We start from the raw sequence: 71,650 nt of genomic DNA, 5'->3' as shown, positions 1-71,650 counted from the left end.
ATTACGATTCATAACTAATAACGATTGGGAAGTCACTATACATGCGAGTGTGCACAGACGTCTACGCACCATCTTTGGGCCCCAAAGTGTAAAATCTTGTTTGTTGAGCCTAGCTAGCCCAATGACCTGATCTTAAGGCCCGAAGACCTCTCTCTTACGAAGTGTTGGGTTTTACCGATCCGACATAACGTAAAAGGACTTTCAATGGCAAACATGCTGCTGGTCCCCAAGGGTCCTTCAGTGCTGCTAGTAAAGTCGGTAACTCACGATTGCGGGTTGGGCTTCGGGCCCTTCGCAATTGCAATGGTCTTGAACGACGCGGGGAAATACCGAGGGTTTCGCACCTTCTCTCCTTCCCTCCGATCGTGGGACTACACAAGTCCGGGAGGATTGAGTTGTGTGAATAACTGCGAGTGACACCTAAGGGATCACTTGTAAGGTTGTCGACTGGACGTTTTCATCAACGGACGTCACAACAATTCACCACCCACTGTATACTCAATGCCTCCGGAGCTCAACAAATACCTCTAACGCAACGAAATAACAGTACACAAACTAAGTAAAGCAAAGTGATAGGAAAACGTCGGGTTTTCCTAGGGTTTTCAACTAATACACTTACGAATTTCATGCCGAATTTTACAACCCGTACGCTTACATCTATAGAAAACAAACAAGCATACTTACGGATCTTCACATTTTTTTTTACCATACTATTTTCAGAAAATATCGGATTTTCTGGTGGTTTTCGAAACGATACAAACATTGGATTTCAAACATTACTTATGAACTCACCAACATTTCATATGTTGACGTTTTTCAAAATACTTGTATTCTCAGGTAACAGATAAGTCGAAGGGATAAGTGTACTCAGTGACGTTTTGCTGCTTGTTAAATTAGTACCGAACAATCTACTTTTTGGGCATGTAATGTTAGGGAATAATGTACTAAATGTAAACGCTACCAGTTGTATTATTCCAATGCTTGGTGATGTATGATGTTATGTTTCATGTATATTTATTGTGATGCTATTCAATTGAGTCACAACACCCCCCGGACGTTTCCGTCGTCTGGTTCGGGGGTGTGACAGCTAGCCACGTACCACAGTTTTTGGTTAAGGAGATCTAGTTGTATGTACTTTTCGATTTATGATTTCTTATCAGAATAGCGAGTTGTTTCGTAAATACTGAACGTAAGTCCTGGTATACAAGGGTTAGTTGAGCTGACCGGTTTGACTTGTTGACTTTATTTAACTTTGAATTGACCAGAATTTGACGGTTGTCACACTAAATATTCACAAATCAAAAAATATATTACCCTTTAAAGTCATTATCCTTTTTTTTTTTTTTTTAACTTTTTTCCCATCTTCATAAATCAATAAGTATTTTTTGAGTAAAAGTCTTTTTTAACTTCAAAAGGAAACCTCAAACATGTTGAAATTGAGAAAATGAAAAGATTCAAGCGCAAACAAAATCAAAACAATGAAGAGGAATCTTTGGTCTTTCAAGAATGGGAAAATTACCTGCGAGGGTAATTACTTTTTCGTTTTATTCACGTTTAGGTAACTTTATTTTTTTTGTACAAATTTGATCATTTAACTTGTTAAATATGATCACATATCACCATTATCAGGTGACAATGGTAATATGTGATCATATTTAACAAGTTAAATAGTCAAATATATACAATAAATAAATAAATAAATAAAGTTGTCTAAATAGTAAATATGAACAATTTTTTTTTACACATTTCTTAAATTTTTTTTTTTTTTATAATTTCTTACAACATTTTTATGATATTTTTTCATTTTTTTTTACAAATTTCTTACAATATTTTTATGATATTTATTTTTCTTATAGGTTTTTCTAATACAATGTTTTAAACTTTGCTTATAATTTTTTTTCAACTTTTTTATACTTCCATATAATTTTAATACAAGTGCTTTTAAACCAAATATTTTATAAATGTTTTAGAATTCTCTTACAAGTTTTTTACTTTTTATTTTTTATTTTTTTTATTTTCATATAATTTTTCTATAACTTTCATACATTTATTTCTAAACTTTCTTTACAAAATTTTTGAAGTGTTTCATGGATTTTGTATGCCAATTTAATATTTTTTTATAACATTTTAAAATACTTTCGTTAAATACTAGTTTAAAACGTTGTATTAAAAAAATTAAAAGTTTATAAACTTCTAAGTAAAAAGCAGGGGCGTAGGTAGTAACATTGAAGGTAGGTCCTAGGACCTGCCTTTTTTTTTATTTTATATATGATGTATTTATTAAAAAAAAATAAGGACCCACCTTATTTTTTATAAAAGACCTACCTTTGACATCAAAGCCCGTTTTTTTTTATATCAATGTCCATATCTTTTGCCCATTATCTATTAAGCTGTAGCCCAATCCAATTGATCAAATATTTTATTTTTATTAAAAAAAAAAAAGGGAAAGACGCAGCGTCGCTGTTTGGAAAATTGGAATCGAATCGATCATTCATCATCGTGAGTTCGTGACGATTGACATCGTCCGTGCCGACTGTCGTGACTCGTGACGCCGTCGACCGTCGTTGGTCGTCCCCATCTTCCCCTCCGGCGGTAGCAGCCTATCGGCTATCGCCTAACGGAAATTTCTGATCGGCCACAGGGCACAGCCGCACACAGCATCACTCATCGATCAACTGCTATTTGTTGTTCAGGTTTGAGGAATTGAGGTTTGTATTACAATACAATATTAGAAATCATAATTCTTTGCTTTTTCTTATTCAAAATCAAAACCCTTTGTTTGATTAGTGATTGTATATTTGTATGATTTCATGATTTATATTACATTATCACTAAATCAGTGATTAGATTGCAGAATTCTTAATTTGTTTTTGTTAAGTCTTAACACTTAACAGTTTTGAGAATTCTTTGTGTATAATGTATTTGATATAAAAACATTGTTTGTTTGCTATTGTCTTGATTTTTATGTTATAATGTTATATTGTTATTGACTTATTGTCTTGACTTTGTGATTTGTCTATTAGTCTATTTGATAACAAAACTACAAAAGATTGATAAATGATAAATTGATAATGGTTATTACTTATTAGTTTGGTACTTTTTATAACATTCAATTTCATAATTCAATTTCAGAATAAAGCATCAACATTCAAGAATGTCTTTGCATAAGTTTTATAAAAAGAAAGAAGATGATGAACAACAACATAAGTATAAGAAGGTTGATTTAAACGCACTACCTGTTGATCCATTTGAACGACCAAGTATAGATTTTTATCATGTAAACCAAAGAGATGAAATTAGAAGAGCATACTTGCAAAAAGGACCTTTCCAACCTCTCAATCATAAGTTTCCACCACGTGATTTTGGAGGTAAACCTCGAAGATTTATTTAATCTTCGTTTGATGATAATAAATATTGGTTAGAATATAGTATAAAAGAAGATGCTGCATTTTGTTTGTGTTGTTATCTATTTAAATCAAGTATACCAAATCAAGGTGGATCAGATCATTTTGTGAAATCTGGATTTAAAGCATGGAATAGGAAATCAGGAATAGATAAACATAAAGAAGGAAATCCACACACTATTGCTGTCCAAAAGTGTCAAAGTTTGATGAACCAAAGACAATCCATCACGTCTGCTTTTGAGAAACAAACTACTTTACAAGAAAAAGAATATCGTACTCGTTTGAATGCTTCAATTGACTGTGTTAGGTTCCTACTCCGACAAGGTTTAGCATTTCGTGGTCATAACGAGAAGGAAGACTCAGATAATAAAGGTAATTTTCTTGAACTATTACAGTGGTTAGCCGATCGATGTGATGTTGTAGATCGTGTTGTGTTAAAGAATGCCCCAAAAAATGCTCAAATGAAATGCGGTGAAATCCAGAAAGATATTGTGCAAGCATGTTCAGATGTAATTTTAAATGTTATTATGGGAGAGCTTGGAAATGATTTTTTTTCAATTTTAGTAGACGAGTCATGATAGCTTCATTTTAATTACTTCTTTTTATAGTTTATTTTAGCATATTTCATTCATAATTTAGATAATTTCCATGCATATTTTCCTTTTTGTTATTTTATGACTATTTCGGGTACTCTCGAATCTTGTGAGCATAATTGCAGGTTTTTAGGTCTAGCGGAGCGGGAGTGTTCGGGACGTATAGGAGGCGATGAGATTTGGTAGACAAAAATGATGTTGGGCTTGATGGGTAGTGGCGATGATGCATGGAGTGATCTTGATGATTATTTGAAGACTTGGAGAGAAATAAACTTTAAATTTGCAAGATGCGGGGGAATATTCAAGCGTACGTAAATTATTAATCGGGCGAATTCACGAGCTTTGGAGGATTTGGAGAGGTCAAATTGGGCTTAAAATGAAGAAAAACTTGAAGAAAATGGGCTAGGAGGTGATTGGATTCGATCTGGGCCAAGTGGGCTAAGCTATGGAGGCCCAAAACCTCAAAGATGCTACATCCAGGGACCACCCGCGCAACCCACCCGCGCAAGAGCACGCGGGTCGCGCAACCTCCTGCAGGGGCAATTTCGGAAATTCTTCTTTTGAGCTATTTGAGGAAGGTTGGTACCCATCTTTTGCATACTCTTGGACATCCGATTTTTGAAGATTCTCTCTGGAGTTTTGAAGACTTTTGAAGGCCAAGAACCCTTGAAGAACATCATATTTTTACCTCTTGATTCTTGCTTAATGTTTGGTACAATTTTCTCTAACTTTGTTTCTTTGGGTTTAGCCATGCTTGGCTAAGCTAATCTTGGTTGACTTTTGGTTAATCCTTTGAACTTTTGTTGAATGTTGAAGAATCCATGAACATGTTCTTGAATCTTTATGGGAATGTTTTGTGTTTTAACATCTTATCATTACTTGTATGTTTTAGTTCATGAGTTTAAATGTGTTTGTGGTGATTAGTTGGCTAATTTCTTGATTAAGTAAAGGATCCTCAAATTAGCAAGCAACAAATGATTTTTGTGTTGTTTTTGCTTCACACAATCATAAAAACATTTCCTCCAACATGGTGGTGAAAGCATTTGACCCCTCTTGGATTTGGTGACTTTTTGGTTCTTAATGCTAGTTGACTTTCACTAATTACATGCTATTTGGAATTAGTGACTTTGACTAAGGAAATTGTTATGAGCTTCTCTAGCCATTTCAACAATTAAGAAAAGTCTAGGTAATCTCAAGCTCCTTGGATTACTATAGCCAAATTGAGGATTTAAAACAAGTATTGCACCATTGAATTCTAATGATATGTTCATCAAAAGTCAAAGTGAGAAAACTTTAAGTCAACCATCTTTCCCTTATTGATTTTACATCAAATTCTTATTTTTGTTGCAATTGTCTATTTAAATCATAGTTAATTCTAGTTTGTTTCAAGTATTTCAAAACATCAAAACCCCCATTTTTAATTTATTGTCATATTCCAAGTATTTTACAAAGAGATTTTTCATAGAGTTATCAAATTGAACCAGTCTCCGTGGATTCGATCCCTTTACCACTATACACTATTTTAATGTGTAATATTTAGGGTTATTATTTGTGTTGGCCTCGACAACCACCAAATTTTTGGCGCCGTTGCCGGGGATTGGTTTTGATTTAATCAGTTTGTTTCTCTATGCCTACATCTCATTGTGCAGGTACTCTAATTTAAAACCCGGAAATTAAAAAAATGTATGATTTGGAAATGAAAACTACTTGCATTGAAGACCAACTTTCTGAGCTAGCTCAGTTAATTATGATGATTGAAAGTGACCAAAGTGTGCAGTCCACACCTCTTCTTTGCGATTTTTGTGCCCAAAATGGACATCATTCCGACATGTGTCCATATTTACAAGGAGAATGGGAAGAAGTGCAAGATAAGGGAAGCTACTACCGGTCAAACCAATGGAGTTATGATAAGCCTCAACATGATCAATGGTGGGACAACAACCAAGTTTGGGAAATAACCATTACCAAAATCCATACCAAACATGGGGAAATAACCAATACCAACCAACTCCACTGTTCCTAGAACCCTATCCTTACCCTCCTCAAGAAACTGAAACGCCAAGCATGTCCTTAGAGGACATTGTGAAAAGCATTGCCACTTCTACCCAAATTTTCCAAGAAACAACTCAAGCTAGCCTCAAAAGCTTATGCAAACAAATAACACAAATTGCTCAATCATTGAGTATAGTGGAAGCTCAACACAAATTACCATCTGAAGAGAGCCCATGTCATAACGCATGTTGCATTCCTTTGAAAGATGAGAAAACTTTTGATGGATTAAGAGTTTTATATGAAGAAGAAGAAGAAGAAGTAGAAGTGGAAGAAGTTGTCAAAGAGGAAGAAGAAATTGAGAATGTTGTCAATGAAACTATAAACGAAGTAATAAGGGTTAACGGAAGAGAGATTGAGCCACCCACTACCAATGAGAAACTAACTCTAGTGGTAGAACAATCACAAGATCCGGAAACGATAAATCTGCCGGACCCTTCAAAGGATACCTATCCCGAGAAAGAAGACGCCCAACCGGTCACCTACTCAACCACCATGTCAAAGAGGGAAGAGTTGGTCACCTTACTAAACAAGTACAAGAAAGAATATGGTTGGATGATTGCTATTATCAAAGGTCTGAGTCCGGTATGGTTCTCCCGTAAAAAGAAAGTCAAATACAAGAAAAGAGTCCCAATGGAGGTGCGGAAATTAAAAAATGTCGACACGGGGAAAACTTACAAGGTTAATGGACATCGATTGAAGCCATTCAATGAATTTTTTGATTCAAATGTCCAAGATGTTGTCCATTTGGACCCCCCAAAGTGTTAAAGTGAAGTTTGGAGGCGTCTCGCCAAAGACGTTAAAGAAGGGCATTTTTGGAAAGCATTGTGTTTTCGTGTTTTTAATTTGAATAAATGAGTTTGGAAGATATTTTTGGGATTCAAAAGAGTTGTTTTTGAAGAAATCAAGAGTTTCTAGGTGTTTGGGGCCTTTCAAAGCAAGAACGGGTGAAAACGAAGAAAAATGAAGCAAAAATGAAGATCAGGATCAGTGGGTTGCGCGGCCAGGTGTGATGAAGCGACATTGGCCCAAGACTTAACTGCAAGGTCTGCGCGACCCGCGTGCTACACTGCGCGACCCGCGCACTGTGCTGGGCAATTTGGGCTATTTTTGGCTATTATTTGACCAGGTGTTGACCAAAGGTTTTAATGAGTTGACCTTTTGACTTTTCTTGACCAACATTGACCGAAATTGACCCTTTTTGACCCATAGATTAAAATGTTCAGCTTCCCTTCTTCTTCATTTAATCATCTTGACCTCCCACTCCATTCCTCTCATATAACCTTCCAGCACCCACCTCACCGGAAAATTCAAGATTAGCGGAGTTCTATCGGTCATAATTTCAAGAAACCACCGCCCGACCCCCCGATTTAGGTCCTTTCCGCCCTTTCCTCAAGCATTGAGGACAATGCTTGTTCTTAAGCTTGGGGTGGGGCATTTCATTTTCCTTTTATTTTTTCATGCATTTTTAATTAGGTTGCATAACATTTTAGTTTTAAGCTAATTTTCATTCATTTTTTTTTTAATTCCAAAAAGATTTTATTTTCTTCTTTTTCCACTTTTTATTTTTGCATAACATTTAGCTTAAGACATTAGCATTCATGCATTTTTGTTGTCTGTTTATTCTCACCTCTCTTGGATGCCATGGAACAGGTTCACAGTTATTATATCATTATTGGTCCAGGATCTTGTTGCTATCTCACCCATCGAATCGGGACCACTAGCTGCAGTTTGGGATTTCATACTTGGGATCAGATGCTGGTAGCTTAAAGGGGTAAGTGATCATGGCCAGGTAGTTTCATGAAGAATTATGCATACAATACTAACAACTGTAGGATATACTATAGTAATGGGTGTTCTTAGCCTTGCGTTCACTACCGCGGAGAGGATCACACTTGATCATGTTTGAACTGTTAGGATGAAGCATTGGTGCTTGTCCCCGAGTAGAATCCATATCCGGTCTCTTTACATCACCATATCTTTTTGCGATTTTCTTAGAATTTAGAGAGTCTTTTAGTCCACATTTGGACATTTTCATTATCTTTGAAAAACCACAAGTTTGAAAAGGAGCTTACATTACATTTTTATGCTCCACACATGGTCATTTTCACACTTAGGCCATTCGGATTATATCATTACCCTTTCGGTTCCACCTACACACCTTTGGGAACCAAATTTTGAGTCAAAGGGTTTTCTCATCAAAAAAAAAAAACAAAAAAACAAAAAAAAAACAAAAAACAAAAAACAAAAAACAAAAAACAAAAAACAAAAAACAAAAAACAAAAAACAAAAAACAAAAAACAAAAAACAAAAAACAAAAAACAAAAAACAAAAAAAAAAACAAAAAAAAAACAAAAACAAAAACAAAAACAAAATGAACCATGCAAATTTTCAGTTGCAACTATCTTAAAAAGGTGGCCGGTTCAATTATTGAACAAATTTCCCAACATCTTGGTCACCCGGCGTTTGATATTCATTTATTTAGGTATGTTTTATTGTATATAGATCGAGTTGTTTTTCGCAAATTGGTGATGTTAGGGAGATTGTCGAGTCGGATACTACGGGAGGTTTGGGCCAACACCAAGTGAATCGATTCCTACAACGGTGCCCGAGCGATTAAACCTAGTTACACATGAGAGAAACCGGCAAATGTGAGATCAGAGTGTACACTTAAAAAAGAGCTCCACCCGAGCCCATCCAGTTGCTTTCTCCCTACTACAGATGTTCTTCATTGTATACATGTTCCATTGAGGCTGCGACTGCTCATCCCTCCTTACTCACCTAAAGGAGTTGTCCTGGCTGTGGTTTATGGTTCCATTGTCATCGGATGAAAAAGTTGTGAGATAGCAGCGAAATCAATTCTGACCATGTTGACTAACGTCTAACAGGTTCCATGGTTCTATCCATTCTTTTTATTTCTAGGGTAGTTCATCCCAAGTTCATTTAGTCTTGTCTTACTTGAGGACAAGTAAGGTTTAAGCTTGGGGTGATTTGATAGCTTCATTTTAATTACTTCTTTTTATAGTTTATTTTAGCATATTTCATTCATAATTTAGATAATTTCCATGCATATTTTCCTTTTTGTTATTTTATGACTATTTCGGGTACTCTCGAATCTTGTGAGCATAATTGCAGGTTTTTGGGTCTAGCGGAGCGGGAGTGTTCGGGACGTATAGGAGGCGATGAGATTTGGTAGACAAAAATGATGTTGGGCTTGATGGGTAGTGGCGATGATGCATGGAGTGATCTTGATGATTATTTGAAGACTTGGAGAGAAATAAACTTTAAATTTGCAAGATGCGGGGGAATATTCAAGCGTACGTAAATTATTAATCGGGCGAATTCACGAGCTTTGGAGGATTTGGAGAGGTCAAATTGGGCTTAAAATGAAGAAAAACTTGAAGAAAATGGGCTAGGAGGTGATTGGATTCGATCTGGGCCAAGTGGGCTAAGCTATGGAGGCCCAAAACCTCAAAGATGCTACATCCAGGGACCACCCGCGCAACCCACCCGCGCAAGAGCACGCGGGTCGCGCAACCTCCTGCAGGGGCAATTTCGGAAATTCTTCTTTTGAGCTATTTGAGGAAGGTTGGTACCCATCTTTTGCATACTCTTGGACATCCGATTTTTGAAGATTCTCTCTGGAGTTTTGAAGACTTTTGAAGGCCAAGAACCCTTGAAGAACATCATATTTTTACCTCTTGATTCTTGCTTAATGTTTGGTACAATTTTCTCTAACTTTGTTTCTTTGGGTTTAGCCATGCTTGGCTAAGCTAATCTTGGTTGACTTTTGGTTAATCCTTTGAACTTTTGTTGAATGTTGAAGAATCCATGAACATGTTCTTGAATCTTTATGGGAATGTTTTGTGTTTTAACATCTTATCATTACTTGTATGTTTTAGTTCATGAGTTTAAATGTGTTTGTGGTGATTAGTTGGCTAATTTCTTGATTAAGTAAAGGATCCTCAAATTAGCAAGCAACAAATGATTTTTGTGTTGTTTTTGCTTCACACAATCATAAAAACATTTCCTCCAACATGGTGGTGAAAGCATTTGACCCCTCTTGGATTTGGTGACTTTTTGGTTCTTAATGCTAGTTGACTTTCACTAATTACATGCTATTTGGAATTAGTGACTTTGACTAAGGAAATTGTTATGAGCTTCTCTAGCCATTTCAACAATTAAGAAAAGTCTAGGTAATCTCAAGCTCCTTGGATTACTATAGCCAAATTGAGGATTTAAAACAAGTATTGCACCATTGAATTCTAATGATATGTTCATCAAAAGTCAAAGTGAGAAAACTTTAAGTCAACCATCTTTCCCTTATTGATTTTACATCAAATTCTTATTTTTGTTGCAATTGTCTATTTAAATCATAGTTAATTCTAGTTTGTTTCAAGTATTTCAAAACATCAAAACCCCCATTTTTAATTTATTGTCATATTCCAAGTATTTTACAAAGAGATTTTTCATAGAGTTATCAAATTGAACCAGTCTCCGTGGATTCGATCCCTTTACCACTATACACTATTTTAATGTGTAATATTTAGGGTTATTATTTGTGTTGGCCTCGACAACCACCAAATTTTTGGCGCCGTTGCCGGGGATTGGTTTTGATTTAATCAGTTTGTTTCTCTATGCCTACATCTCATTGTGCAGGTACTCTAATTTAAAACCCGGAAATTAAAAAAATGTATGATTTGGAAATGAAAACTACTTGCATTGAAGACCAACTTTCTGAGCTAGCTCAATTAATTATGATGATTGAAAGTGACCAAAGTGTGCAGTCCACACCTCTTCTTTGCGATTTTTGTGCCCAAAATGGACATCATTCCGACATGTGTCCATATTTACAAGGAGAATGGGAAGAAGTGCAAGATAAGGGAAGCTACTACCGGTCAAACCAATGGAGTTATGATAAGCCTCAACATGATCAATGGTGGGACAACAACCAAGTTTGGGAAAATAACCATTACCAAAATCCATACCAAACATGGGGAAATAACCAATACCAACCAACTCCACTGTTCCTAGAACCCTATCCTTACCCTCCTCAAGAAACTGAAACGCCAAGCATGTCCTTAGAGGACATTGTGAAAAGCATTGCCACTTCTACCCAAATTTTCCAAGAAACAACTCAAGCTAGCCTCAAAATCTTAGAGCAACAAATAACACAAATTGCTCAATCATTGAGTATAGTGGAAGCTCAGAACAAATTACCATCTGAAGAGAGCCCATGTCATAACGCATGTTGCATTCCTTTGAAAGATGAGAAAACTTTTGATGGATTAAGAGTTTTATATGAAGAAGAAGAAGAAGAAGTAGAAGTGGAAGAAGTTGTCAAAGAGGAAGAAGAAATTGAGAATGTTGTCAATGAAACTATAAACGAAGTAATAAGGGTTAACGGAAGAGAGATTGAGCCACCCACTACCAATGAGAAACTAACTCTAGTGGTAGAACAATCACAAGATCCGGAAACGATAAATCTGCCGGACCCTTCAAAGGATACCTATCCCGAGAAAGAAGACGCCCAACCGGTCACCTACTCAACCACCATGTCAAAGAGGGAAGAGTTGGTCACCTTACTAAACAAGTACAAGAAAGAATATGGTTGGATGATTGCTATTATCAAAGGTCTGAGTCCGGTATGGTTCTCCCGTAAAAAGAAAGTCAAATACAAGAAAAGAGTCCCAATGGAGGTGCGGAAATTAAAAAATGTCGACACGGGGAAAACTTACAAGGTTAATGGACATCGATTGAAGCCATTCAATGAATTTTTTGATTCAAATGTCCAAGATGTTGTCCATTTGGACCCCCCAAAGTGTTAAAGTGAAGTTTGGAGGCGTCTCGCCAAAGACGTTAAAGAAGGGCATTTTTGGAAAGCATTGTGTTTTCGTGTTTTTAATTTGAATAAATGAGTTTGGAAGATATTTTTGGGATTCAAAAGAGTTGTTTTTGAAGAAATCAAGAGTTTCTAGGTGTTTGGGGCCTTTCAAAGCAAGAACGGGTGAAAAACGAAGAAAAATGAAGCAAAAATGAAGATCAGGATCAGTGGGTTGCGCGGCCAGGTGTGATGAAGCGACATTGGCCCAAGACTTAACTGCAAGGTCTGCGCGACCCGCGTGCTACACTGCGCGACCCGCGCACTGTGCTGGGCAATTTGGGCTATTTTTGGCTATTATTTGACCAGGTGTTGACCAAAGGTTTTAATGAGTTGACCTTTTGACTTTTCTTGACCAACATTGACCGAAATTGACCCTTTTTGACCCATAGATTAAAATGTTCAGCTTCCCTTCTTCTTCATTTAATCATCTTGACCTCCCACTCCATTCCTCTCATATAACCTTCCAGCACCCACCTCACCGGAAAATTCAAGATTAGCGGAGTTCTATCGGTCATAATTTCAAGAAACCACCGCCCGACCCCCCGATTTAGGTCATTTCCGCCCTTTCCTCAAGCATTGAGGACAATGCTTGTTCTTAAGCTTGGGGTGGGGCATTTCATTTTCCTTTTATTTTTTCATGCATTTTTAATTAGGTTGCATAACATTTTAGTTTTAAGCTAATTTTCATTCATTTTTTTTTAATTCCAAAAAGATTTTATTTTCTTCTTTTTCCACTTTTTATTTTTGCATAACATTTAGCTTAAGACATTAGCATTCATGCATTTTTGTTGTCTGTTTATTCTCACCTCTCTTGGATGCCATGGAACAGGTTCACAGTTATTATATCATTATTGGTCCAGGATCTTGTTGCTATCTCACCCATCGAATCGGGACCACTAGCTGCAGTTTGGGATTTCATACTTGGGATCAGATGCTGGTAGCTTAAAGGGGTAAGTGATCATGGCCAGGTAGTTTCATGAAGAATTATGCATACAATACTAACAACTGTAGGATATACTATAGTAATGGGTGTTCTTAGCCTTGCAGTCACTACCGCGGAGAGGATCACACTTGATCATGTTTGAACTGTTAGGATGAAGCATTGGTGCTTGTCCCCGAGTAGAATCCATATCCGGTCTCTTTACATCACCATATCTTTTTGCGATTTTCTTAGAATTTAGAGAGTCTTTTAGTCCACATTTGGACATTTTCATTATCTTTGAAAAACCACAAGTTTGAAAAGGAGCTTACATTACATTTTTATGCTCCACACATGGTCATTTTCACACTTAGGCCATTCGGATTATATCATTACCCTTTCGGTTCCACCTACACACCTTTGGGAACCAAATTTTGAGTCAAAGGGTTTTCTCATCAAAAAAAAAAACAAAAAAACAAAAAAAAAAAAAACAAAAAACAAAAAACAAAAAACAAAAAAAAAACAAAAACAAAAACAAAAACAAAAACAAAAACAAAATGAACCATGCAAATTTTCAGTTGCAACTATCTTAAAAAGGTGGCCGGTTCAATTATTGAACAAATTTCCCAACATCTTGGTCACCCGGCGTTTGATATTCATTTATTTAGGTATGTTTTATTGTATATAGATCGAGTTGTTTTTCGCAAATTGGTGATGTTAGGGAGATTGTCGAGTCGGATACTACGGGAGGTTTGGGCCAACACCAAGTGAATCGATTCCTACAACGGTGCCCGAGCGATTAAACCTAGTTACACATGAGAGAAACCGGCAAATGTGAGATCAGAGTGTACACTTAAAAAAGAGCTCCACCCGAGCCCATCCAGTTGCTTTCTCCCTACTACAGATGTTCTTCATTGTATACATGTTCCATTGAGGCTGCGACTGCTCATCCCTCCTTACTCACCTAAAGGAGTTGTCCTGGCTGTGGTTTATGGTTCCATTGTCATCGGATGAAAAAGTTGTGAGATAGCAGCGAAATCAATTCTGACCATGTTGACTAACGTCTAACAGGTTCCATGGTTCTATCCATTCTTTTTATTTCTAGGGTAGTTCATCCCAAGTTCATTTAGTCTTGTCTTACTTGAGGACAAGTAAGGTTTAAGCTTGGGGTGATTTGATAGCTTCATTTTAATTACTTCTTTTTATAGTTTATTTTAGCATATTTCATTCATAATTTAGATAATTTCCATGCATATTTTCCTTTTTGTTATTTTATGACTATTTCGGGTACTCTCGAATCTTGTGAGCATAATTGCAGGTTTTTGGGTCTAGCGGAGCGGGAGTGTTCGGGACGTATAGGAGGCGATGAGATTTGGTAGACAAAAATGATGTTGGGCTTGATGGGTAGTGGCGATGATGCATGGAGTGATCTTGATGATTATTTGAAGACTTGGAGAGAAATAAACTTTAAATTTGCAAGATGCGGGGGAATATTCAAGCGTACGTAAATTATTAATCGGGCGAATTCACGAGCTTTGGAGGATTTGGAGAGGTCAAATTGGGCTTAAAATGAAGAAAAACTTGAAGAAAATGGGCTAGGAGGTGATTGGATTCGATCTGGGCCAAGTGGGCTAAGCTATGGAGGCCCAAAACCTCAAAGATGCTACATCCAGGGACCACCCGCGCAACCCACCCGCGCAAGAGCACGCGGGTCGCGCAACCTCCTGCAGGGGCAATTTCGGAAATTCTTCTTTTGAGCTATTTGAGGAAGGTTGGTACCCATCTTTTGCATACTCTTGGACATCCGATTTTTGAAGATTCTCTCTGGAGTTTTGAAGACTTTTGAAGGCCAAGAACCCTTGAAGAACATCATATTTTTACCTCTTGATTCTTGCTTAATGTTTGGTACAATTTTCTCTAACTTTGTTTCTTTGGGTTTAGCCATGCTTGGCTAAGCTAATCTTGGTTGACTTTTGGTTAATCCTTTGAACTTTTGTTGAATGTTGAAGAATCCATGAACATGTTCTTGAATCTTTATGGGAATGTTTTGTGTTTTAACATCTTATCATTACTTGTATGTTTTAGTTCATGAGTTTAAATGTGTTTGTGGTGATTAGTTGGCTAATTTCTTGATTAAGTAAAGGATCCTCAAATTAGCAAGCAACAAATGATTTTTGTGTTGTTTTTGCTTCACACAATCATAAAAACATTTCCTCCAACATGGTGGTGAAAGCATTTGACCCCTCTTGGATTTGGTGACTTTTTGGTTCTTAATGCTAGTTGACTTTCACTAATTACATGCTATTTGGAATTAGTGACTTTGACTAAGGAAATTGTTATGAGCTTCTCTAGCCATTTCAACAATTAAGAAAAGTCTAGGTAATCTCAAGCTCCTTGGATTACTATAGCCAAATTGAGGATTTAAAACAAGTATTGCACCATTGAATTCTAATGATATGTTCATCAAAAGTCAAAGTGAGAAAACTTTAAGTCAACCATCTTTCCCTTATTGATTTTACATCAAATTCTTATTTTTGTTGCAATTGTCTATTTAAATCATAGTTAATTCTAGTTTGTTTCAAGTATTTCAAAACATCAAAACCCCCATTTTTAATTTATTGTCATATTCCAAGTATTTTACAAAGAGATTTTTCATAGAGTTATCAAATTGAACCAGTCTCCGTGGATTCGATCCCTTTACCACTATACACTATTTTAATGTGTAATATTTAGGGTTATTATTTGTGTTGGCCTCGACAACCACCAAATTTTTGGCGCCGTTGCCGGGGATTGGTTTTGATTTAATCAGTTTGTTTCTCTATGCCTACATCTCATTGTGCAGGTACTCTAATTTAAAACCCGGAAATTAAAAAAATGTATGATTTGGAAATGAAAACTACTTGCATTGAAGACCAACTTTCTGAGCTAGCTCAATTAATTATGATGATTGAAAGTGACCAAAGTGTGCAGTCCACACCTCTTCTTTGCGATTTTTGTGCCCAAAATGGACATCATTCCGACATGTGTCCATATTTACAAGGAGAATGGGAAGAAGTGCAAGATAAGGGAAGCTACTACCGGTCAAACCAATGGAGTTATGATAAGCCTCAACATGATCAATGGTGGGACAACAACCAAGTTTGGGAAAATAACCATTACCAAAATCCATACCAAACATGGGGAAATAACCAATACCAACCAACTCCACTGTTCCTAGAACCCTATCCTTACCCTCCTCAAGAAACTGAAACGCCAAGCATGTCCTTAGAGGACATTGTGAAAAGCATTGCCACTTCTACCCAAATTTTCCAAGAAACAACTCAAGCTAGCCTCAAAATCTTAGAGCAACAAATAACACAAATTGCTCAATCATTGAGTATAGTGGAAGCTCAGAACAAATTACCATCTGAAGAGAGCCCATGTCATAACGCATGTTGCATTCCTTTGAAAGATGAGAAAACTTTTGATGGATTAAGAGTTTTATATGAAGAAGAAGAAGAAGAAGTAGAAGTGGAAGAAGTTGTCAAAGAGGAAGAAGAAATTGAGAATGTTGTCAATGAAACTATAAACGAAGTAATAAGGGTTAACGGAAGAGAGATTGAGCCACCCACTACCAATGAGAAACTAACTCTAGTGGTAGAACAATCACAAGATCCGGAAACGATAAATCTGCCGGACCCTTCAAAGGATACCTATCCCGAGAAAGAAGACGCCCAACCGGTCACCTACTCAACCACCATGTCAAAGAGGGAAGAGTTGGTCACCTTACTAAACAAGTACAAGAAAGAATATGGTTGGATGATTGCTATTATCAAAGGTCTGAGTCCGGTATGGTTCTCCCGTAAAAAGAAAGTCAAATACAAGAAAAGAGTCCCAATGGAGGTGCGGAAATTAAAAAATGTCGACACGGGGAAAACTTACAAGGTTAATGGACATCGATTGAAGCCATTCAATGAATTTTTTGATTCAAATGTCCAAGATGTTGTCCATTTGGACCCCCCAAAGTGTTAAAGTGAAGTTTGGAGGCGTCTCGCCAAAGACGTTAAAGAAGGGCATTTTTGGAAAGCATTGTGTTTTCGTGTTTTTAATTTGAATAAATGAGTTTGGAAGATATTTTTGGGATTCAAAAGAGTTGTTTTTGAAGAAATCAAGAGTTTCTAGGTGTTTGGGGCCTTTCAAAGCAAGAACGGGTGAAAAACGAAGAAAAATGAAGCAAAAATGAAGATCAGGATCAGTGGGTTGCGCGGCCAGGTGTGATGAAGCGACATTGGCCCAAGACTTAACTGCAAGGTCTGCGCGACCCGCGTGCTACACTGCGCGACCCGCGCACTGTGCTGGGCAATTTGGGCTATTTTTGGCTATTATTTGACCAGGTGTTGACCAAAGGTTTTAATGAGTTGACCTTTTGACTTTTCTTGACCAACATTGACCGAAATTGACCCTTTTTGACCCATAGATTAAAATGTTCAGCTTCCCTTCTTCTTCATTTAATCATCTTGACCTCCCACTCCATTCCTCTCATATAACCTTCCAGCACCCACCTCACCGGAAAATTCAAGATTAGCGGAGTTCTATCGGTCATAATTTCAAGAAACCACCGCCCGACCCCCCGATTTAGGTCATTTCCGCCCTTTCCTCAAGCATTGAGGACAATGCTTGTTCTTAAGCTTGGGGTGGGGCATTTCATTTTCCTTTTATTTTTTCATGCATTTTTAATTAGGTTGCATAACATTTTAGTTTTAAGCTAATTTTCATTCATTTTTTTTTAATTCCAAAAAGATTTTATTTTCTTCTTTTTCCACTTTTTATTTTTGCATAACATTTAGCTTAAGACATTAGCATTCATGCATTTTTGTTGTCTGTTTATTCTCACCTCTCTTGGATGCCATGGAACAGGTTCACAGTTATTATATCATTATTGGTCCAGGATCTTGTTGCTATCTCACCCATCGAATCGGGACCACTAGCTGCAGTTTGGGATTTCATACTTGGGATCAGATGCTGGTAGCTTAAAGGGGTAAGTGATCATGGCCAGGTAGTTTCATGAAGAATTATGCATACAATACTAACAACTGTAGGATATACTATAGTAATGGGTGTTCTTAGCCTTGCAGTCACTACCGCGGAGAGGATCACACTTGATCATGTTTGAACTGTTAGGATGAAGCATTGGTGCTTGTCCCCGAGTAGAATCCATATCCGGTCTCTTTACATCACCATATCTTTTTGCGATTTTCTTAGAATTTAGAGAGTCTTTTAGTCCACATTTGGACATTTTCATTATCTTTGAAAAACCACAAGTTTGAAAAGGAGCTTACATTACATTTTTATGCTCCACACATGGTCATTTTCACACTTAGGCCATTCGGATTATATCATTACCCTTTCGGTTCCACCTACACACCTTTGGGAACCAAATTTTGAGTCAAAGGGTTTTCTCATCAAAAAAAAAAACAAAAAAACAAAAAAAAAAAAAACAAAAAACAAAAAACAAAAAACAAAAAAAAAACAAAAACAAAAACAAAAACAAAATGAACCATGCAAATTTTCAGTTGCAACTATCTTAAAAAGGTGGCCGGTTCAATTATTGAACAAATTTCCCAACATCTTGGTCACCCGGCGTTTGATATTCATTTATTTAGGTATGTTTTATTGTATATAGATCGAGTTGTTTTTCGCAAATTGGTGATGTTAGGGAGATTGTCGAGTCGGATACTACGGGAGGTTTGGGCCAACACCAAGTGAATCGATTCCTACAACGGTGCCCGAGCGATTAAACCTAGTTACACATGAGAGAAACCGGCAAATGTGAGATCAGAGTGTACACTTAAAAAAGAGCTCCACCCGAGCCCATCCAGTTGCTTTCTCCCTACTACAGATGTTCTTCATTGTATACATGTTCCATTGAGGCTGCGACTGCTCATCCCTCCTTACTCACCTAAAGGAGTTGTCCTGGCTGTGGTTTATGGTTCCATTGTCATCGGATGAAAAAGTTGTGAGATAGCAGCGAAATCAATTCTGACCATGTTGACTAACGTCTAACAGGTTCCATGGTTCTATCCATTCTTTTTATTTCTAGGGTAGTTCATCCCAAGTTCATTTAGTCTTGTCTTACTTGAGGACAAGTAAGGTTTAAGCTTGGGGTGATTTGATAGCTTCATTTTAATTACTTCTTTTTATAGTTTATTTTAGCATATTTCATTCATAATTTAGATAATTTCCATGCATATTTTCCTTTTTGTTATTTTATGACTATTTCGGGTACTCTCGAATCTTGTGAGCATAATTGCAGGTTTTTGGGTCTAGCGGAGCGGGAGTGTTCGGGACGTATAGGAGGCGATGAGATTTGGTAGACAAAAATGATGTTGGGCTTGATGGGTAGTGGCGATGATGCATGGAGTGATCTTGATGATTATTTGAAGACTTGGAGAGAAATAAACTTTAAATTTGCAAGATGCGGGGGAATATTCAAGCGTACGTAAATTATTAATCGGGCGAATTCACGAGCTTTGGAGGATTTGGAGAGGTCAAATTGGGCTTAAAATGAAGAAAAACTTGAAGAAAATGGGCTAGGAGGTGATTGGATTCGATCTGGGCCAAGTGGGCTAAGCTATGGAGGCCCAAAACCTCAAAGATGCTACATCCAGGGACCACCCGCGCAACCCACCCGCGCAAGAGCACGCGGGTCGCGCAACCTCCTGCAGGGGCAATTTCGGAAATTCTTCTTTTGAGCTATTTGAGGAAGGTTGGTACCCATCTTTTGCATACTCTTGGACATCCGATTTTTGAAGATTCTCTCTGGAGTTTTGAAGACTTTTGAAGGCCAAGAACCCTTGAAGAACATCATATTTTTACCTCTTGATTCTTGCTTAATGTTTGGTACAATTTTCTCTAACTTTGTTTCTTTGGGTTTAGCCATGCTTGGCTAAGCTAATCTTGGTTGACTTTTGGTTAATCCTTTGAACTTTTGTTGAATGTTGAAGAATCCATGAACATGTTCTTGAATCTTTATGGGAATGTTTTGTGTTTTAACATCTTATCATTACTTGTATGTTTTAGTTCATGAGTTTAAATGTGTTTGTGGTGATTAGTTGGCTAATTTCTTGATTAAGTAAAGGATCCTCAAATTAGCAAGCAACAAATGATTTTTGTGTTGTTTTTGCTTCACACAATCATAAAAACATTTCCTCCAACATGGTGGTGAAAGCATTTGACCCCTCTTGGATTTGGTGACTTTTTGGTTCTTAATGCTAGTTGACTTTCACTAATTACATGCTATTTGGAATTAGTGACTTTGACTAAGGAAATTGTTATGAGCTTCTCTAGCCATTTCAACAATTAAGAAAAGTCTAGGTAATCTCAAGCTCCTTGGATTACTATAGCCAAATTGAGGATTTAAAACAAGTATTGCACCATTGAATTCTAATGATATGTTCATCAAAAGTCAAAGTGAGAAAACTTTAAGTCAACCATCTTTCCCTTATTGATTTTACATCAAATTCTTATTTTTGTTGCAATTGTCTATTTAAATCATAGTTAATTCTAGTTTGTTTCAAGTATTTCAAAACATCAAAACCCCCATTTTTAATTTATTGTCATATTCCAAGTATTTTACAAAGAGATTTTTCATAGAGTTATCAAATTGAACCAGTCTCCGTGGATTCGATCCCTTTACCACTATACACTATTTTAGTGTGTAATATTTAGGGTTATTATTTGTGTTGGCCTCGACAACCACCAAGTCACGTGATGTGTCATGTAAAGAACAAATGGCATTGGTTTTGCGGTTTGTCAATAGAAAATGTGAAGTTGTAGAAAGGTTTGTTGGCCTTAGAAATGTTAATGACACTTCAGCTTTGTCACTAAAGGCTACCATTTATGATATGCTTTCAAAACAAAATTTGAGTCCTAGTAGGATTAGAGGACAAGGCTATGATGGTGCTAGTAATATGAGTGGTGCATTCAATGGATTGAAGACTTTGATTATGAATGAAACAAAATCTGCACACATTGTTCATTGTTTTGCTCACCAATTACAGTTAGCCTTAGTGTTTGTTGCAAAGAATCACAAGACGGTTAATGATTTTTTTGATGTGGTTTCTCGGCTGTTAAATATTATTGGATCTTCTTACAAACGACGAGCTAAGTTAAGAAAAAAACAAGCAGATAAAGTTATGGAAGCATTAGCTGAAGGTATGGTTTATTTTCATTTGTTTATGCTAATTATTCGACTAATTAATTTTTATGTGGTTTATTTTAGGTGAGCTTGAGAGTGGTACTGGTTTGAATCAAGAAGTCGGTATTAAACGACCGTCTGATACTCGATGGGGTTCTTATTTTGCATCTTTATTAAATATCCAAACCATATATGCTTCCATTTGTGATGTACTTGAAGACCTTGGTGAATTTGATAGTGATAGTGATCGTAGAGCTGAAGCAATTCGCATCTTAAAGTGGTTAAAATCGTTTGATTTTGTGTTTTGTCTACATTTGATGATTGATATCTTGGGAGTGACAGATCATTTAAATACAATACTACAAAGAAAAGACCAAGATATCATAAATGCCATGAATCAAGTTAGTAGTTCAAAAAAAGCAATTCAAGAAATTAAGGATATAGGATGGGAACCACTTTTAGAGAAAGTTACGTTGTTTTGTGCTAAAAACAAAGTTAAAGTTGTGGATTTGGAAGATGAATATTTTAATGGATACAGTCGTCGCAAAGGTTCACAGGTTAGTAATGTTTCTTATTACCAACGACCACATTGATTTATAAATTTATTGTGTTTTATCGTTAGTTATTAATATATATATATATATATATATATATATATATATATATATATATATATATATATATGTATATATTATTTTTAAGGTTAATAACTTGCACCATTATCAAGTTGATGTATTTAAGGAGGTAATTGATATACAACTTCAAGAGCTGAACCATCGCTTTAATGAAGCAAACACGAATTTACTTCTTTGTATTGCTTGTTTGTGCCCAAGTGAATCTTTCAAAGCCTTTGATTTAGAAAAAATAATGAAAATGGCTTCACTTTATCCGGAAGAGTTTCCAACAGAATACGATCTTCGAGTTCTTGAAGTGGAACTTGGAAATTACATTAAAGATGTACGACAAGATGAACGATTTCATGATTTGAAGAGTATTGGAGACCTTGCCAAAAAATGATTGAAGAAAAGAAGCATATAATATTTCCTAAGATTTACCTTCTTATGAAACTTGCATTGATCTTACCCGTAGCAATAGCAAGTGTAGAACGCGCATTTTCAGCAATGAAGTTGATAAAGACTGATATACGCAACAAAATGAGTGATCAATTTTTGAGTGATAGTTTAGTGTCGTATATTGAAAAAAATGTTTTAAAAGGTATTGGTAACGATGCAATTGTGACAATGTTTCAAGCTATAAGACCTCGTAGGGTTCAACTGTAAGAATTTTATTATAACTATTGAACTAATGTTTAAATAATTTAGTTATACAACCCGACCCATCATTGCTAGTATTTTTTACACTTTCATTTTTTTTGTCTTATTTACATAAGGAACCACGTGGTTTTTGGTTTTAAATTCGCCACTGGTAAAAAGCATTAAAAATTTGGAATAATTTTAAAATATTTACATTATATAGGTTTTTTTTGTTTTTTTTATTTGGTAAGTAATATATATTTTTTTAATTTTTTAAAAGATCCTCCACACTTATTGTTATATGTTTAATTTATTTAGTTTTATTGTTAGACGCTATTTACTTTAAAAATATTGTATATGTTTCAAAACAAAAGAAAAAAAAAATATAAGAGGCTATATAAAATATTTCACAAAACAAAGACATATTTATTAATTAAAAAGTAAAGTTTAAAATTGATAAATATTTAATTAATATTTAGGAAATTATTGATATTTTAAAAATAACAGTTGAAAAAAGTAATACAAACAAATATTAAAAATAATATCGCTATTAAAAGTTGGCAAAATGGCGTATCTGGTTAATTAAATTTTCGTTTTGTTCACATTTAAACAATTTTTTTATATACATTTAACCATTTAACTTTTTAATTTTTTCACATATTATAACCAATTGCAATATGTAAACACATATAACAAGTTAAATGCTGAAATGTGTACAAAAATAAAGAAGTTACGTAAACAAAGAACAAAGATGATTACCCTTGTAAGTCATTTTACCTTCAAGAATTAATCTCTACATCTTATACAGAAGTGTTTAATTCAAACTATATATATCTCAATAAATCAAAGACAGGTAACCCTGTTTATACTAATTCTCTGTCTATGTAATCTTTCTTTCTTTCTCATATGTTCCTCTCAAATCCCAGCGACCAAACATCAAAGATGAAAGACATGCTCACATGCATACATGTATTTGCAGAATCAAGCATATATCCAACAAGAGTCTACTCTTTCATCATTATGAATATGAAGCAGAAAAGGATCTAGATTTTAATTTCGAATTAGACAAAACAAAAGGACATGAAGAAACCTTAATCATTCTTGTAAGTTATATACACTGCCATAAGAACAATCGGTACAAACAAAACATAGAAGCATAAAACATGTGAATTATATACAATATTTGCATCAGAATGATCTTAAACGACTGTCATTCAGGGAAAGCGGGATTTACCAGTTACGAATTCAGCATACAGTCGCAAACCTCAAATCCTCAACGCAACCTTCTCTCAGCAGGATCAGCAACTCCATCAGCTACTATCCTCACCACCCTCTTGAGTGCGAAGTGCAAGCAATTTGATAGAACAAACCAGGTAAGTGCCTCGTAGATGAAATCAAAAGCCGGATCCGACGACGAAGAAGACGATTCATCCCAATTAAACCCATGGAAATTGCCACCGCCACCGCCACCGCTACCACCACCGCCGCCAAACGGACCATCGCCACCACCAAAGAACCCTCCTCCGTCTCCTCCATCATCAGCACCAAAGCTGTCGACTTTAATTCTCTTTCTGATACGAGAACGTTTTCTAGCGCCCGTCTTAGGTATGGTGCTAGGTTTTACAGGTGGTGGAGCGACTGCGTCGATCGGCAACATTTGAGCGCAGATTTCGAGGCGTTGTTGTTGATCGGGTGAAGAAATTGCGAAGCTGTGTCGACGAATGAGGGAATTAGCAAACCCTAAGCGATGGCTGTGTTTTTTGTCGATTGTTGTTAAAGTATCATGAATTAGCGAAACTTCCATCGTTTTTCAAGTTAGAGTAAAATTCTTTAGGCTTGATATATCAGAATTGATCGATCGACCGATCAATTGTTGATTGGAGCAGTGAATCGAAATTGGGGAAATTTCATCATTCAAGTAGATGTTCCAAGTTTGTTCGTACAGGGCAGTGGCACAAGAATGAAGACTACAAGATATTTTGTTATTAAACTATGAACAAATTACTTAAATCATCCTTGCCTTTTGGATAAAATTGTAGTTTGATCCTAATTTTTATTTTGCATTTGGATCGTCCATAGCATATTATTTTCTTGTGTTTTTTCATCCTTTTGTAGTGAAAAAAAAAGACTATATTACTTTTGTATTTTGCTTTTTTTTTTTAGTTTTTTTTTATTATTAGTTCCTTATTTACTAATTAAAAAAATAAAGGAAAAATAATTTATAGATAAATGGGTTCAATTACTCCTCAACCTGATAAGGTTCACCTAAGTTCACCACCTCCCATCTCCGATCAACACACCAAGTTTCACCATCAAACACCACCATCAAATATTAGCCATTACCACTCTTTACAAAATCAAAATCAGAAGATGTATATAAAATCATAACCTGCAATCAACACTAAACCAACCCACCACTTAAAACCAAATCTTACAAAAACATATTGATTCTCAATCAAATATATAACAAGAACGTCACTAAATAGGATGTGTGGGAAGATTGAGCAAATTTGGAACGACACCACAAAAAACATTATGGCGGTGAAAGGTTGAGTAGATCCGACAACGAGTTAGCATTGTATAAGGGATCCGCTGACATAAGTCAGGTCCAATGGTGGAGGACTTAGGTTTAGTGGTTTCCGGTGGAGGCGTGAACGGAGAAAAACCGAAAAAGATGAAGCCAAGGTGTCGGTACAAAGGTTTTTACCGGTGAGGGGTTAGAGAGATCTAGATGGTTTTCCAACGACGATGAGTAAGCGATGAACAAACAAATTTGAACAAAATGGGAGGAAGACGAAGGCAGCGAGAGGATTTCCAACGATGATAACTTTATTTCGAAATGAGAGGAAGGTTGTTGGCGGATGGATATTTGTGATTTCATTTGAGAGAAGAAAGCATATGGATATGATCTGGCGGATGAGAAAAAGTTACTAGATTTCATGGAGGCATCAGCTTGAGCTCTTCCAACGACCACTCAATCGACTTTTGAAACCAAAAACAAAAAAATGGAGATAGTGAAGAATGGAATAGACGGAGCCGAAGGAGATGAAACTAGATACAATTTGGGTTAAGGGACAAGAGGCGGATCGACTGTGGAGGACCTAAGGCTTGGATTCAAGAGTTTACCATAATTATGGGTTTGTCAGAGAAAACAGCAGTGATCGATGGTTCTGATGAAGGGCTTTCCATCGGAGAATGTGGTGGCTGTAAAGACATGATGAAGATGATCTAGTTGAAGGTTAGGAGATAAAGTGAGGGGTTGAGCATAAACATATTACTTTTATTTTTTAAATAGTAAAAAACAATAAATTAATTATAGAAAAGAATTAGCAAGGTCAATTTAGTATATTTAGATATATCATGGACCAAATCCATAACAAAAACATATTATAAAAATAATCCGAGTGTAAAATAAAAGTTAGAAACGAAAACACACAATTTTACTCACTAATCTAAATATATTTCTAACGATTGTATTAATCCATCCATTCATCGACCCCGAAGATTGCATTAAAGAAGAAAATTGAGTTAGGCCGGACGGAATGGAAGCGAGAAAGGGGTGAGGGAAGCTTCCTCACTCTGAAATACCATCACTTGAGTGAGGGAAGCAACTCGCGGGAAAGAGGGTGGGGGGAGGGGTACCGCACTCTCTCTCTCTCTCTCCATGCTATTAGACAATTATTTTTTGTTTTTTCATTTTATTTTTTTCAATATTTATAAAATTATATACCTACTAAAAAACATATCAAAATTTATGGTTTTTAATTTCCTACAAAAATGAGTATAATATATGTATGAAATATATTTAAAAAAATATAAAAAAATAATAAGGTGAGCTTCCCACCAATTTCTTAGCTTTTAGGTGAGGAAAAGAAAAGTAAGAAAAAAAGTGGTATGTATCATCCACAAAAAATGATGAAAACATCCCTCCCATACCTCCATCTTACTATTGTAAAAAGGTCAATGTTACAGAGCCTAGATAGATGATGTCATTAATGGTCAAACTATAGTCGGGGCACGTGATTGGCATATCCCAGATGTTGGCTGCGGGTAGGAAATTAGGAATCGCAATGGCTGAAGTTCACAAAATCAATTAGGACTCTTGTTGGCATCGGCCCTACTCTTGATTTTATGTACATGGACCCTATTTTCATAAAATTGCTCCCAACACTTTTTACTTCCCTTCCCTACCTTATAATATATATTACTTCTTTTTTTAATGATTTCCATGTACATATCGAGAGACAAAAAGATTATTTATTTTGTTTTTGAATTTAGGTTTTTCCTGCGAGAATAATAACAATTATTGGATTCATAGCTATCAATTATCATGATGTATCATCATCGATCAGATATTTTTTTTTTTTTTTTTTAATTTTCTTTTTTTAGATTAAGATTTAAATGTGGATTAGATTTACTCAAAATTGTAAGGAGTCAAAAATAAATTCTGATTAAATGAGATTTAAAATGGGTTTTGTTGATTGTCAAAATCTTGATCGTTTTTTAACTTCTAGAAATAATTATTATACTGCAATAAATCTTTATCACTTTCTTAATAAAAAAATATAATTCTCACATTGTTTTTCACATTATAAACGAATCAAACTTAAGTTTTTTTTTTTTTTTTTTTTTTTTTTTTCTTTAGAAAAGGGGAAAAAACCGTGGAGCACAAAACCAAGCACGACCCGACCCGACCCAACTATTCCGAATTCCGAAAATGGAGTTAGCAGATTTGGTACATCACCTACTAAATCTACCTTTCTCTCTCTTCCAAAAAAATTGAATACATCAATTTCGTCTGCTTTTTCGATCTAAGACGACAGTTGATACACGTAGGTATATATAGATATATATATATATATATATGCATAAATCTATACGGGTACAGAAATTTAATTGATTATTTTTCTATAGATTTTGATCGGAATTGAGTGAAAGAATGGAATCAGAGCAGTTGATGCCCGGCGGAGGGAGTGGATCCCATTACGTCCAAATGCAATCGGAGCCGTCGAGGTTGTCATCGTTCTTCTCGTTTCATCAAAATCCGCCTGAGGGAACTCGAATTTTCGATGAGTTGCCCAAGGCCACAATTGTACATGTCTCTCGTCCAGACGCCGGTGATATTAGTCCCATGCTTCTTTCTTACACTATTGACTTCCAGTACAAACAGGTATTTTTCTTTAAATCGCAGACTGTTTCTGAATTATTATGTGTGTGGTTTAATTAAACTGGCGATTGATCAGAATTCATGGAGTATATATGTTCGCTAGGTAATTTTAAATTGCGAGACGAAATTGATATAAACTTGTTGAACAATTAATTACGAATATGTATAAACTGCTGTAATTGTTGTTAGGTTTGATGTAGTCATGTAGTTACGTATAATATTCAACAAGGAGCCCTCTATCAATTTCATGTATGATCAAACACTCTGTTGGACAAACAATACAAAGGAAGATCGGAGAAGATTGACTTGCATCACTTTGCTTAATAAACAAGTTAAATTAGAAACTATTATCAAGTCTTCTTGATCACGTTTCTAATATAATCTATTGCTTTTTGTATATCATTCTATTTAGTTTTTGTGATTGAAATTTGAAAATTGCCATTGCAATCTGCATGTTTCAATCACATTTGCACAATTAAATGAAGAATCGCCTATAGTAAGATTTTAAAAACTAGTTGAACAATCGAACAAGAATTCATAGTTGAATGAAGAATTGCCTATTATGAGATTCATTACCCGATTTGCTTTTTACTGATTCACTCTGTTTTTGTATACCCTGGACTACAGTTCAAGTGGCAGTTAGTAAAGAAAGCTTCACATGTCTTTTATTTACACTTTGCATTAAAGAAACGTGCCATTATTGAGGAAATTCAGGAGAAACAAGAACAGGTTTACCTAGCTTCATTCATTCTTATTTACTTTTCCATCACTTAGATTACAACCGATTTATCAAGACTGACAATCTTTCTTTTGAAGGTTAAAGAATGGCTTCAAAACCTAGGAATAGGTGACCACCCTGCAGTTGTGCATGATGATGATGATGATGATCCTGATGACAATGTAATGACATCAAACAACGAGGGAAGTGTTAGAAAAAGGTGATTACTAAGTACCTAATACTGGAAGGATGAGTGGGGATATTTGTTCATGGCTATAATGATCATAGTTCTTACAGGTGATTTTTTGTTCAGAGATGTTCCTTCAAGTGCAGCCCTGCCAATGATACGCCCAGCTCTTGGAAGACAACATTCCATGTCAGATAGAGCAAAGACAGCAATGCAGGAATACTTGAATCATTTTCTTGGAAACTTGGACATTGTCAATTCCAGAGAAGTAACTTTAACTTATAATCATATATTTTATATTGGAAACTTGAATCACATTCATCTTTCTTACATAAATTCTGTTGAAAACAGGTATGCAAGTTTATGGGTGCTTCAAAGTTATCCTTTTGTCCAGAGTATGGCTCCAAGCTAAAAGAAGAATACGTATTAGTGAAGCACTTACCTAAAATCTCAAACAGGGATGATGAAAGAAAATGCTCTGCTTGTTTTTGGTTTAATTGCTGCAATGACAATTGGCAAAAGGTATTTTACTATTTCACTCTTTCATATTAACTTTTATAATCCACATTTGTATTAAATTTTAGTAATATTTTATACAGGTATGGGCTGTATTGAAGCCTGGATTCTTAGCCCTGCTAAAAGACCCGTTTGACTCAGAGCCATTGGACATAATTGTGTTTGATGTTCTCCCCCCTTCAGATGGAAATGGAGAAGGTCGAGTGTCATTAGCTAAAGAAATCAATGAACATAATCCTTTACGACATTCATTTATGGTAAGTATAAGTCTAAGTATAACATAGATTGATGATGGTTGAAGCGTTTGTGAATACTACTAATAACTAATGTGTTGATGATGATGAAAACAGGTATCATGTGGAAACAGAAGCATAACAATAAGAAGTAGAAACAAAGGTAAAGTAAGGGATTGGGTTACTGCAGTTAATGATGCTGGATTAAGGCCACCTGAGGGTTGGTGTTACCCTCATAGATTCGGTTCGTTTGCTCCACCACGTGGGCTGACTGATGATGGAAGTCAGGCTCAGTGGTTTGTTGATGGTCGTGCAGCTTTTGAAGCAATTGCTTTAGCAATCGAAGGAGCAAAATCGGAGGTTTTTGTTTATTTATTTATTTATTTACATGACTTTATTTTATCATTGGATATTTGTTTTTATTTTTTAATTTGAAAGAATGGTAAGATTGTTATGAGTTTAATAATGCAGATATTTATGTGTGGTTGGTGGCTGTGTCCAGAACTGTATTTGCGGCGTCCTTTTCAAGCCCATGCCTCCTCTCGCCTTGATGCTTTGCTGGAGGCTAAAGCCAAGCAAGGTGTTCAGGTAGTTTATTATTATTATTATTATTATTATTATTATTATTGTTTTTTAAATTTGTAATAAAGTTCATGAATAATGTGAACTAACTATTACCTAATATGTTTTGTTGATATATCTTTGATTGCAGATTTACATTCTCATGTACAAAGAGCTTGCACTTGCCCTGAAAATTAATAGTGTCTATAGCAAGAAAAAACTGGTTGCCATCCATGAAAATGTCAGAGTTTTACGTTTTCCAGACCATTTCTCTAGCGGTGTATATCTATGGTAAATGACCATTTTATCCCTTCTTTTTCTGGAATTAATGTTGAACACATGCAACCTATCTAGGTGTACTTCTGGTTTCCTGTTTATTTCTTGTTTCTGGATTCTGATGATCTTTAAGACCAATTCCGTTAATTTTGTAATTAATCTTTTTTTTTTTTGTTTTTGGTGTAACAAATAAAATAGGTCCCACCATGAGAAACTGGTCATTGTTGATAATGATATTTGCTTCATTGGTGGACTTGATCTTTGCTTTGGTCGTTATGACTCACATGACCACAAAGTCGGTGATGACCCTGCTACGCTTTGGCCTGGAAAAGACTATTATAACCCTCGGTAAATCATAGTAATTTGTCTCTGTAATTTAATGATTTTTTTCACCATATCATAGCAGCAGCCTCATTTTTTTTTTTTTTTTTTTATCTGTAATTTACAGGGAATCTGAACCAAATTCATGGGAAGATACAATGAGGGATGAGCTTGATCGTAAAAATTATCCTCGAATGCCATGGCATGATGTCCATTGTGCCTTGTGGGGCCCACCATGTCGTGATGTTGCTCGCCACTTTGTTCAGCGATGGAATTATGCAAAAGTATGTATGGATTTGTTTAATTCCTGAGTTTAATATTATTATATGTTGACTGTTAAATGCAAAGAAATGACAATGAAAGTAAGATATGCTATAATTAGTAATTATAAAAAGAACAATGAAAACTACATTGCTATTTCTTGCTGACATGGGTGATAATTGTTTCAGAGAAATAAAGCTCCGAATGAGCAAGGTATTCCACTACTTATGCCACAACAGCACATGGTGATCCCACATTACATGGGCAACAACATAGAATTAGAAGATGAAAACTCCACAATTCTAGAAAATCATAAAGTAATAAACCATGATGATTCGTCTTCTTCTGCATCTTCTGAAGATATCCCATTGCTAATCCCTCAAGAGGCCGATGGTCTAGAAGCTTCTAATGGGTCAACAAATTATCATGGTCAAGGTCAAGGTCAACGCAGTAGTAGTAGTAGTAGTAGGCCTTCTAGGGCTTCTTTCTCTTTCATGAAATCAAAAGCCGAAACTTCAGTTCCAGATATGCCAATGAGAGATTTTGTGGATGAGGGAGCTAGTTTTAGTTTGAATGTTGAGAAAGATTTGTTTGCTGACGTGGCACCGCCACGTGGCATGATGATGAAACCTTCTGATAAAGAATGGTGGGAGACTCAGGAGCGTGGTAACTTGGTTGTTTCTGCTGATGAAACAGGTCAAGTCGGTCCTTGTGTTGCTTGTCGCTGTCAGGTAATTTTTTTTTTAATTAAAATATATTATTACATTTTTAAATTTGTATGTTTTTAAATTTTAGGTTTTAAGGAGTGTGAGTCAATGGTCAGCTGGGACAAGTCAAGTTGAAGAGAGCATTCACAAAGCTTACTGTTCTCTTATTGAAAAAGCTGAACACTTCATCTACATTGAGGTAATTTTGGTAATTTTGAATTTTGGTAATTTTGGCTGTAATTTAATAAAATACAACTTTTGTTTCCAGAATCAATTCTTCATCTCAGGTCTTTCTGGAGACGAGATAATACGAAACCGTGTGTTGGAATCCTTATACAGGCGTATCTTGAAGGCATATAACGAAAAACAATTTTTTAGGGTTATTATCGTCATTCCACTGTTACCTGGGTTCCAGGGTGGGCTTGATGATGTGGGTGCAGCATCTGTAAGAGCCATTATGCATTGGCAGTATCGAACAATATCAAGAGGAAACAGTTCTATTTTACATAATCTCTCTGATGTTCTTGGCCCTAGAGTTCATGACTACATATCTTTCTATGGTCTTAGAGCTCATGGTAGACTTTCTCATGATGGTATCATTGCCTCCAGTCCTGTAAGTTACTTTACTTCTTATCACTAAATATCATAAAAGATTATATTATAATCAAAATAAAATTGTTTTTTTTTATTTACTACTTTCTCCAGGTATATGTGCATAGCAAGGTTATGATAGTTGATGACAACACAGTCTTAGTTGGATCCGCTAACATAAACGACAGAAGTTTGCTCGGATTACGTGATTCCGAGGTTTTTTTTTTTTTTTTTTTTAATCTTCTTTCACAACTTTATAATTTATATTAAAAAAAAAAACTTTTTTTCCTCAGATTGGAGTGCTTATTGAAGATAAAGAAGTAGTTGAATCTTCCATGGGAGGGAAGCCATGGAAGGCTGGAAAATTTGCCTTGAGTCTTCGCCTTTCACTATGGTCTGAACACCTCGGTCTTCATACTTCAGAGGTATAACTTATATAATTTAAAATTTAAATCATATAAATGCTTAATTAATTTAATTTAATTTTTCATTTCTCAGATTAATAAGATATCCGACCCTGTGATTGATTCGACTTACAAAGATATATGGATGGCAACTGCAAAGGTATAACCTAAGCTAATCTTCGTAGGGGCATTTACGTCTTTTGTATCAATCTAATCATCATGTTTGTTTTGGACAGATGAATACCACGATCTACCAAGATGTCTTCTCTTGCATTCCAAACGATCTTATTCATTCCAGGTAAAATGCAAGAAATAGCAGCATACTTTTTAATTTATATTACATGATTGCACTTGAATAATAGAAGGAAGTTAAAGTAGGTTGGTATTTTATGTTTGCAGAGCATCATTGAGGCAATGTGTGAGTGAGAGAAAGGCAAAATTGGGTCATACTACGATTGATTTAGGAATAGCTCCAAAGAGTATTGAATCATATGAAGATGGAAGTGTGAAGGGAATTGATCCAATGGATAGATTAGAAGGTGTGAAGGGACATTTGGTTTCTTTTCCAACCGATTTTATGTGCAAAGAAGATCTACGGCCCATGTTTAAAGAAAGCGAGTATTACGCTTCACCTCAAGTTTTTCACTAAGTTTCATTTCTTGCCCCACAAATACAGATGACTACCAGACAGTCATCTGATATCAGATGACCGGGATAATACTAATACTCCGGTCATCTGATATATATAATCGTATTGGAAATTGATGGTATCGTAAATAGCTCTTGTATTTCATCTGAGCTGAGGACAATGTAAATGAGATTTTTCAGCTTTTTTTTTTTTTTTTTTTTTTTTGAAAATTAATTGTATACATGTTTTTGATATTTATTTTGGCGTTTAACAAAGGACTTCAAACATGAAAAATTGTCTTTTTTTTTTCTTCTTCTAAAGAATCTGATAAATGTTCCTGGCTAATGGAAAGTGGAAAAAGAAATCATGCCTTTGTATAATTGTATTAGTTTTATTATTATTATTTTAAAATTTTGTCTTCAAGGATTACTTGGTAAATAGCGACAACTTCAACGGGTAAACATGCATTTTCGTTGAAAGTATAGGTAGAGGTGCATATGTGATTCGTTCAATGATTCTTTTATAGCCATGCGTTTTAGGAGTAAATAAGGATAATAATAAAACAAAAAATGAAAATAAAAGTTATAGAGTATTGATTTATGTTACTTCTAACATTAAGGAAAACAAGAAAGAAAAATGTTCAAGTTAGATATCTTAATAGGAATTTATTCATAAATGTAATGTAAAGTTTCAAAATCTTCTATTACAAGTTGTATTGATGAACAATTACGTAATCAGATATGTTATTTTTTATTTTCTTTATTTTATCTTTTTTTATTTTTAGAAAGAAAAAATTGATGCCTTGTGATTTTCTCTTATCATTTAAACAAAAAAAGAAATTGACCCCAAAATATGTGACTAGAAATGAGTGCGTTTTCTTTTGGAAAATTTAGCAATGAGTACTTGGGTCTCACAAAAAAGTGGTCTCATTTGAATCATTCACTAATATCTATCCATCTCTTTGGATGTTGAATGCAAACCGTATAATTTGTTTATATATGATTATCATACACTTTATTTTAGGACACACTACAGTAAAAATAATATTAATTGCCGTTCTAAAAAATATATATTAATTCTAAATAGTTTTGTATTCAACAATCAACATAATTGTTGGATGTGGGATAATACTAAAGCTATTAAGATTCAAGAAAGCCAAACTGAACCTTAAAAACTGTTTTGTTTATATTAAACTTTTATTTTTAAACTTTTTTATAACATTTTGACATGTATTCTATATTTTCCCGGTTGAATATGTAAACTTTATGCAGGCCTTCACCAAGTACCAAAAAGTTCTTCACCCATACAATTTCAATAATTTTTATTTATAACACAATCGTTTTAAATTTTTTTTGAAAGAACAATACTCATAAAAAATTAAGAAGGTGATTTTGAAATACAGTAACAGCTCGATGGAAAGAAGTCATGACGAATAAGATGAAACTTTTGGCTTTCAACTGAATTAATCAAGATTAGAACTAAGAGCGTTGTTCCGATCAATTGGATATGATCCAATTGATGTAATGACTCGTTTAAAAAACGTTTGGACTTATAATCCTAACCACTGGTAGCTGCTTATTTTCATTAAAGAAGCAATATTAATAGTAATAGTTATAACCAATTTAACCATTTTATTATAAAAACATGTAGATAACTATCTTAATAACACTAGTTTTTTATAAGACCGAAGGGTATGATCACCTTTCACCTTTTACTTCTTGATTGTTACGTCATATCACTCTCATTTTACTCACAAAAATGCAGGAAATAGTCACCTTTCACTATCTTTATTATTATTATTATTATTATTATTATTATTATTATTATTATTAAATTAAAAAAAAATTGATTTTTAATATTTATAATTAAAAAAATAAATATAATTTTATTACAAATGATTAAGAAACACAAACTAATTAAAATAAAAATACTTCATTACTTAAAAAAAGATACATAAAAAACAATTAAGATTAGAAAAACCTAGAAAACAAAAAATATTAAAAAAAACACAATCTAGATTAAAAAACCGTCCAAAAAAACATAATTAAGAATTACATAATATCTGAATTTAAAAAAATAAAAACAAAATATGTCACTTGAAATCGTCCTACTCGTCATCGTCATTCGAATCATTACCCGAGTCCTCGTCGAATATATCCAAAATTTCATCTAATTCGTTAAACAAATCATCGTGCTAATTGTAACACCCAATTTTAACATTTCTATAGATTGTAATATTAAGTGATTATTATAAAATACAAAGTAGAAATATTTCACTTTTGAGCCAAAATAATCATCATAGGTATGTAGATTTTAGAACTACAAACATATCTTGTATTTTTTACATATAACCTTTAACATTTGACCCAACTATATTGCATATTAATTTGGATTTAAAACTTTATCGTTGTTAACCAATCTATTGGAAATTCTAGTATAAATATTTATATATTTAGTAACTTTGGACAGATATAAATATATACATATGTTGTATACATAAATAACTCTAAGTGAGTTTGTGTTCTTCTTCGTGAGAGCTTCGAAATGATATATCATACGTCAAAAATACAATATGGGTGAATGAGATATCGATATTCAAAAATGAGTATTTGAGAATAGAAGTTAGCAAGAGGGGTGAGTGTGAGAATGAATTCCACATTGGAAGAAAAACCACACTTAAAAACTTATATGTATGGTTTTACTCCAACACCTATCCATGCGCATGATGGTGCAAATCTTGGATTTCGTAGCCCAAGTTCATTGAACTTGTGCATGGACACAAATGAAGCTTCAAAAACATAGGCTCGAACAACCCTCATTTTTGCTAAACCTGACAGTCAGTCACTGCGTTTATTACTAATGATTTTCACATGTTATTATTTATACCAATGCCTGATACAAACATCTAAATAAATTGGTGTTAGTATTTTTAACATTTCAAGGGATAATGTAAAAAAAAACATCTATATGTTTCAAAACACAGGTTTCACGAATGAGATTTGAAGATAGGAGTGCCTCTATCCAACTGAACTACGTAATTTTTGTTCAAAAATGCAGATATCATGTTGTTTAGAAAATATATTGTTAAAATTCAGACTTTATTTTTTCTGAAGCCCTATGCAGTCGCACATCCTACACTCCTTAAGGGCCAACCCTGATAGGGACCATAACCTTCCATGTCAAAAATCTAATACTAGGATCAAATGTGTGAATTTGGGCTATCCGGAATAAAGGTGAAATATCTGGACCAAACTGACCCGGTTTTATAGAAATTGATGGATCTTTGACCGAACTTGTGCGGTCTAGGTCCGATCCACAATTCTTGGACATAGAGGTGATAATTTAGACCGAACCAGATCAGTCCAGTTCATTAGACTAGACAGGTTAGACGGATTTGATAGAAATTGAGGGACCTTAAAACGAAATTTTAGGGAGGACCAAATGCCAATTTCCGGTGAGGACCAAACGACCAAATGGTACACTAAATACAATATCTATACGGGTCGGATCTAGGTCGTAGAAAGGGCTATGCGTCGATCTTCATGAATCGTGCATCCCTTTTGTCACGGTCCACCGGAAACATGCCCTACTTCAATCGCCGGTGAAGGTTCTCTCTCTCTCTCTCTCTCTCTCTCTCTCTCTCTCTCTCTCTGCCACATACGCACACACAAATACGTCGAGCCCTAATTCATCTTCTTCTCTTTAATTTTGCATTTGCTATTCCGTGTCATGATTATCTTCACCTTCATATTTAATTTGTTGCTGTTGCGAGTTGTGACACTATTAATCCAAGCATTCGCATGATCTTAATCTTACGAAGTTCTATTTATTGTTCGCCTTGTATGTGTTCATATTAATTTGAAAACGATTCGAGTATCGAAGAACATTCTATGTGTTCATATCTATTTCGAAAACTATCCATTGTTGTTGTTGTTGTTGCTGTTTTTCATTAAAAACTGAAACGAGAAATTAGAAGCCACATTCACAAGACCTAACGATTGCTCAAATTTCTTTACTGCAGGATACTTACATTACTGAATTTCCTGTGAATTGCTGGTGTTTCAATGGCATCTGCTCCGATTCCCTCAGGTGCCCTGGTTCTTCTACAAGAACTCAACCCGTCTTCTTCACATTTCAAGCAAGGAGCATCCCTTAGGGTTAATGGAAAGTGAGTGAAATCTTTTGATCTCAGTGGATTCATCTACATTCTTATCCTACAATCTACATTCTTTTCTGATTTTAGGTTACAAGAACATGATGTTGAGTCAGCCATTGCCATTATTGCTGATGGAGGTGTTACCTTAGCAGTTGACACTCAACACTTAAGACTCAATCTTCGTGTGGGTTCCCTTTATCAGTTCATTGGAGAACTTTCCATTCAACCAAATAATGAGGTACATAAGCTTACAACTCCTTATCCATTTTTTTGACTTATTAAAGCTATATGTAAAAGACATAAATGCCCTCATTATCCTCATCAAGATTAGAAACTGCATTTTAATTGTTTTTCCTTTTATTTTTGCAGGGGATATTAAAAGCAAGAGTTGGTAGAAATGTAGATGGAATGGACCTTAATCTGTATCAACAATCTCTGAAGCTGTTAAGACAATTTCAATCTGATCAAATCAGTCATTTGGGACTTAACCATGGTTAACTTAGTAATTATTTTTATTATATTAATGGAATCAATGTTTGAACTTTTTTATTCTGAAAAGTAGTGGATCACTCATGATATCATATACTCATATGGTCATCTTGTGTATTTGTTATATGGATTTGGGTAAAACATGTTGAATCATATTTTGAATCTTGGGTTAAATGCAAGAAATAGCAATGTGTTTTCATTGATTTATTTCATTAAATTTTATTAAATTAAGTACTAAATAACAGTTCTCAAATTATTTATTTTTAAATGAATTTTTATGTATTGACATATCATATTCACAATATTATCATGAATTTCGAAAGGCTTATTTTTTTGGCTATTAAAACCATTTTCGTAAACAAATATTTTTTCTTTAAATTATATAGTTTCTAATTTCAATAATACCTTAGTTTGATTATCAACTTAAAGTATTAAACGTTGATACTAAATTATGATTTCTAAATTTAAAAAAAAATATAAAATTTATCGTTAATAATCAACGTTTTGTTGCAAATGTTTTAGACAATCAGTTAAACAATGGCTCTTTTTATCATGTTTCATTGTGCTGTTTTTATTTTTAAATGTCAAGAATTCATATGTCGATTATATTTACTAATTTAGCAACAATCTTTTTCAAAATCTTAGCATTTATTGTTTTTTTATTTATTTTTATTAAATCAATAATAAAAATGCTGACTTATGAGAGACATCCTGATCCATATCTTCTTATTAATTTGGTAATCATAGGAATTATTGGCGAGAGAGATTCTGAATTCCTATCCATATATTCTTTGATATTTTGTTATGAACATTTAAATAACAATCAGACTTTTTTATTGCATTTTCTTTGTTGACTATTAATATTTCTATTTTTTTTTTCATATTCATATATGTATTTGAAGTATAAAATTATTATGAAAATTTGGATGATTTTTTATTACATAGAAACAATTATTGTGCTTCAAACCATCTCATCCAGTTGATAACTAATATTCTTTCCAATATCTTATTTAATTCGTCAACCATGGGTATAATTGTTTCCTTATTTTGGGCATCTTAGGACGATATATAGTTGTCTAGTTTTCTATTTTATTAATTTATATAACAATTTTTATTATCAATTTATGTATTATTTTATTGTATTGGTTGTGTAAATTAGTAAACAAAAAACTTGGAAAACTTCTACTTGAATTAGTAAGAAACCTGTTTCTTTGTATAAATTGATTAAAAAAAGAAGGGAAATGACATAATCAGACACCTATATATTTTAGTTGTTTTTTAAATAACTAAACTTTTAATATCTAATTGACCAATAAATTTTTATTATTTGGTTTTATTATACCATCAATTTCTCCTTTACCATGGATAACCTCATGGCGGGTTTCACATAGTCCATGTCACACATAGTTAATGGAATAATTGTAACCTCCGCGTTTCTCGCTAAGTATAGTCATATTCTGTGATATTATCATACAATTGTAAAGAATAAATAAAAGAGAATTATATATATATATATATATATATATATATATATATATATATATATATATATATATATATATATATATATATATATATGGATTTTAGCAGGCTAAACCTACTAAAAATAAATAATAATAAAAATTGAGAATTAGACGACGGAACAAAAGTTGTATATCTTGTCGACAGCTAAGAAATCAATGTTTTCGTGCGCACCGACCAAGGGCACGACACACACCGACATAGCCACACAACCCCACCTAAACCTTGCCTCGTGTCACCACTCAGAAAACGCAACATCACCCTGTTGACCCGTGCGCGACATGCCTTCACTTTTTGGGCCTATATATTTTCCAAATTCTAACCTCATTTTCCACCTCTTTCACTTAGAAACCTTTGGATTTCTCTCGTATCTCTAGTCCCTTTTACTCCCGAGTTACCAACCACTTTAACGAAGCCCTGCGGTGTTAGATAACCAGTGAATAAAAGTTCCCAGATCAAAGTTCTGCCCACATAATTGCCAATTTTTGTCAGTTAGCTTTGTAAGTAAAGCTACACTTACTATGCTTTAAGTATAATTTATAATTATAGTTATAGTAGTTATTATGAACCTATAATTAAGATTTAGCAGTGCTTCCAAGTCATTATACTAACTGATCTACTTATGAGAGTGATGTTTAGGCTAAATTTAGTGAGGTGTTTAAATTGGGATTTCCAAACAATATAATTTGTATACCAAACAGACCTTACCTCTAATATGATCCTACCTGGTTATTCCTTATTTGATAGATCTTGATGTAGACATTGAGATTATTGAGAAATCTAGACTATTATTACTATAGTCGTTAAGATTATGAAACCAGACTAATACTTAGCGTTATGTACATCTAGGTTTTTTCAAAAAGTGTTAAGGTGAAGCGCTACCCTAACCTTGAGTCACTTACTTTTTCCAAGTGAGTATGTAGTTACTATCAAGTTTATAATTTAATAAAAGTGTTATTACTAGGATATGAAATTTATTGTTAACTCTAGCATCTATATTCTGTGTTATTTATATAACTATGATAGTACTGCTGACTAGGAACTATATAGAACATAGATTGCCTTTAGTATAAATTTGGATTAGTATAATAAGGCTTGTAAAAGGTATTTATGTAACGACCAAAAATTTCAACATAATTTAAACTTTTCAAAACAATTCATTTTAATAACATTATTACAAAAAGGTTTCCAATACATTATTTATCAGAGTATTCCCAGGTCCATTTCATAAAACCTAAACGCGAGGAACGGTATGATCACGCCTTTGCCTTGCCACATCTTCCTGAAGAACCTGAAAAACATTAAACCACAACTGTAAGCCCGAAAGCTTAGTGAGATGCCCCCAAAATACCAACCACATATACGCCCTTCCAGGCCACGACCTTCCGGTCCAAAACATATTGCCTTCCGGCCCATAACATATTGCCTTCCGGCCCATAACCTAAAAGCATACATAACATAACAGAACATAGAACGGCCATGCATACCAGGTCAAACTCCAGTCCAAACAACCCTGTGTACATAACATTCAATCATATAACAGTTCACAATCAACAAATCGATCAACAGATCACATAACATATCATCACCCTAACCAGGATACCGACCTAACCGATCACGAGCATAACATCACCCTACGTCTCAGCCAAAATACTACTTACGCACATACGCCTTTCTAGGCCATGACCTTCCGGTCCACATAACATAGAATGCCTTCCGGCCCATATCATAATGCCTTCAGGCCCATATCATAATGCCTTGCGGCCCGTATCAAGCAATACCATAACAGACAACTATCCGAATTTCCATCCGATAAAGGGTCGGCCTTGGTGCCGTAGACCCTATCGATATAGTGAGGATAACTCACCTTGAGATTGCCGATACTCTGAACCGAAGAAGCCGACTCTCGAATCACCAACTCACCGTAAATACCGAACTAACCATCATCACAAAAATAAACATACGGTCAATCATACTTCCACTTATCGGGCCAAGACCAAAGTCCCAATCTCACACAAAGTCTAACATTGGCCCAATTTACCAAATTGGGCCCACCTCATCAATGGTCCTAGAACCAATATCCATAATATTAATTAGGCCCAAAATACTCTATTCATAATTTCCAGACTTGGCCTAAACACCAACAACCCACAAATGGCCCAACACAAAAGCCCAAAAGAAAGTCCACGGGAGGAGTATGCTGGGAGTACTCTCCTTGGTACGCGGGGCATACTGCAATATCGCCAACATAAAACGGGGCACTGGCCCGCTACGCGGGGCGTACTCGAAGGTTACGCGGGGCATAACTGCGAGATCCATTAAGTCCTTTTTAACATCTTAATGGCTTAAGCTCTTAAGCCCAAACTACAGATCCATAGGCCAAATATGATTAGAAATCATAAAGTCTCAGACTTTATCACTTGGGACGTCCTTAAGCTCTTAATCCAAGGTTTTAATCCATTAAGACCCATATAACTCATAAATGGAATAACTACAGCCCTTGGGACCTCATTTTTATCACTCAAGACCTCTCCAAAGGTCTGAAAGGACAGATACACTTGACCAAATCGAACTATGCAACAAGATGAAGACTTTTGGGACAAGAATGATAACAAAGCTTCAAAATACATAGATCTATGCCATATGAAGGTCAAGCAAGAAACTTTATACCTTAAACCAGCTCCAAAGGGTGGTATTTCTTCAGATCTACAAGCTCCACACGTTCTTCTTCTTCTTTGACAACTTCCCTTTTCTCCTTCAAGCCTTTCGTTTGCCAACAATAGCTTTCCAAGGTCAAACACACCTAAATATGAGAGGATATGAGTTCTAGAGTTTCTCTGAGGTTGAAGACGAGCATAAGGAGGCTGAGGGGTGAACCAACATGTTCCTTATATAGTGGTTGACCCTAAAAATAGGGTTTGGGGTTTCTGAGAGTACGTTGGGCGTACCTCCCTGGTACGTTGGGCGTAACTCACCCGGCTACCCGCAACCTTTCGTCCCATTACGCTGGGCGTACGTCCAGCTTACGCTGGGCGTACCCAGCCACCCTTCAAAATCACAAGCATGCATGCATGGGACCCTTTCCTTCTTATTCCGCAAAGGATCATAAACAATGATAAACTTCGAGGCACCACAACTCCTCCAATCTAAACCCACTCTCAAATAACTTTACATTCATACGAGGGTGACGAGAAGCCCAATACTTCCAACACATACACCCACCCGAAACCTTCTCGGATGAACTCATTTCTCGAAAGGGACCAGAATTACCTTTCTTTTAAATCTCAGGGACTTATAATTGAACACTCGAAGAACGGGGTGTTACAATTTAGTTCCCAATAAGTTGGATATTGAATAGGTCTCATGCTATGGTAGAATGTGAGATCAGAGCGGAGCGTAGTAGTCCTCCTCTTTTTGGATGACCAAAAATGGTGGATCCATATCAGACAACTGACAAGTATGTCTGGATCATCGACCAGAGTAAATGACAACACTTGACTATTCTGGGCGGTCTAATGAATTATTTTGGTAGTGTGGACTTATAACCCAGATATGTCGATAAAGTGGCATGTCATATTTATCAAAGACTCCTAACATTGGTTGCCTTTATGACTTATACTAGCTAAGGACTCCCCTATCCATGTAGTGAAACAATTGCTTAAACGATTCGCGGGTTGGGTGATTCTTATCACAACTAGCATTTTTTTAGCTAGGAAATTCTATCCTCTTGTAAACACCAAATATTGTAAGACTTGTAATCCAAGTGGATATCGTACTCTATGCTCAATCAAAATCATCCATTTGAATCAAAACTCCTGAATGAATTTCAAAACCAAATATAATGCATCTCATATACGTAACTATGGGTCTGAAACCCTTAAAATCCCAGTTCGAATTTAATATGGACTAGGATCCTCGTATTGGGCCTAATGGGCTAGTAAACCTTCTATTTGATATTTTGGGCCAATGAAACCCATTTGGGCTCTATTTGGGCCTACATTTGTAAACCATAGCAATTGAGCCATGTTGGGCCTAAAATAATTCACTATTCTCATTGGCCTTTATGGGCTGTGAACCACCCTATTTAACTATGATGGATCGTAAACCCATCTTCTCATGGTGCGTGAACCCTCAAGAAGGGCCCAATGGGTCGAGAACCTTCATTATGGGCCTTAAAATTTCGAACCTAATCAAACTCCTCTTCTTTTGTCTGCCCCTCTTATTCTCAGCCCAACTTCAAAAAAAAAATTGAATTAATTTAATTGATGATAACTCATGTTTATATGGAGGTAATCCAAGCTAATACCTCCCATGTTTCTAAGACCAAATCCTTTATGTATTAACCAATCTAATCCTTCTCTCTCATCCTTCTTAAATTCTCGGCCAAGGGAACTTCACCATTACTCTCATCTTCCACTTCAATTACACTAGAAATCCTCTCAAGAACACACATAATTTCCTTCCACTTACTCTAAAAATCATGTGGTGTTTGAGAAAATCCAAGACTTCTAGTTCAAGAATCATTAAGTTTGAACACCCTAAGTTTGAAAAATCTCTTCAAGGGAGCTTGTAAAGCCGAAAACTCCTCTAATCTTCATCAAGAACCGAAATCTTCAAAGCAAAGTGAGTTCATACCCCCTATTTTTGGTTTTTACTATGTTTTGGGGGAGGATACAAGTTGCTTTGTGTTAGATCGTTGTATTTATGCATGTATATGTGTATTTTCATGTTATATGTTGTGATTATGTTATGAAAACAAGCTAGATCTCTACCAAACTTGAAATATCTACCATACTTGGTGATGTTTGTAAACTAAACCATCTTATGTGACTTACTATGAGGCGGAAAGAATTAAACATGCTAAAAATGTTTGAAAACCAACTAAAATCGTATAAAGAGCCATTTGTGACAAAATAAACAAAAAGTGAGGTTCTTATGTTAACTCACGATTTTGAGAGGACCAAAAGAGTCATTTTTAAATAAAAATGGATCTTTATAATATTCATGGTTTTAAAGGGGCCAAAAGTGCAAATTTTCACAAATGGGCTTCTAAATGGGCCTTCACAGTTTTAATGGGTTAAATATGTCAATTTTCACAAAAATGGGTCTTATTTAGAAACTCATAGTTTTCAAGGGCCTAAAAAGGAATTTATTGACTTTCTATGGATTAAAGTGTCATTTTAAGCAAACATGGGCCAAAAAATTTATTTCTATCAAGAGTGGGATGAAAATGTCATTTTATACAAATTGAGCCCTTAAAAGTAAACTTTCGGTCTCAATGGGCCTAAAGTGTCATTTTTTTTACCAAAAATGTGCCTTAATTTTAAATTTTTGGTTTAAGGGGCCAACAATGGCATTTTTACAAAAAGTGGGCCTTTTATGTCATTTTAGTAAATAATTGAGCTAAAACAAGCAATATAATAATAAACGGGCTAATTAGGTCATTCTCACTTTTATTGGGCCTTAGTGACCCATTTATATGCTTGATAGGTCATGTATACTCTTTACATGTTTATTGGGCTTTGTTGACCCATTTACATGATCGACGGACCTTGGATACTCCTTACATACTTATTGGGCCTGTAATTAATATACGTGTTAAATGGGCCTTAGTTGTCCTTTTACATATATATTGGGTCCGGGATATACATTCTCATTCCTGTTAAGCCTAGAAATGATATATATATATATATATATATATATATATATATATATATATATATATATATATATATATATGCATGCTTAGTGGGCCTCAGTTGTCCACTTACATGTTCTTTGGGCCTGGAATGTACCTTATATATTTCTTTTTGCGCAAATTCGATTAAGGTTCTAGTGAGACATGTCAATCGACACCTATTGAGTGTACGATTGTAGCCTATAGTTATAACCAGAGTCTCTTAGAAGGAGAGCGAAGGTTTGTGTATAGATCTATACGGGGGTGACACCCCACACCTGATCTGTAAGCTACAGTTAGACTAGACCAGTCTAGGGTGACAAAAACCTTACCTTATTCCATTGGCGTCCATAAACGCCAAGACAGACAAAATTGTCATTATCTAGTATGGTTATAACAACTCACTCAGAGGAATTAATGTTATAAAATTTATGGGGAAACTATTCTCTTTTCTCTTTGGGTTACTCGGTAACATACTCGCGCTGGTACTCAACCTCGGGTGTTGAGATTCCAACATTCTCTTACGCAGACAACATCGAGTTGTCTGAGGTTCACTCTCTTTACACTCGGAAACCTTCTCTTGTGGATACACGATATTATACTCGCGCTGGTATTCAAACACGGGTGTTGAGATTCCAGCATTCTCATAAGCAGACAACATTGGGTTGTATGGGATCTATACTCTCTCAAACATTAACACACATGCATTAATACAAGATCAGACACAAACATATCAAACTGTTTTAAGAAAATATAGGATTTTCTAGTGGTTACAAAGTTATATAAACTCACTAACATTTTATGTTGACTTTTTAAATTAACTTGTATTCTTAGGAAATCGTTGAGCAAGTTGAGCAGAATGAAGTCATGTATATTTTGTTATATTTTGTTTCATCATACTAGACTATTTTGGCATGTAATATTCAAATACAATACTCGATGTAAACAGTGAATGTTGTATATTAGATGTGTGATGATGATGATGTTATGTTTCAATTATATACTCTGTGATGATACTACAACAATGAAGTCACACCAAGCCCCCGGACGTTTCCGCTGTCTGGTTTGGGGGTGTGACAAATTGGTATCAGAACATTGTTTATAGTGAAATGGCATATCTAATCATACAAGATATGCAACTATTAATACAATGGGACTAAAGCACTCTGAATAAAATAATACCTAACCTAGGTGCGCATTAATATTATAACCCTAAAAGTCTCTGGAGGAAATTGAACACTGTGGTTAAACCCGGATAGTTGTGTAGTCATATTGGGGGTAAATATTGTCTGATCAACTATATTTGTTCAAAATACGATCAACATGTGTTTGGGAGTGATCATGTTGGGAAATGAATCTAGATAATTACCTCGAAACTGAAAAGCTCTAAGGAACTCAAACTTAAGCAATTAAAATACTATAGGAGTATTTTGGAATGATATCTACATACTCTCTCTACACACTTTTCACCCCTCCGGTTTCTTACGCAGTCATCATGTAACACCGTAAATTTCAAGACAAATTTTTCATTTAAAATAATCATTTTACTCTTAGAAACACTTGTTTAAAATCTTATTCATAGTCGATTTACAAAACATAACTCCATTTTCACTTGCATAGAAAACCAGGATCCTCCAAAATATGACTCTTTCTCTGGTGTGTACAATCAAGCCGGTGCCGTCCCGTGATACTGAAAGAAACCTGAAAAACATCAAACAAAACACTGTAAGCACGAAGCTTAGTGAGTTCCCCAAAATACCACACATAACACATATTAGCCATTCGAGGCTATAACTCTGTGGGTCCGTGCACCCAAACTCTGTGAACCCTCAGGTTCTAACTCTGGGAACCTTCCGGTTCCAACTCTATAAACATGCACAGCATAAATCACATAGAAATAATGCAGTACAACACATCACATACATATAGCATACAAATACTCTAATCACATAACTCTGGTTACCTACTCAAGGTAAAATATAGTGAGAAGACTCAACTGGCAAGCAGGAAGCAGATATCCCCACACTTGAATCTCGAACTCGCCACCGCCTAACACGTAAGGCAAATACTCTCATGAATATAACTCTCAAGACTAGAATAAATCCTCTCATAACACCCTCTTATGGTTAAAAGACTATTTTACCTCTCTCTTGGCCCAAAGGCCACATCGCTGACCAAACCCTAAAAGTCAACGGCCAACCCTTGGTCGAAATCAAAGTCCTCAGTCTAAGTCAACCCCTGACTGACCCTACTCGCCGAGTCAACCCTGTGACTTCTTCGAGTTCCCATAATCAGAACTTTATTCAATCTGCGACCTAACTCGCCGAGTCACCCCGAGACTCACCGAGTCCAACAACTCTGAGTCCACTCGCACTCGACTCACCGAGTCATCCCTCGACTCACCGATTCTCGGCTCAACCAGAGAATATTTGGGACTCTTCGACAAGACTCGTCGAGTCCAAGGCTATCTTCAACCTACTCGCCGAGTTGTTCTTCCAACTCGTCGAGTTCCAGGCCATCTTCAAGCAACTCGTCGAGTCGACCCATGTGACTCGCCGAGTACCACCGTTCTGAATCCATTCAGAAGCACTCCAGGCCATGCAATTGATCCAAAACATAGATCTAGCCTCCTACAACCCATCCATCACGTAAAGTGGCAAACTTTACGTGAATCCAAAGAGATCTAAGCCGTTTGCACATTGGGGCTAGGGTTTGGGACATGTAAGCTTCACTAAACACTCCAACACAGGGACTTTCATGCTCTCTGATTCTTCTCCCTTCCAGATCTGAGGTAGCAACCTCAGATCTAACCTCTAGACTTCCCATTTCATCCATAGACAATTTCTCACAAACCCCAAAATGAAGAAACAACATAACAACAGGTCAATAACGAGATATTACCTCTAAGTGATGCCCCAACTGCAATGAAATTCGAATCCAAGCAAATCCCCTTGCTCCAAGCCTTCAATCTTCCCAAAATTCCTTCAACCATTACTTCTCCAAGCTCCAATCCACTCAACAATGGTGCTTCTCCGTGATTTAGGGTTTTCTGGGGCTCAAGGGGTGATAAAGAGGCTGGGAGGAAAACATAGTGATCTTTATATAAGGCTCAACCCCGAGAATTAGGGTTTTCTCCACTCAGCGCCTACTCGCCGATTCGGCCACTTAACACGCGACCAGGTCGCGACTCTACTCGCCGAGTCCGCACATGGACTCGCCGAGTCACTCTTTCCCAATTTACTCTTTTAGCCCTTCAACTCTACTCTTGATATTTCGGGATGTTACACATCATGGAAGAGGTACACCAAGGAATCCTTTACTATCAGGCACTGGTGGCCAACGGGCTAATTCAAGGAGACCTTCTGATGGATCAGGAGGCAGATCCTGGTGTTGGGCATGAGGAATACGTGGAGACAGACTACGAGTTTCGAGAACCTGACGAGGTTATGGAGGAAGATGGGGACACTAATGAAGTCCCCAGTGAGCCTCCCACTTTAGAGGCGATGCAGGACCACTCTGCAGCACCAAGAGATCCCATTGATCGGACTCGCTCCTTAAAGGAGGAGGTTGCCACCCTTCGACAACAACTATTAGCAACAGAAGCCCGAGTCGTGCAAGCAGAGCACGAAAGGGATGAGGTCACCAGGGAAATGAGAGAGATGGATGACCTCGTGGCGCGACATTTTGGCATGTTATTTCTCCACAAGACCCTTCTCGTCTTGATTATTACCCGTTCTTCTACTACCACCACCGTTATGATTTTCTTTTATGTATCACTCTATGTACTATTGACTACATGATTAAGTGATTACACTACTCATGGAGTCGTTACTCTATCAGATTTTATTTTATTTCATGTATTGTATGCCTTATGTAGGCAAATTTTAATGTACTCAAAATATTATCATTAATGAAAACGACTATATATTTTCTCATGATGTTGTTATCTGCTATGTGTTCTATTACTATTATTACATGTTGATTGTATGCACCCACTTACTTACACACAACCGAATCACCGACACTATTCTATAATCAAGAAATCATGAAACTAGAATATACTGGATACTCAACATCTTTCCGTTCCATGACAGAAGATGCCTCAGAGACCGAATCACAGAAACAACACAACACTAACACCACTGAAGATAAACTCAACTGTGTTCCAAGAGGCGGTGTCAGCTGCGGTCACCGCAACACTGGCACAGATTCACAATGGAAATAACGAAGGAGGTAACAGGCAAGGTGCCAAAAGTTCAAATCAACCAAGGATCCACAAGGACCTGTACCTACAAGGATTTCATGAACAGCAAACCTCGAACCTTCAACGGGACAGGAGGTGTAATAACTCTAAAGAGGTAGATAGAAAAAGTGGAATCAATATTCAAGATCTGTGGATGTCCCGAGGAGTGCAAGGAGAAGTTTGCAGCTTGCACATTCATCAATCAAGCTCTCTCTTAGTGGAATGGTCACGTCGAGGCCATGACACTCCCTGTAGTGAATGCTATGCCATGGGATGAGCTTAAGGAAATGCTAATGGTCAAGTACTGTCCAAGGGGAGAAATTCATAAGATGGAGCAAGAATTGTGGAATCTCACAGTCCAGAACTTCGACATCGATGCTTACATCTCGAGGTTTAGTGAGTCTTCACTTCTGTGTCCAGGCATGACCATGTCTGAAGGAAAGAAGATTGAAAGATTCATTTGGGGACTGACCGCTCCAATTCAAGGAAATGTAATCGCAACGAACCCGGAAACGTATGACAGTGCTAAAAGGCTAGCCAAGAAGTTATACGACCATGGAAACAAGAAGGGTGCCAAAGCAAGGGATACTGAAGTAAAAAAGGAAGGTGATAACAAGAAAGGCAAAAACAACAAGCGAAAAGGGCAGCAAAATCAAGAGTCATCAAAGAAGCAACAAACAGTAGCAGTCCACACTGCTACTGGCCAGGTTGCCTCGACACCACATACTCCAGCCTTATCTACGCCAACTACTACCAGACCATACTCAGGGATCCTATCCAAGTGTAAAAAATGAAGTTTTCACCACCATGGAGAATGCAGGGAGATGCATTGCACGAGTTGCAACCGAAAGGGTCATACTGCACGATACTACAGAACTCAGCCTGAAGAGAACCAACAGCCGAATAACAACAAAAACAACAATCACAAGAACAATAACAACAACAATAATGTTGGGGTTAGTTACACTTGTTATGGGTGTGGAGGAACTGGTCATTTCAAACGTGATTGCCCCAAAGCCAACAACCAAGGGGTAGGAGGATCAGGAAGGGTATTAACGTTGGGTCAAGGTGAAGCAGTTCAAGACTCGACGGTTGTTACTGGTATGTTCCCACTTAACAAATTTTTTGCATGCATCTTGTTCGATAGCGGAGCTTCGTTAGTAACAAATTCAAACACTTACTAAATCAACAAACCCAAAAGCTAAACGAAGCCTTCACGGTCGAGATGGCTAATGGAAAAACCAAAACAACCAAAGTTGTTTATGTAGGGTGCACATTAACACTAAACAAACATTCATTTCAAATAGATTTGACTAGTAAATATCTGGAGTTTTGATGTGATAATCGGCATGGATTAGTTAAGCCCCCACCATGCTGATATTATGTGTCGCAAGAAGGCCGTTCGTCTTTGCCTCCCGAATCATGAAACCTTAATGATTTATGGTGATAAGCATGGCTCCAATCTTCGCCTTATCCCGTGCATTAAAGCACAAAAGTGGGTGCATAAGAAAAACTATGATTTCCTCGCTCATGTTGTGGATAAATCCAAAGAAGAAGTAAACATCAAAGATAGGGTTGTACATGGGTCGGTTTGGGTCGGTTTTGGACCCAAACCCAACCCAACCCATAAATGGTCGGTTTCTGGTTTTCAGAACCTAGTAGGATCGGTTTTTGATTGGTTGGGTTTCTTGGGTTTTAAGGTTGGCTTGGGCGGTTTTTTGGTTTTTTGGGTTCAACCCATACACTGACGGGTTCTGGGTTTAAACCCATGGGTTTTGGGTTCAAACCCATTTTCCAAAAATAAAGCAAGAAGTTAAATACTTCAAAAAACACCAAATTGAAGTTAAATACTTTAAGAAAAATGAGTCTTATAACAAAATAGTCTATTATAAGTTACAACCAAAGCCCCAAATAGTCTATTACAACAAAAACACAATCAAGTATTGGTCGGTTTCTTGGGTTGGATGGATCGGTCTCTTGGGGCAGTTTGTCGATTTTAAGTGTGGATTGGTTTCTTGGGTTGGATGGGTCGGTTTCTAGGTAAAAACCGAAACCGAACCCGACTTTTCGGTTTCTAGAAAATTCAAACCCTAACCGTCGGTTTTGCTTCGGTTTCGGTTTCTTCAGTTTTAGTCTGTTTTTTGGTTTCTCAGTTTGGGTTTGCTCACCCCTAATCAAACACGTCCCAGTAGCATGCGACTTCCCGAATGTATTTCTTGAAGACCTTATGTGAGTACCCCCAGAAAGATAGGTTGAGTTTCGAATCGACCTCGTACCGGGAGCCACATCAATTTGCAAATCACCCTACTGGTTAGCTCCCACCGAAATACAGGAGCTATCCAGTCAACTAAGCGAATTGTTGAGCAAAGGATTCATCAGACCAAGCCTCTCACCTTGGGGAGCTCCGGTCTTGTTTCTCAAGAAGAATGACAGATCTTTCAGGATGGGCATTGATTATTGGGAATTAAATAAGCTCACTGTCAAAAACCGATACCCACTCCCTCAGATTGACGATCTATTTGACCAGCTTCAAGGAGCTAGTTACTTCTCCAAAATAGATCTAAGATCCGGTTATCATCAACTTCCACTTCGAGAAGAGGACATTCCAAAAACTGCTTTCCGAACTCGATACGGTCATTACGAATTTGTTGTGATTCCCTTCGGTCTAACAAATGCCCCTGCATCATTCATGGACCTCATAAATCGAGTCTGCCGCCCATTTCTTGATAATTTCGTGATTGTCTTCATTGATAATATCCTTATATAATCTCGAAGCAAAGAGGAGCATGGTCAACATCTTCGTCAAATCTTGGAAACCCTAAAGGCTGAACGATTATATGAAAAACTCTCCAAATGCGAGTTTTAGATTAACAGTGTAAACTTCTTGGGTCACGTAGTCAGAAAGGAAGGGATTCACGTAGATCCTTCCAAGATCAAGGCCATTGAAGGCTAGGAGACCCCGAAGACACCAACAGAAATTCGAAAATTCTTGGGTCTCACAGGCTACTTCTGAAGGTTTATCCAGAACTTTTCCAAGATAGCCAAAATTGCATATCTTTCAATTGGACGGAAAATCAAGAAGTTGCCTTCCAAACCTTGAAGCCAGACCTCTGTAGTGTACCAGTGCTACCCTTACCAGAGGGAATCGAAGACTTTGTGGTCTACTACAATGCTTCGAACCAAGGTTTAGGCTGTGTCGTCATGCAGCCTGTAAAGGTGACAACTTACGCATCCAGGCAATTGAAGATGCATGAAGTAAATTACACCACCCATGATCTCGAGCTGGGAGTTGTGGTCTTCGCCCTAAAGATTTAGAGGCACTACCTCTACGGTACTAAGTGCACCATCTTCATGGATCACAAAAGCCTCCAACACATTCTTAACTAAAAGGAGATTAACATAAGGCAGCAAAGGTGGGTTGAGCTGCTGAATGATTACGAATGCGAGATCAAGTACCATCCAGGCAAGGCTAACATGGTAGCCGATGCCCTGAGCAGGAAAGAATACTCAGGATGCCAGGTGAAGACATTATCGATAACCATCCACTCCCACCTAACCTCACAGATCAAGGGAGCCCAAAAAGATGCATTGAAGCCGGAGAACGCCACACATGAAACACCATGTGGGATGGATAAAAACTTTGATGCCAGGGAGTACGAAACTTACTACTTCATGGATAGAATTTGTATCCCTAAACTTGGGGGATTCAGAGAGATAGTCATGAACGAGGCTCATAGAACGCGATATTCTATCCATTCAGGTTCGGATAAGATGTACCTGGACATTAAGCAACATTATCGGTGGTTAAATATGAAGGCAGAGATTGCCTCTTACGTGAGCAAGTGTCTCACTTGTAAAGTGAAAGTGTAATATCAAAAGCCGTCAGGATTATTACAACAGCCAGTAATACCCGAGTGGAAATGGGAAAGGATTACTATGTACTTCATAACCAAACTAGCTAAGTCAGCATACGGATTGGATGCTATCTGGGTGATTGTCGATAGGTTAACTAAATTCGCTCATTTTTTGCCAATAAAAGAGTAGTACAAGATGGAAAGGTTAACACGAATCTATATCAAAGAGATCGTGAGACTTCATGGGGTGCCGGTATCTATTATCTCGGATCGTGATAGTAGATTTACTTCACGGTTTTGGCAGTCACTCCATAAGGCTATGGGGACACAACTATACATGAGCACTGCTTACCACCCTCAAACTGATAGCCAGAGTGAACGAACCATCCAAACACTCAAAGAGATGCTCCGAGCGTGTGTGACCGATTGCAGAAAGTCATGGGATACCCACTTTCCCCTGATTGAATTCTCGTACAACAACAGCTATAACACAAGTATAAAGGTTGCTCCTTTTGAGGCCATATATGGTCTCAAATGTCGATCGCCTATCTACTGGGCTGAGGTGGGTGACACCCAGCTGGCAAAGGGAAATCACCAAGCAGCACTCTTACAGGACCATAAATCATTCGAGAAACTACAGAGAAGATAATCCAGATCAAAGCCCGACTCCAAGCATCGCATAACCGACAAAAGAGTTACGCTGACAAATGATGAAAACCTGTAGAATTCCAAGCTAGAGATCGGGTACTATTAAAGGTCTCTCCCTAGAAAGGGATGATCCATTTTGGAAAACAAGGAAAACTAAATCTGCGATACATCGGACCGTTTGAGATTCTTGCCCGAATTGTTCTAGTGACTTGAACATGCCACCGGTCTACATTCTACATGGTACGCTAACAGAATCTTCAGCGTGACTGATATGCCACATCGGGCCTTCAAGCTATATGGGCCATTCTCCGAGCCTTCTGCTTGCCTGGTATGCCCCGCTGGCCTTTAGTCTATCTTTGTCGCCCTAAGTTTTTTGGCCTTCAAAACAAAACAGGATTGCCTCAACCCAACCACACATAAACCATGCCGACACACACACACACACACACACACACATATATATATATATATATATATATATATATGTGTGTGTGTGTGTATGTGTATGTGTGTTTTTGTCAAAAATTACACAAGTATAAATTAACCAAATTTAATAACAGGTTGCGATGTTAGAATTATGCAATAGAGAAAGGTAATGTGAATGACATGATTGTTTACAAGGAGAGCCCTTGATCCTTGCTAGGATCTCTGGCACAAAACCTTGGGAGGTGATAATGATCACCTGCCTTGATGATTTTATTAATATAAAATGATGATTACAGAGAGTATTTCAGTAAGAACAAGTGAAAAAGTTCATAGAGTAAGCTAAGAGTAAGTACTGTGTCGTGTGCATGATAAATGTGTCAATTTATTGTCTAAACTAGCTAACAAGATGTTCGATATTCCTGGGATCCTCTATGACCAGCTTTGTGAACGTTGTTGGACTTGGTATTCTGGGTCTTTAGCATAGTTGAGACAACTCTCTGTTGAGAATAAATCTTCTCTTGACTATTTCTGCACATGTGTTAATTTAGAATGAAATATAACCGTTATAAATGTTAGTAAATAATAATAACGGTAATAGTCGGGATCCTGAGATAGTTGAGGATCCTGAATATCTGATGAGGTTTGAGGATCCTGAATGTTTTGAGGATCCTAGCCCTAACAATTGCCCCTAAGTTATTCCTGAAAATTTAGGAGTTAATTTAGAGAATATTAAAAGGGATAACTTAAATTAAATAAATGAAAATGAGATAATAATAATTTTTAAATTTTAACCCTTAATGAATAGAATAATTCAAATTCTAACAGATGGATTACTAGTCGTTATCAAGCGGTCAAATTAGCTGTTGGTTTAGTATAAATAGATATGAATTGTCTCATGATTTTATTTACTCTCCCTTTCTATCTTTCGATTACCAACGATTTATTAGAAGGTAATTATCTCTTTTTCTTCTATGTTTTTAGTTATTCTATCATGGTTAGAAAAATGGCCGTTTCTCACATCTTAGATCTCCCTAAAGACGACATTATCGACCAAGGGATTCTCTCCTACGAGGATACGTGTTCCTTTGGAGAAGATGATATTGAGGGTTTGAGACTGAATGGAGACTTCCCTCCTAAATCCGTTTAAGTCCTTTGATCCTCTCCTCCAACTTGACTTTGTTTCTCCTACCTAGGTGTGCTTCCCCGTATACCCCTTCTCCCTGGGTTTAAAATACCCTTTCCCTAGGACTGTCTCTAAATTCTTCAGGGTGACTGGGATCTTATACATTCAGGCCATGCCGATTGTTTGGAGGATCCTATACTGGATTGACCAAGTAAATCAATCAAAAGGACTTGATATAGGTCTTCCTGAACTGGCCTGCATTAGGGATGTCAAAAAGTCCCATGGGGACCCCGTCCCGTATGGGGGCATTTGTTGAAAAAAAATTTTGGGGGCGGGGGCGGGGACGAGGGCAAGGTTAACCCCCGTTTTAATTTCGAGGGCGGGGGCGGGGGTTGGTAGTCCCTTCCCGAAACCCCCATGGGGTCCCCGTTAATAAATTATATAAATTGACATATGTTATTTATATAAGTATAATAAACAACGAAATGATTTTTACGTACAAAAATTCAACAAAAACAAGTTTTTAAGTTGTTTGTAACATGCAAAGTTATGTTATAAATATCTATTTGTTATCCAAAAAATAGTTTCTTTTAGCCCAAACAAGAACTTATTTTAGCCCAAATAAGTTAGCCCAAAATCAATCGGGGGCGGGGGCGGGTGTTAGAAGGGGAATTCGGGGGCGGGGGGGGGGGGGGGGAGGGTGGAAAGGATGGAAATTTCGGGGGCGGGGGCGGGGGCGGGGGCGAGGGAACAGGAAACTTTTGGGGTCGGGGTCGGGGGATGCAATCCCCGTCCCGTTTGCCCCCGTTGACATCCCTAGCCTGCATGTATGACCTCACAACCTTCAGGAATTATCGCTTTCTCCTCAAAGTCAAAACCCACAGATCTCTCTAGCCCAAACATAATGACGGAACTTGGAAAGAAAAAAACCTTTTTGTGAGACATGATTTTGTTCCTAATGGAGATCTCCTGTCGGATGCCTGGGTCAAGAAGGGTAGGATTCTTTTATATTAATATAAGGATCCTGGAATTCACATCATCTTATTTTGTTTTCTTTTTTGCAGCTTTCAAATTCGAAGAGCTCGTCCCTGTTGCTGAGGAATCTGAAGAGAAGATCGAGAAGTTCTTGGCCATGTCTGAAGCTGAGAGATCCTTTCGATTTTTTCAAGCCACTCTACAAGAAAGATCTTCTGCCACTGACCTCATGTCTATAGGTAAGGACCCTTGATTCCTTTCACTTGTGATGAAGGTTTCTAATAGTCTTATATTATATAGGATCCAAAGTCACTCTCTCTAGTGCTCGCTTCACACTCGCTGATCTTGACACAACCATGTCGAAGGATCACCTGACGGTGAAAAAGGAGAATATCTCATATTCTCTTCCTCCTAAAAGATCGACCATTGACTTAACAGTGAAGACCGCATAATCCCGGAAAAGGAAAACTATTGAGTCTGCAGGTCTATCTTTGGAGAGTTGTGGGGCTGAGGAAGCACTCCGAAAATTGGCCTCTTTCTTCCAAGCTGTAAGTGTTGGATTTATTCTTGTTTTATCTTTTATTCTACCTTTTGTTGGCCCACTATGTCTTTGTTTTAGATCTCTGATCATGGTTCCACTGATCTAAGGATCCGAGCAGAGAGGGATGAACAAGCCCTTCATGGATAAGACAGAATGTGGAAAGCGAGCAACGATGATCTGTTGAGGAGAGTGGAGCTAATCAACAAGGAGAAGGCTGAAAAGGAGGAGGAACACTTGCTTGAGATAGAGGAAGTGATCTCTGATATGAAGGTCAGTGTTACGGTGGCTGTTTGGGAAGTTAAGATCCGTCTTTCGAAGGAATGGAGAATGCAGGTTCTTGGGATGTGGACCATTGGCGAAAGGCATTATCCAGATTGACTAGAAAGCCTACTACCGCTAATCAGGATCTTGTACTGCGGCTGATCGAAGGAGTGGAGAAGAAGGATGCGGATGATGATGATCAGGCTAAGGTCTAGGCATGCAAGAAGTTAGTTTAGGTAGTTTTTATTTTTATCAGTAGTGTAAAGCAAACAATCTTTGGTTGGGTTGGTGCGTAACCCCTTTCAAATGCAATGGTTGTGTTTTCTTTTTATATCCCTTTCTTGATTTCTCTGCATGATTGTTACGATACTAGGATCCTTAAATAATTAGGATCCCGAAAAACTTGGTTCCTGCAAACAATGTTGAGACAAATTATTTTAGTGAATCATTTTTAGTATACTTGAATTCTGATAACTAAATGATTTTTGCTTAGGATCCTAGGAACTTCAGGATCCTTAAACTTTACTTAGAGTTTTTGAGGATAAGGATAGAGGGAACTTGATTCTTCAAGTTTTTCCTTAAGCTTAATAAGCCTTTCAATCTTAGAATTTACCGAGGATAAATATCAACTTAGGAAAGAACTTAAGATCACTTTTGACATCTGATGATAAGGTTCTTACTGATGAGGATCCGCACCGATGAGGATCCTGAATGATGAGTATCCTTAATGACGAGGATCCTTAAGGATGAGGATCCTTAATCATTATATCATACATGGGAATTCCCTTCTTAGGATAACCTGTTTAGGTTATAATCCTTGACAAAATTCTTCGGTAACATCATAATTTCAACATGTTAATGTTATGTACCGATGAGGATCCCAAATTGTGACATATTTCGTGGGAAATATCCCTAGTTATGATAACATGAAAATGTTATGATTCGTGTGTATTTTCTGGGGAAAAATCCCAACGTGTTATAACATGAAGATGTTACAAATCTTATGTAATTTCTGGGGTAAGATCCCAATTTTAGATAACATGAAAATGTTATAAACCTTAAGGATCCTAACTTATGTTCAAAGATAATATGGTTGCCAAGCCACTGCATCGTGAAATGATCCCCTTATTTGTATCCCATAGTTAGATATCATTCGTTCAAGCGAGGTGTATAAACCTTAGTTTGTGTGAAAGAGGTAATTATCTCTTTAAACCATTGAGGGGATTAAGTACCCTTAGGCGTAGGAGAGCTGATCAGTCTCCAGCTTGCATATATGATAATTTAAAGATTACACCGTTGATATAGTGGAATTGTCTAAGTGTTAAGATCATGAGATCTTAGTGTGTCAAGATCCTTATGTTTCAGGATCTTCAAGCTTGAGGATCCTCATGTTTTAGGATCATTGCTTATGGAGATCATTAGATGTATGTTGTTCTGCATAGCAAACATTAGCTAGGGGTGGGTGTTAGTCTAGTGAGCGCCCCTCCGATGCTTAAGTTAGTAATGTATTCGAGGAGAAAATAAGTAATGATGAAAAGTTTAAGGTAAAGAGCTTGTGTACCTTGAAGATCAATCAATCTTGTTTACATGTAGTATGTTTTGATATGTATAGCATTCTAGGATCTTGGTAAAATGTCTCCTTCGAGTGTTTCTAGCTAATATTCTCATTTTCCTTCTTCATCATCTATGAGATATGGTCCTTCCCACTTTGGAGCTAATTTACCTGCACTAGGATCCTTGGTGTTTTGGAATGTTTTCCTTAATACCAAGTTTCCTATTTGGAATCTTCTGACATTTATGTTATTGTTTTAAGACTTGGTGATCTTTTGTTTATAAGCAACAATGCGTATATTGGCAAGATCTCTAAGTTCGTCAACAGTGTCAAGATCACGGGCTAGGATCTTGTCATTGTTTTCTTGATTTTGGAGCAAGTATCTTACTGTCGGGATCACTACTTCGGTAGGGATCATTACTTCTGTCCCAAACACCAAGGAGTAGGGGGTCTGACCTGTAGCTACTTTAGAAGTAGTCCTATCTGCCCATAGGATGAAAGGAAGCTCTTATGCCTATCTTCCTTTTTTTTAATCTAGCCTTTTATTCAAGTTGTTTACTATGATTCTATTGATAGATTCTGCTTGACCATTGCTTGGGGATGAACAGGAGTGGACATTATCATTTTGATCCCCCAACTCGTGAAAAATTTTCTTGCCCTTTTGCTTATAAATTGGGATCCATTATCATATATGATTTCAGCGGGGATCCCAAACCTGTTCAATATATTACATTTAATAAATAAGACTACCTCTTTGTCTCTAACCTGAATGAAGGCTTCAGCTTCGATCCACTTCGAGAAGTAACCAGTCATCACCAACATGAATACTTTTCCTAATGGAGCTATTGGTAATTTTTCTACTATATCTATTCCCCATTTCATGAATGACCCTGGAGAGATAGTAGGATGTTGAGGTTCCGACGATTAATGTAGGATGTCGTTATGTCTTTGGAAAACATCACATTTTTGAGCATGCATAAAAGAATCTCTCTTCATGGTTGGCCAGTAGTACCCCGTTCTCAATACCTTGGAGCATAAGGATCTTCCCCCAGTGTGATTGCCACAGTCTCCTTCATGTATGTCCTTCAAGACTTCCGCAGCTTCAGGATCTTCCAAGCATCTGATATATGGACCTGCAATAGACTTTTTATAGAGTTTACCTTGGATTACTACGAATCTTGAGTCTCTTGTTTGGAATGCTCTTTCGCTTTTTTCTTCTGTTAGGATCGTTCCATTTTGGAGATAATCCATAATGGGTTGGATCCATGATCGTGGACTTCTTCGAGGATCCTATTCATCGGGATCCCTTCGAGGAGGGATCTGAGGGTCAGGATCTCCGATAGCTGCTACACCTATTGGTTGTTCAGGATCATCGAGTTTTCGGAAAGGGCTTATATGGCTAGATTTATTATGTGGGTTATAGGGATCTTCATTTTTGGTGGGATCGTTAGGGAGGATTCTAAGTTGGCTAATGCATGTACTTCTGTATTTTCTTCTCTGGGAACTTGTGTTAGGCTAAAGTTTTCAAAATCAGAGGCCAATTTTTTGAGGATCTCGAGGAATGATGCTAATCTTTCACCTTTCACTGCATAAGATCCATTGAAGTGATTAGTTAATAATAAAGAATCAACAAATACTTGAAGATCCTTATCCAATTGTAGTCCCATGATAAGTGACTCGTATTTCGCTTCGTTGTTGGTTGTGTCGAATTCACAACTAACTGCCTGGGGTAGGATGTCCGCCTGTGGTGATTTTACTATGATCCCTACCTAGATTCCTTTTTGGTTTGAAGCTCCATCCACGAATAGTGTCCATTTCCCCAAGTGTTCCTCTTCTAGGATTTGTTTAGCTTCAATGTCTACTTCATTTTGTAGATCATCAATAAAGTATGCCACAAAGTCTGCTAATGCTTGTGACTTTATGGAGGGTCTTGGCTCATATTTGATGTCAAACGTGCTTAACTTCACTGACCAATTTTCCATCCTTCCTAACATCTTTGATTTTCTCATCACATTTTTAATAGGATAATTAGTTTTCACATGTATAGTATGTGTCTCGAAATAATGTCTTAACTTAGTAGAAGTAGTTACTAATGCAAAAATTAATTTTCCGAGATGAGAATACCTGGTCTCAAGATCCAGAAGACTTTTACTTTAATAATAGATGGGATGTTGGTCTCTGTTAAGATACTTGGCTTGGACAACACTTACCGCACTTGAGGATACTGAGAGTTAGAGGAGAAGTGGTTCTCTATCTATAGGCTTCACCAGCAGTGGTGTAGAACTTAAGTAGATCTTGAGTTCCTGAAAAGCTTGTTCGTGTTCTTCAGTCCATTAAACTTCTTATTATTTTTCAACATATCATAGAAGGGATTACACCTTTATAAGGATCTTGAAATGAACCTGTTGAGTGTCGCTACTCTTCCGGTTAGCCTTTGGATGTCTTTTGTTGAAGATGGAGATTTCAGCTCGATGATTGCTTTGATCTTCTCCGGGCTTGCTTCTATTCCTCTCTTGTTTACCATATACCCAAGGAACTTGCCCGACTTCATCCCAAAGTAACATTTAAACGAATTCAACTTCATGTTGTATTCGTCTAGAATGTCGAAGGATTCTTTGAGATCCTTGAGATGATCTTCAACTTTCATGGACTTCACCACCATGTTGTCAATGTAGACCTCCATGGTGTCCCCCAGCTTTTCTTTAAACATCAGGTTCACCAGTCTTTGATGTGTTGCACCTGCATTTTTAAGACCAAAAAGCATTGTAGTGTAATAATATATACCTGTTGGTGTTATAAATGTTGTATATTCTTGATCGGATGGTTCCATCTGGATTTGTTGGAATCCTGCCGAAGCATCCATGAAGGTTAAGTTCATGGTCATGCATTGCTTCTATCATGGAGTCAATGTGTGGTATAGGGAAAGGATCCTTAGGTAGTCTAAACATACTCGTCACTTGCCGTTCTTCTTTTGTACGATAGCTACATTAGCTAGCCATCTCGGGAACTTCACTTCCTTGATCATCCCTGTCTTGAGGAGCTTTTCCACTTCTTGCTGGATAATCAGATTCCTTTCGGGCGCAAACTTCCTTCTCTTTCGATGTATCTGTCTGAAAGAAAGAACAATATTAAGTTTGTGAGTGATAATACTCTTGTCTATACCTGTCATATCCTTGTGTTTTCATGCGAACGTCTTGCTTCTGGTTTGAAGGAAATTTAATAGGTCTTGCTTAATTTGCTCGAATATTGAGGATCCTATGAGGAATTTGGCTTCAGGATCCTCGTTGCTCAGGGGCACATCCTTCATGTCTTGTTTCCTTGTTTCTATAACATGTTGTGCCCCATGCCTTAATTGCTATGCTTACTGGGGCTTTGCGCATGCTTCATAGAGATTTTATAACATTCCTTTGACTCTTGTTGATCTCCCATGATCTTCACTGTTCCCCACGGAGTAGGCATCTTTACACATTGATGATATGTTGATGGAACCGCTTTCATCTCGTCCATCCACGGTCTACCTAATATCATATTATAGTAAGATAAGGTGTTAATAACACAAAATTTTTGTATAGAGTTTACCCCCTCTATATATATTGATAGATTTATCTCCGCTAAATCCTATGAGGACGAAGGACATTTTGTTTATCTCTGATTCTGGGACGTTCATCCTCTTCAGTGCATCCAAGAGTATGTGTTGAACGAGGATCCACCATCAACAAGGATCCTTCTGACGAAGTGGTTGTCCATGTAAAGTGATGCGACCTTGTCTTGGCTTGATCGGTGATGTTCACTTGGATTCTCGGCTGCCTTTGCAAGATCACAAAGAAAGAAGGTCATCAGCCGCTTTCCGGGAGGAGTTCCCGGAAGAACGCTCCGTTGGTCAAGTTAGAGAGTGTTTAGGTTCTTTGGGTGTGCTCTCTTTGAAATTCCAGAGAGCTTACCTCGTAGGTATGAGAGCGTATCCATTTATACCTAGCACCCTTGCCTGGTCCGTACCAGACAAGATCGCTTTTTTGGGGAGACAAGATCAGGGGCGCTGATTGGAGGGTCATGCACCTTCAACCGTTAGGGTGCTCTTATTGGCTCTAACGGTAATGGCCTGATTCTTCTGCTTGTCCCCCGACCGTATCTTTTTCCTTGGAGCCAGGAGCATCCCTTGGCGGGCGCGAGCCTTCCGCCTATACGTTCCGCTCCCGGGAGCGCTAGCTGAGGCTGGTTGGCGTGCCCGACTCCTGGGCTAGACGCGATTCTGTCGTGCTGCCCTAGGCATGTCATCAAGTCCCCCAGTCTAGTAACCATAGGGTTGCAGTGCTAGTTACGGTAATCTGGACTTAGATAACTTACGCGTGTTGGTTTTTCTTTACCCTCTGTTCTGTCTTTAATGGCTACGTGACTGCGCATGGTGACTGGCAGTTATGTCATTCATCCATTTAAATGTCCCGCCTCTTCATCATTTCTTTTATAGAAGCATTTACACGGTTTCTATTTATCTTTTCCTCCTTCTCTCGTCGTCTTCCTTTTTCTGGGTTTATCTTCTTCTTTTCTTCCTTTCTTTCTCATGGACAATCTTCCTAGTATCCTCCCTTCTGCCACTGAGTATCGTCAACTAGAGATCACATATGGTTTAACTTCCCTAGAAGGTGTAGAGTTTCCTTCACCCGACTCCAGTATCTCATCCCCTCCCTCTGGAAAGATTGGGGTTTATTTGAAAACTCTACATGCTGGCATCCGTTTTCCTCTGACGGATTTTCAAGAAGAGGTCTTCCAAAAAGATGGTTGCAGTCTCCAGATGCTGACTCCCAACACAGTCAACAAAGTGGTTGCATTTGAAATGATCTGTAGAGTTAACGGGTATCTTCCAGACTACTTCGTTTTCAAGTTTTTCTTCCGAGTATGCGTCACTGGAGACAAATGCACCTTTTCAGTCCAACGAGGGGGGCATGCCCTGGTTCCCGACGGGTGAACCCCTAAGAACTAGCAAGATAAATGGTTGTGGGTGAACCAGGAGTTGGTTGGAAGTAGTCGGTACCGTGCGAATGCTTTTGCCGATACCATCCCCAAACTCTTCCCTCGTAACCAAGGTGTTGCTGACTACCTAATGAGTGTGCAAGTATCCCCTGGAGATTATTCTGAGGCTCTACTTTCTAGTGTAGGGATGAGCCATTCTTGGAGGCGTCGTGGAAAAATGGCGGTGTTTTTCTCCGTCGTTGACGGTAAGTGTTGCTCCCCTCTTTTTTCCTTATTCCCCTTATTACTACTATATGATTGATAGTCCTTGTTCTGACATCCTTAGGTGTTGAATCTTCCCTGCCCATGGATGAGGTGTTACGAAAGCGTTATCGGGGCAAGTTGGAGTATCTCGAGGTGGATCTAGTTGATCGGTTTCCTCTACCTCGCCAGATGGATCAGCTTGCCTTAACTGCTGCCCCTTCCATTCCCCCTATAGGCTCGTTATCGTCGGAGGAGAATCCTTTACACACTCGCCCCATTTCTGTTACTCACTCTTCCTCCGTGGAAGGTAGCGAAGACAGCAAATAAGGGATTATCACCGATGTTCGACGGATGGAGGTGAAGATAAAAGCTGTCTTGGCTATGGGTGAGTTGGTTACCGATGCGCCTACTGCTACCAAGAGAATTCAGACCCGACGCAGCTTCTCCCGTCTGCTGAGTTCTATGAATTCCACACCGAACGGTGTGGTTATGATCCATGATGATGATGCGCAACAGTTCGAAGGGATCGACTAGGCGACTGAACAGCTCATCGCTTCAACATTCTCCTCTATTCCTATTCCAATTGTTCCATCTGTTCCCTTGAAGTTCTCATCGGTTAAAGGTTCTAGCATCCTTGGTCAAGTTCCAGTTTCTGTAGGTGGTGTTTATGGGGATAGTTCTACTGGGTCTTCTGTGTTTGTTCCTTCCTGGGATCTCCGCAATGATTCCCGACTTTCTTTTCGTGCCAATGCTTTGGAATTTTCCCTCCATGCTTTGCCTCCAGCTGCAGTTGGCGATATGGAGGCTATGAGTAATCCTGCCCTTGATCATAACATGGCTTACGCTACAGCGCAAACCATGTTTTACCTTGTTGCAGGTTCCCGACGTATCCATGCCCTTGGCAAGATGAAGGCCTTACATGCTACCTGCGAGTCACACGTGACCGGGATGGAGCGTCACCTTGGCGAGCTTGGCGAGGACCTCCGTTTGTCTGAGCAAAATGCGAACTGCTGGTTTTTGAGAAGACCGTCCTTGATGAAACTAGGGCCGCTTTGGAGGTTAATATTGACTCCCTTACTCAAGTGAATGAAGGTTTGATAATCCAGGTGGAAAGTCTTGAGCGTGACGTCGCTGATCGCGATAAACTTATTTCTTCGCTGCAATCGGATGTGGACGCTTCTCATCGGGACTTGCATTGGCTGGTGCACGTCGGTGTTGTTCGCATTGTTGATAAATTGATTGAGCACTCAGAGTTTACTAATACAATAAGTCTCATCCATCATGTTGCTTTTGTGGCCGGGGTTGAGTCCGTTCAAAAAACTTATGTCGGTGCTGGTGGCGGGGATGTTGGTGTTGATGCTACTTCCGTTGGTCCTGTGGTTAGCGTGAACGATGCTTTGTTGTCTTTTGCTAGTATGGACCATGTGTCCTTTTTGGGTTTAAGGGAGCTGGGTATTGAGGGTCTCCAGGAATTATGTTCTTTTGGTGGCTCGGAGGGTACCCCGGAGAGTGCGGTGGGTCGTCAGGTGGTACAGGTAGTTCAGGTTGATGGTGGAGGAGGTAATGAGGGTAAGGAGGATGATGGTGATCATATTGTTGGAGCGAGCATTGGTGATGGTAGTGGAAGTGAGGTGGTTGTTGTGGGAAGTGAAGTTGCAGGTGATGATGTTGTTGATGATGCTCCGGCATCGTGTGCTACCCCTCTTGGGGAGTAAAAAATTTCTTCGCATGTTTAAGTTTTTATCTTCTATGTTTCTTTTTATGGCCATATGGTGCCTTTAGTTTGTATAACACATGGACGATATTCACTATTTTACGTGTGTAATCATGCACTCTAAGTGTTACTTGTTTGTTGTTTACTCTCTTTTTCTCTCTTTTTTTGTTTTGTTTTGAAGAAAAACATAGCGCTCTGATGCGCTAGGCATTCTGCTTTGCCTATCTCATCGTCGACACGCTAAGTGTTGGCACTGGGTGCTCATAGTACCCAACGAACGGATACCTACGTGCGCACTTTCGATTGTTAAGAGTTAATACACTAAGTATTAAAGAAATACCCTAAGTTTTAGACACATGTTACTAAGCATTTTCATCAATTAGCATTTGAATGATCCCATTACATTATCCATGGAGTATAAATACACTAAGTATTAGACTCATGTCACTAAGCATGAACTTTTGTACACTAAGTACTTGGGATATGCCGCACTAAGCAACGCATTGATCGATTGGGACTACACTTCTTTCTTCTTCAAAAGAAAAACTTTCTCAAGTTCCTAGCGTTCCACGTTCTTGGAACCTGCCTTCCTTCCATCGTTTCTAAGGCATATGCGCCATTCCGATTTACTTCCGTGACTTTGTAAGGGCCTTCCCATGTTGGGCCCAATTTTCCTTGGGGCTGGGCTCGACTTGCTTCGTTTTTCCTCAGAACATACTCACCCACCTCGAATGCTTTCTCTTTTACCCTTTGGTTAGAATATCTTTATGTTTCGTGCTTGTGTACAGCCTGGCACATTTCTGATTTTTCGCGTTTTTCTTCTGGGATATCTAGGTTTGTCCTCAGGTCTTGTGCGTTGCTTTCCTCATCCGTGTTAGCCACCCTTAGTGTAATCACCGTTAACTCCATGGGGAGCATGGCTTCTGTCTTGTATGTCAAGCTGAACGGGGTCTCTTGCATGCTCGTTCGCGGCCTGATCCTGTATGACCATATCACTATCGGTATCTCCTCTGGCTAGTTCCCTTTTGCTTTGCCCAGCCTTTTCTTCATTCCATTCACGATGGTTCGATTGGACACCTCCGTCTGTCCGTTCGCTTGTGGGTGCGCTACTGATGTGAATCGTTGACTTATCCCTTTGGCGGCACACCACTCCTTGAATGGATTCTCAGCAAACTGTAGGCTGTTATCACTGATGAGTACTTTAGGCATCCCAAATCTTGTCATAATATTCTTCCATACAAACTTTATCATTTGTCTCCCTGAGAGGCATGCTAATGGCTCCGCTTCAATCCATTTTGTGAAGTAATCCACGACCACCACCATATATTCTAGCTTCCCTGGTGCTTCCGGGAATAGGCCCACTATATCTATACCCCATTGGTAGAACAACCACGGGCTGGATATGTTATGCAATGGTGCTTGGGGGTTTGTTTAGACTGGAGCGTACGACTGGCACTCCCTGCATCTCCTGGCTATCTCTAGCGCATCTCGTTGTATTGTGGGCCAGTATACACCCATTCGAAGTACTTTGCCTGTTAAGGCACGTGCCCCCTCGTGTGCACCTACTTAGCCTGCATGTGCTTCCTGTAGCATCTTGCCCCCCTTGGCTCGGTCGACACACTTCAGCCATGGCGTTGTGAACCCTTTCCTGTATAGTTCTCCATTTATTAATGCATATGAGGGCGATTTTATACTTATATTCCTGGCCTTGTTGTGATCGTTCAGGAGCACCCCTCTCTGTAGGTATTCCCTGAATGGTGTCATCCACGTTGGTCCATTGGCCGTCAGGGTATTCGCCTGTCGTTCGTCTATACTTCTTTCTCGGAGCACCTCTACCAAGACTTTCTTCGATAGGTGATCGAAACACGTGGATGCCAACTTGCTTAGGGCATCCACTCTCTTGTTTTCGCTCCTAGGTATCTGTCTAATTGTGAACTGCTTTAATGATTTGATTAAATGTTTCACCATCTTCACTTACCTTCCGATTCTCTAATCTCTCACTTTAAAACTTCCATTGACCTGGTTTGCTGCTAGCCTTGAGTCAGTCAGGGCTGTTACAGCCTTTGCACCCATTTGCTTGGCTAGTCGCAATCCTGCGAGTAGAGCCTCGTACTCCGCTTCATTGTTTGATGTGTGAAAATCAAAACGGAGGGCGTAGGTCGCTTCTTCCCCTTCAGGGCCGGTCAAGATTAAACCCGCCCCGAGCCCTCCCTGTTGGATGCTCCATCTGTATATAATGTCCATGAACTATTGTCGAGCGGGGCTCCTTCAACCGCCCATACCTTCTCCTTAACGGGATACCCTTCATCTGGGATTTCTAGTAGGAAGTCGGCCAACGCTTGTCCCTTAATACTTGTCCTCGGATAGTAACTTATGTCATGCTCCCCTAGCTTGCTTGCCCATTTGGCGAGCCGTCCCGACGTCTCTGGTTTAAGAAGTATTTTTTTGATGGGGTAGTTGGTTACCACTTCGATCTGATGTGCTTGAAAATATCGCCTTAGTCTCCGTGCCGCGTAGATGAGCGCCAGGACTAATTTTTCCAGGGTGGGGTAGTTGAGTTCTGGCCCATGTAGTGCCCTGCTTACAAAATACACCGGCCTCTACTCTCCTTCTCTATCTACAATTAATACTGAGGATATCGCTTCGTTTGAGGTCGAAAGATACATGTGCAATGTTCCCCCGGGACGGGAATGGCCAACGTGGGTAGCTTGTGTAATGCCTCCTTGATTTTTTGGAGCGCCACTTCTGCTTCGTTCGTCCACTCAAAGTTGCTCTTTTCAATGCAACCTTTTAATGTGTGAAACAATGGCATGGCTTTATCAGTGGATTTTGAGATGAACCTGCTTAGAGCTATAAGCTTCCCGTTTAGGCCCTGAGGGTGCCTGGGGTTGGCGTTTCAGTAAACTCGCCCACCTTGGTCGGGATGGCCTGGATGCCCGACCTGGTGACATAGTACCCCAAGAACTGCCCCTCTTCCACCCCGAACGTGCATTTATCTAGGTTTAGCTTCATCTTTACCTTCTCTAGGGTTTGGAACGTCACTTCGATGTCTTGTAACGTACTGTCTTCGTGCGGACTCTTGATCACCATATCATTCACATATACCTCAATGTTTCTCCCGATTTGTTTTGCAAAGATCGAGTCAACTAAGCATTGGTATGTAGCCCCGACATTCTTTAGACCGAATGACATCTTAGTGTAACAGAAAGTGTCGTGGTCCGTATAAAAAGTCATTTTTTCCTTATCCTCTTTGCTCATCAAGATCTGGTGATACCCTTTATATGCATCTAAGAAACACTTCAGCTTGAATCCTTGCAATGACTCTACCTTTTGGTCAATTTCTAGGAGTCGGTAGCAATCTTTAGGGCATGTTTTGTTTAAGTCGGAAAAGTCTATGCACATTTTCCATGACCCATCTTGCATGTGAACCATAACTGGGTTGGCGATCCATGTCGGGAATATTGCTTCTCTTACTATTCCAGCTTCTGCTAGCTTGGCCACTTCAGCGTTGATTGCCCTATTATGGTCCCCACCCTAGGCCCTCTTCTTTTGCTTGACCTCCTTTACTCCTGGTTTAATTACGAGCTTGTGCTCAATGACTCTCTTTTTTACCCCTACCATGTCCGTGGGGGTCCATGCAAACTCGTGTTTATACCGTTTGAGCAGGTCGACCAACGCTCTTCTTACGTGACTTGGGAGTCACATCCAATACTGACCGTTTGGTCAGTGTGTTCTTCGTTGATCACCTCTTTTCCCTTCGCAGGGTCGCGTCTCAGCTTCTTGGCCTCTTTAGTTATCTCTGCTGGTTTCATGATTGCAAAGCATTGCAATTCTTTCGGTGGAGTGGCTAGTACTATGGTTGTGCCCGTTGGGGTGTCGAACTTCATGACTCCATGCATAGTTGATGGAACCGCCCCTAGCTTTAGAAGAGTTGTTCTCCCTAGAATAATATTCTGTTCCGCCATATGCCGAATGACCACAAAGTCGATCAGGGCGGTTTTCTTTTGCTGCTTATCGTGGCTGGTTATGGTTAAGGGAAGCTGAATCGTGCCTAGCAGCCATAAGCTATGGCCGGTGAACCCGACCAGCCTCCCCTTCGTGGGCCTTAAGTTGTCCTTCCATCGATCTAGGAGAAGCCGGAAGCAGTGCTCGTAGATGATGTCCGCCGAACTTCCTGTGTCCACGTAGACCCTGTGTATGGTTATATCCCTGATGGAGGCTTGGATCACTAGTGGATCGTCGTCCATCTATCCCTCCAGGAGAGGGTCTTGAACGAAGAATGTGAGCGTGTGCATTGGGGCTCTGGCGGTCCCCTGTTCCGTTTGTTGTTCTCCCCTGCTTCTCTTCCTCCGTATCATGAATATCTCCTTAGGCTGGACCCCTTCGCGAGGTGTGTTTTTAGCATTTTAAACGTCAAACTTGGCACGCAAGCTTCGTGCTATTTCCACCAAGTCCCCTTTAAGCTGCTTCTCCTCCAATTTTTTTTAGCACCGAACTGTTAGTTGTGTCATGCGTCTTACTTTTGTGGTACTCGCAGTACCGATTCTTTGGTGAATTGGCTGGCTTCTGCTTCTCCAACATTGTGTACACCTCCAGGTGATGGCCACGCCTGTCATCCGTAGCAAACGGTCGGAACCAAGTCTGTGGTCTTCTCGTTTGGCCGTAGTGCCTACTTCCCCCTCAGAAGTCCGTGTGACCCGGGTTGTGGTGTCTGGTACTCATTGCGTCCAAGTAGGCCTGTTTTGCTGCTTCACCATCCTCCTACCTCAAATATCGCTCCACCCTTTCCTTCAATTCATCCCGTGTTAGGGGCTTCTTTCCCATCAGTTTTTGCAATAAGGGGCCTGGCAAAAGCCCCCACGTGAAGGCGCCGACTATGAGCCCCTCGTCATGCCTCGGTACGTCTAACCTGGCGTTTATGAATCTTGTGAAGTATTCCCATACAATTTCACCCTCCTTTTGCTTACAGCCTATGATTGAATGAGAGTCTACCTTGTACTTGTGTAATTGCATGAAGTTGGTAAGGAAAATATACTTAAGCTGGGCAAAATTGGAGATGCTGCCCGGTCGTAATGTCTTGAACCACATGTCGGTGTTGCCATCAAGTGTAGTTGGGAAATACGTACACCAAAACCTCTCATCAAGCGTCAATGACGTCATGGTCCATTCATATGTGTCGATGTGGATATCTAGGTCAATGGTTCCGCTATATGATTTGAGTGTCGGTAGTTTGGTTGTGTTTTGTATTTCATAATCCAACAATTCTTTGACAAATAGAGACGTCACAATACGGGAAAGGCATTCGTGGCCAAAGATGGTGGACGATCCCGACTGCTGGTATTGTGCATTTAGGCCACATGGTGGTGGCGTGTGATAGCCAGGACTTGTTCCGTAAAAGGGGTACCGCTGGAAAGGTAGTTGGAGGGGAAAAGGTGTATGGGGGTCACAGGCTAAGAGTTGTTGTCTGTTGTGAGTTGTTGTTGGCGGCGATGGTTGGTCCGGTCCATGTACCAGTCAATGAATAGACAGGTGGTGTATGAGCTATCATGGTTTGCGCCAATGGTGGCACTGGAAACATTGAACTCTGTCCGCTTGTCACTTGATACGTCGGTGGGATGTTGAAAACGTGGTCCGGTGGAATCGTCGCTAAGTGAACTGATTGTGTTTGTTGCAATGACAGCAAGAAGAACGGTGACATCTGAAAAGGCGTTGTTGGAAATGGCCCCCCTGAAGTTGTTCTTGGCTGGTGAACTGGCGGTTGTGGGGCACCTTCAATGGTTACTGTTGAGATTCCTTCACCTGTAGTGGCCCTACTGACTGCTGTAGACGGCGGTGTTTCGTCCAACGCTGCCATAGGACCTATGGGACTAGGTTGTTGTCCCTCACTGCCGTTGGACGCCATTTATTTGCCACTTTTGTGCTTTTGGTTTGTGTTCTTGATCTCACAAATGCATGGCGCTAAATGATGTGACCTTGTCTTGGCTCGATCAGTGTTGTTCACTTGGATCCTCGGCAGCCTCTGCAAGATCACAAAGAAAGAAGGTCGTCATCTGCTTTCCGGGAGGATTTCCCGGAAGAACGCTTCGACGGTCAAGTTAGAGAGTGTTTAGGTTATTTGGGTTTGCACTCTTTGAAATTCCAGAGAGCTTACCCCGTAAGTCTAAGAGCGTATCCTTTTATACCTAGCGCCCTTGCCTGGTCTGTACCAGACAAGATCGCTTTTTGGGGAGACAAGATCATGGGCGTTGATTGGAGGGTCATGCGCCTTCAACCGTTAGGGCGCTCTCATTGGCTCTGACTGTAATGGCCTGATTCTTCTGCTTGTCCTCCGGCCGTATCTTTTTGTCTTGGAGTCGGGAGCGTCCCTTGGCGGGTGCGAGCCTTCCACCTTTGCATTCCACTCCTGGGAGC

The 71,650-nt window shown here is 38.1% G+C and overlaps 6 protein-coding genes across 7 annotated transcripts; 4 read left to right on the top strand and 2 right to left on the bottom strand.

The window, feature by feature from the left end:
• Positions 1–3,154: 3,154 nt before the first annotated feature.
• Positions 3,155–3,982, top strand: LOC145002886 (uncharacterized). Its single transcript, XM_078962070.1, has 2 exons — positions 3,155–3,368; positions 3,423–3,982. The coding sequence occupies exons 1-2, from the start codon at positions 3,155–3,157 to the stop codon at positions 3,980–3,982; spliced, it is 774 nt and encodes a 257-aa protein (XP_078818196.1).
• A 16,636-nt stretch (positions 3,983–20,618) lies between these two features.
• On the top strand, positions 20,619–22,042 carry LOC145002885 (uncharacterized). The gene is made up of 3 exons (XM_078962069.1): positions 20,619–21,042; positions 21,110–21,582; positions 21,767–22,042. The coding sequence occupies exons 1-3, from the start codon at positions 20,619–20,621 to the stop codon at positions 22,040–22,042; spliced, it is 1,173 nt and encodes a 390-aa protein (XP_078818195.1).
• Positions 22,043–23,305: 1,263 nt separating this feature from the next.
• On the bottom strand, positions 23,306–24,253 carry LOC145003202 (glycine-rich protein). Its single transcript, XM_078962330.1, has one exon. It carries the CDS (start codon positions 24,080–24,082, stop codon positions 23,552–23,554), a length of 531 nt encoding a protein of 176 aa, XP_078818456.1. The 5' UTR covers positions 24,083–24,253; the 3' UTR covers positions 23,306–23,551.
• Positions 24,254–27,036: 2,783 nt separating this feature from the next.
• On the top strand, positions 27,037–33,228 carry LOC145000454 (phospholipase D zeta 1-like). Of its 2 annotated transcripts, XM_078959682.1 has the most exons (20): positions 27,037–27,114; positions 27,193–27,448; positions 28,073–28,174; positions 28,262–28,383; positions 28,477–28,618; positions 28,702–28,872; positions 28,950–29,123; positions 29,217–29,459; positions 29,571–29,687; positions 29,812–29,951; positions 30,135–30,284; positions 30,385–30,541; positions 30,707–31,249; positions 31,314–31,424; positions 31,494–31,838; positions 31,931–32,032; positions 32,110–32,241; positions 32,315–32,380; positions 32,457–32,518; positions 32,620–33,228. In XM_078959682.1, the coding sequence occupies exons 2-20, from the start codon at positions 27,218–27,220 to the stop codon at positions 32,867–32,869; spliced, it is 3,360 nt and encodes a 1,119-aa protein (XP_078815808.1). In that variant the 5' UTR covers positions 27,037–27,114; positions 27,193–27,217; the 3' UTR covers positions 32,870–33,228. The 2 variants fall into 2 exon arrangements, with proteins under 2 accessions (XP_078815808.1, XP_078815809.1); XM_078959683.1 differs by lacking the exons at positions 32,457–32,518; positions 32,620–33,228 and having other exon boundaries at positions 27,059–27,110; positions 32,315–32,386.
• Positions 33,229–36,323: 3,095 nt separating this feature from the next.
• MDO1 (telomere-capping, CST complex subunit) lies at positions 36,324–37,710 on the top strand. The gene is made up of 4 exons (XM_078959102.1): positions 36,324–36,455; positions 36,870–37,016; positions 37,092–37,242; positions 37,374–37,710. Exons 2-4 carry the CDS (start codon positions 36,913–36,915, stop codon positions 37,500–37,502), a joined length of 384 nt encoding a protein of 127 aa, XP_078815228.1. The 5' UTR covers positions 36,324–36,455; positions 36,870–36,912; the 3' UTR covers positions 37,503–37,710.
• A 32,290-nt stretch (positions 37,711–70,000) lies between these two features.
• LOC145002884 (uncharacterized) lies at positions 70,001–70,399 on the bottom strand. The gene has a single exon (XM_078962068.1). It carries the CDS (start codon positions 70,397–70,399, stop codon positions 70,001–70,003), a length of 399 nt encoding a protein of 132 aa, XP_078818194.1.
• Positions 70,400–71,650: the final 1,251 nt, after the last annotated feature.

Source organism: Lactuca saligna, chromosome 6 (assembly GCF_052625555.1).
Source record: "Lactuca saligna cultivar CGN05327 chromosome 6, ASM5262555v1, whole genome shotgun sequence".
NCBI lineage: Eukaryota > Viridiplantae > Streptophyta > Magnoliopsida > Asterales > Asteraceae > Lactuca > Lactuca saligna.
Note: the sequence above shows the minus strand (reverse complement) of the source record. Positions and strands in the feature narration are given on the sequence as shown.

Coding starts and splice junctions, on each gene's coding strand:
- LOC145002884 (XM_078962068.1), bottom strand. CDS start 70,399: ATGACGTCATTGACGCTTGATGAGAGGTTTTGGTGTACGTATTTCCCA.
- LOC145002886 (XM_078962070.1), top strand. CDS start 3,155: ATGTCTTTGCATAAGTTTTATAAAAAGAAAGAAGATGATGAACAACAA. Junction 3,369..3,422: donor TCCACCACGTGATTTTGGAG/GTAAACCTCGAA, acceptor AATATTGGTTAG/AATATAGTATAAAAGAAGAT.
- LOC145002885 (XM_078962069.1), top strand. CDS start 20,619: ATGGCATTGGTTTTGCGGTTTGTCAATAGAAAATGTGAAGTTGTAGAA. Junction 21,043..21,109: donor TATGGAAGCATTAGCTGAAG/GTATGGTTTATT, acceptor GGTTTATTTTAG/GTGAGCTTGAGAGTGGTACT. Junction 21,583..21,766: donor GTCGTCGCAAAGGTTCACAG/GTTAGTAATGTT, acceptor GATGTATTTAAG/GAGGTAATTGATATACAACT.
- MDO1 (XM_078959102.1), top strand. CDS start 36,913: ATGGCATCTGCTCCGATTCCCTCAGGTGCCCTGGTTCTTCTACAAGAA. Junction 37,017..37,091: donor TCCCTTAGGGTTAATGGAAA/GTGAGTGAAATC, acceptor TTCTGATTTTAG/GTTACAAGAACATGATGTTG. Junction 37,243..37,373: donor CCATTCAACCAAATAATGAG/GTACATAAGCTT, acceptor TTATTTTTGCAG/GGGATATTAAAAGCAAGAGT.
- LOC145003202 (XM_078962330.1), bottom strand. CDS start 24,082: ATGGAAGTTTCGCTAATTCATGATACTTTAACAACAATCGACAAAAAA.
- LOC145000454 (XM_078959682.1), top strand. CDS start 27,218: ATGGAATCAGAGCAGTTGATGCCCGGCGGAGGGAGTGGATCCCATTAC. Junction 29,124..29,216: donor CTTTACGACATTCATTTATG/GTAAGTATAAGT, acceptor TGATGAAAACAG/GTATCATGTGGAAACAGAAG. Junction 32,519..32,619: donor AACGATCTTATTCATTCCAG/GTAAAATGCAAG, acceptor TTATGTTTGCAG/AGCATCATTGAGGCAATGTG.